This window comes from Arachis hypogaea, chromosome 15 (assembly GCF_003086295.3).
Source record: "Arachis hypogaea cultivar Tifrunner chromosome 15, arahy.Tifrunner.gnm2.J5K5, whole genome shotgun sequence".
Lineage (NCBI taxonomy): Eukaryota > Viridiplantae > Streptophyta > Magnoliopsida > Fabales > Fabaceae > Arachis > Arachis hypogaea.
Window position 1 is genome coordinate 145,732,477 of NC_092050.1, and position 66,236 is coordinate 145,798,712.

General features: G+C 36.6%; 5 protein-coding genes and 1 long non-coding RNA gene across 9 annotated transcripts in view; 5 read left to right on the forward strand and 1 right to left on the reverse strand.

Annotated features, from left to right (window-relative positions):
• The first annotated feature begins 4,953 nt into the window (after positions 1–4,953).
• On the forward strand, positions 4,954–8,996 carry LOC140179389 (uncharacterized). The gene is made up of 8 exons (XM_072218262.1): positions 4,954–5,137; positions 5,459–5,520; positions 6,271–6,427; positions 6,521–6,865; positions 7,364–7,530; positions 7,651–7,800; positions 7,927–8,277; positions 8,766–8,996. Exons 1-8 carry the CDS (start codon positions 4,954–4,956, stop codon positions 8,994–8,996), a joined length of 1,647 nt encoding a protein of 548 aa, XP_072074363.1.
• Positions 8,997–15,317: 6,321 nt separating this feature from the next.
• LOC112751127 (LOB domain-containing protein 41) lies at positions 15,318–16,694 on the forward strand. Its single transcript, XM_025800178.3, has 2 exons — positions 15,318–15,782; positions 15,886–16,694. The coding sequence occupies exons 1-2, from the start codon at positions 15,593–15,595 to the stop codon at positions 16,407–16,409; spliced, it is 714 nt and encodes a 237-aa protein (XP_025655963.1). The 5' UTR covers positions 15,318–15,592; the 3' UTR covers positions 16,410–16,694.
• Positions 16,695–17,848: 1,154 nt separating this feature from the next.
• LOC112749183 (LOB domain-containing protein 41-like) lies at positions 17,849–20,938 on the forward strand. Its single transcript, XM_025797442.1, has 2 exons — positions 17,849–17,897; positions 20,415–20,938. Exons 1-2 carry the CDS (start codon positions 17,849–17,851, stop codon positions 20,936–20,938), a joined length of 573 nt encoding a protein of 190 aa, XP_025653227.1.
• Positions 20,939–31,679: 10,741 nt separating this feature from the next.
• Positions 31,680–33,935, forward strand: LOC140179011 (uncharacterized). Its single transcript, XR_011872465.1, has 4 exons — positions 31,680–31,855; positions 31,946–32,000; positions 32,089–32,217; positions 33,660–33,935. It is a non-coding gene; the product is annotated as an uncharacterized lncRNA (long non-coding RNA).
• A 2,032-nt stretch (positions 33,936–35,967) lies between these two features.
• LOC112751128 (2-oxoisovalerate dehydrogenase subunit beta 1, mitochondrial) lies at positions 35,968–42,249 on the forward strand. 2 transcript variants are annotated; one of them, XM_025800179.3, is made up of 13 exons: positions 35,968–36,509; positions 37,963–38,074; positions 38,330–38,365; positions 38,487–38,546; positions 38,620–38,677; positions 38,768–38,865; positions 39,498–39,587; positions 39,674–39,742; positions 39,856–39,942; positions 41,103–41,198; positions 41,379–41,456; positions 41,571–41,657; positions 41,914–42,249. In XM_025800179.3, the coding sequence occupies exons 1-13, from the start codon at positions 36,328–36,330 to the stop codon at positions 41,947–41,949; spliced, it is 1,089 nt and encodes a 362-aa protein (XP_025655964.1). In that variant the 5' UTR covers positions 35,968–36,327; the 3' UTR covers positions 41,950–42,249. The 2 variants fall into 2 exon arrangements, with proteins under 2 accessions (XP_025655964.1, XP_072073247.1); XM_072217146.1 differs by lacking the exon at positions 38,330–38,365 and having other exon boundaries at positions 36,021–36,509.
• A 20,950-nt stretch (positions 42,250–63,199) lies between these two features.
• LOC112751129 (uncharacterized) overlaps positions 63,200–66,236 on the reverse strand; it is a 3,547-nt gene continuing 510 nt past the window's right edge. For 2 of the 3 annotated variants that reach the window (XM_025800182.2, XM_025800181.2), the window contains 4 exons: positions 66,126–66,236; positions 64,294–64,885; positions 63,670–64,199; positions 63,200–63,582 (listed from right to left, as the gene is read on the reverse strand). The exon at positions 66,126–66,236 is cut by the window's right edge. In XM_025800182.2, coding sequence (XP_025655967.1) covers positions 63,382–63,582; positions 63,670–64,199; positions 64,294–64,858 — 1,296 coding nt within the window. In that variant the 5' untranslated portion in view covers positions 64,859–64,885; positions 66,126–66,236 and the 3' untranslated portion in view covers positions 63,200–63,381. The remainder of the gene's footprint in view (positions 63,583–63,669; positions 64,200–64,293; positions 64,886–66,125) is intronic. The other variant, XM_072217142.1, reaches the window with a different exon arrangement.

Sequence of the window (66,236 nt, forward strand, 5' to 3'; positions counted from 1 at the left end):
GTAAGCTAGAATGATGGCGGCATTCAAGAGAATCCGGAAAGTCTAAACCTTGTCTGTGGTATTCCGAGTAGGATTCAATGATTGAATGACTGTGACGAGCTCCTAACTCGCGATTGCAGGGCGTTAGTGACAGACGCAAAAGGATAGTAAATCCTATTCCAGCATGATCGAGAACCGACAGATGAATAGCCGTGCCGTGACAGGGTGCGTGAGCATATTATTCACTGAGAGGATAAGATGAAGCCATTGGCAAGGGTGATGCCTTCAGACGATTAGCCGTGCCGTGACAGGGCATTGGATCATTTTCCCGAGAGATGACCGAAAGTAGCCATTGACAGTGGTGATGTATCACATAAAGCCAGCCATGGAAAGGAGTGAGACTGATTGGATGAAGATAGCAGGAAAGCAGAGGTTCAGAGGAACGAAAAGCATCTCCATTCGCTTATCTGAAATTTCTACCAATGATTTACATAAGTATCTCTATCCCTATTCTATTATTTATTATTCGAAAACTCCATGATTATTTTATATCCGCCTGACTGAGATTTGCAAGGTGACCATAGCTTGCTTCATACCAACAATCTCTGTGGGATTCGACCCTTACTCACGTAAGGTATTACTTGGACGACCCAGTGCACTTGCTGGTTAGTTGTATCGAAGTTGTGACAAATTATGAATGTGTAATCACGATTACGCGTACCAAGTTGCTCACGTGCCAGGAATAGTTTGAGCCTGGACATCACAATTTCGTGCACCATTGGTCATTTCACAGATACTCTGAGTTAGAGCAGTAGTCTCTCTGCTAGAGGATACTTCTGCAACGGCTTTTGAACGGCCTTGCTTTTGCCTATGGTTCCTAGTGGATTCAGCTAAGTCACTGATCAATTGCCATGCCTCATCAGTAGTCTTGTACTTCTTCATAAACCCATTGCTAGCACTTTCCAATGTGGTCTTATCTTGGGGCCTCATGCCCTGTGTGACATAACTGAGTAACACTATCTTGTCAATCATGTGGTGGGGGCATGCTTCCAGAAGATTATTGAAGCGCTCCCAATATTCAAAGAGAGTCTCGTTGTCATCTTGAACAATCGTGGAAATGTCTTTCCTCAGTTTATCAGTAACTTCAGATGGAAAGAATTTCTCCAAAAACTCTTTTCTGAGCGTATCACAGTTGGATACGTTTGTTAGGGGTTGAGTGTAGTACCACTCTCTTGCTTTTTCCTCAAGAGAAAACGGGAAAGCTTTTAGCAGAATTGAAGTTTCATCTGTACCATCTCGCCCGACAGTAGAACAGGCTGCCTGGAAATCTCGTAGGTGCTTGATAGGCTCTTGAATAGGTAAGCCATGAAACTTGGGCATCAAATTGAGCAGTGCTGTCTTTATTTTGAAATCTGTAGCCACCGCTGGGTGATGCACTTGAAACGGTTGCATTGTAAAATCAGGGGCTCCTTCATCCTGGATGGTAACTCTCCTAGCTGCCATGTCGTCTGCACATGAATCAATCGAATCAGTAGAACGGGAGCTGATTTCTTCCACAAGTTCACTTTCAGATCCGCCCTCAGAGCGGACTAACCGACGCCGAGCTCACGCTTATTCGTGAAATAGTCCTTTCAATTTTAGGATCGAATATTAGCAAGCGCGGATCAGGAAGTGAACGCGTCATTTGACGGAAGAAACAAGCAGCTCATAGTAGCAAAATAAAATAAAATGCAAATAAATAAATTCTAATTAATAACTTTAGCACTCTATTGCAACTCCCCGGCAACGGCGCCAAAAATTGATGCGGGCAGAAATTGGCAAATTAAAAATTGTTAAAATATATACGTTGCAAGTATATTTCTTAACTCACCAGAAATCTGCCTATCAATTTAAAAAGATGTCACAGAAAATTGAAATTTAAAATACTGGGAGTATGAATCACAGGTCGTCTCCCAACGAGTTGCAGAAAAGTGTGCTATTATATTAATCAGAGGTTTTCAAAAAGGTTTGAGTTGAGTAAGCAGGAAATTAAATTGATGAATTTGAATAATGCAAGTAAAAGCCTTGACTGGGAATTGATTAGTTGGAATCCCTATTATTGTTGGAATACTCTCAGGATTAATTGACAATTGAAGGTTGTCCTGTTTAGTTATCCTTCACTAGGTGAAGGAAAGTCAAACAAGTTGGAATGCTATGTTTGTTCACAAGTTGCAATCCACTTAATTAAAAGGGATTGGTGTTAGTGATTAGGAGGCAATCCAACCAATAACCCAATTACAATTTTTCTTTCAAGCCTTCCAACTCAAGGGTTCCTTTCAATCAATTCCCCATCAAGTTAGGAAACTACTCGCTCATTGTGAATGTAAAATTCATAGCGTATAAAAAGGAATTAAAGGAAGACATTACAAATAAAAATCGAAATAGTCAATTAAAAATAAAGGTGATCCTTGTATTAAATAATCCTAAAAATATTCCAATGGTAAAATTAAACAAAGCAAAGAACATGGAAGAGTAAGACCAAGTAAAGAAAACGAACTAGAATGACGAAGTCTTGATGAGGTAATAACTCTTCTCAATATCCCAATGCGAAAAGCTAGAGAAACTAAAATCCTAAGAACTATCAATGTGAGTGGAGAGAAAAACCTAGAGGAGGAGTAAAACTAGATCTAAAACTAAAACTGTGTAGAATGAATGTTGTCTTTGGTTTCTGCATGTTCTCTGGCTCTAGTCTGCTGTTCCGGGCTGAAAACTGGGTCAAAATAGGGCCCGAAATCGCCCCCAGCGAATCTGCAAATTATGCAGATCGCGCACGTCACGCGACCGCGTCGCTTATGCGGACGCGTCATTCGCGTTTCTGCTTTGCCACGCGGACGCGTCATCCATGCGGCCGCGTCACTCGTGCTGTTCCATGCCGCGCGGTCGCGTCATCCATGCTGCCGCGTCGCTTCAAATTGCTTTCTTCCACGCGGTCACGTCATCCATGCGGCCGCGTCGCTTCTCGCTGGTTATCTCCTCAATTTCTTGTGTTCCTTCCATTTTTGCAGGCTTCCCTTCCAATCTCCAACTCATTCATGCCCTATAAAGCCTGAAACACTTAACACACAGATCACGGCATCGAATGGAATAAGGGAGAAATAAAATACATAATTAAAAGTCTCTAGGAAGCAAGTTTTCAACCATAAAACATCTTTAGGAAGGAAATATAAATGCATGCTTATTTAATGAATAAGTGGGCAAAGATCATGATAAAACCACACAATTAAACACAATATAAACCATGAAATAGTGATTTATCAAACAGCACATTGCTTTCAGCTGTATCATTCCTGATGATGGTACAAAGAGAAGGGTGAAAAACAAAGAAATATCAGTAATTTATTTATACGGTGTCATCATATATATCTCCAACTTCTTTGCATTTTAAAATAAAAATAATTATGATGCAATATTGTTCAATTATTATTTTTAAAAGTTCTTGTTAGTCGGGAGTAGTGTGACTTTTAGATACTTCTCATTTACTTATATTACGACTCTTGTGGCTCATGATTGAGATGCTTATAATGTTAAATTATACAGAATATTCTTGACATTCTCCTAACTTCTCCTTACTTGAACTGAAAAGATCTCTTATTGATATAAACTCTAAGGTAATGCATGAAATTGATCTTAACTTTTCTTAAACATTATTTTGCTTTGGGGTGGTATTGACTATTGAGGTCAAACGGATATAAATTTGATAGGAGTCCCCTTCCCTTTCTAAAAGTTCTTATCCAAAAGCTTGTCCATCATCTTCCCTTACCAAAAAATCATTCCTCAGTTCTTTATTGCATATAAGATGATTATTATAATGCATAATGTGTATATAGTAAAAAGACATTATACCATGACCTGCAATGATAACATTCATATTCACAAACATTTAATATATGATGCATAAAATAGTATATAACTGAAAAATTTGCAAAAATCATATATATATTTCAATATAAATAGACACGATTTATTAGAGAAGAAAGATTTGTTCCATGGTTAAATTTTGTGTGTGTTTTAATGTAGGTATAAATTTTTGGCTAAGGGATAGAATTCATTCTTTAAAGTACATGCATAAGATTAAGATTAAGAGTGTTTAAGATTTGGTTAGAAGCCAATAGATCATAAACCATTAATAGAAAAATACAAAAAACAAATAAATCATGAGTCATGATGACTAGAATAATGTCCTATTCGATAAAACTCAATATAAATATAGAGGTTATGCAAGATATGGATCCAATGCAAATTTTTGAGTTTATGTTGGCTTTGTTAGAAAGAAAATCTTCATATTTTTAATCTGTGTAGTAGCATAGTTCATGGAGGATTTATCCTCTAACAATATATGAATGAAATTTGTGAATAGTTTGGTGAAGGATTTCAAATAAGAGTGAGAAACTGAAAAAAAATAAGTTTTTCTTATAATAAAGTAGAGGACGTATATAGATGATGATCTATAGAGACACTATAAGATAGAGGAGATTGATCACCTATCATTTTTGTATAGAAAAGAGGAATAGAATGAAAAAAAAGACTTAAATGGCTCTTAGGTACGTGCAGATTGTGTTAGATGAATCTAACTCGCGTTTAGGGATAATTATTAGCTGATATCTTGTTTTGCTTGTTATGAGTATTATTTATTTACTGCAGTTAGTTGGTTAACCTTATTTAGAGAGGAATCTTTTCTGTTGGATTTTGTTAGTAGTTTGTTGATATGAGTCGGCATGTGTATGTGTATGTGTATATATATTTCACATCCAAGCTAATAAAGCAGCAGCAGAAAATCATTTTTTTAGTAACAATTCTGATTTTAACATGGTATTAGAAGAATTTCTCATGCTTCTCTGCGTTCTTCTCTGATTCTCTTCTCTCTTTCTCGAATCTTCCTTTCTTCTTCTTCTATTTCTCTTCTCCCTTCTCTCCAACGTTCAATTTTTTTCTGCAATGACCGTGATCGATGAAGCTAATCCTTTTCTGCTCCATTCCTCCGATCAACTGAACCTTGCCTTTGTCACGCAAGTGCTCATCAGTGACAATTATCCTTCATGGAAGAGATTGATGGAAATGGTGCTTAATGGCAAAAACAAGCTTAGATTCATTGATGGCACAATTCTGCCACCTGAGGAAGGTACGTCTCATCCTTCTAAGCTCCGCTGGCATCATCTGAACGACATCGTCAGCATCTAGATTCTCAACTCTGTTTCCAAGGAGATTGCATCGAGCTTGATCTTTGCTGGTTCTGCTCATGAGATTTGGACAGATCTAGGTCGCCGATTTCAGCAAAAGAACGGTCCTCGAATCTATGAACTTCGAAAAGAGTTAATCAATTTGAAACAAGATTCTCTCTCTGTCTCTCAGTTTTTTACTAAGCTAAAGTGTGTGTGGGAGAAATTATGCCATTTTCTACCTTCAGTATGCTATAATTATGGTGGTGCTCATGATTTTTTAGCTCATGCTGATGAGGAATATATTCTCGTATTCTTGATGGGATTGAATAATGTGTATCGTCAAGTTCGGAGCTAAATTCTGTTGATGAAGCCTTTGCCTAGCATCTCTGAAGTTTTCTCGCTAATCGTTCAAGAAGAGTGGCAAAGAGGATTGACTATTGCTCCTCCAACAAGCAATGAGACGTAATTGGCTTTTGCCATGAAGAACACACAATACAACTCCAAGATCCAGCAAGGGAAGAAAGATAAGCCGCTCTGTGCTCACTGCGGTTTACTCGGCCATACCAAGGACAAATGCTACAAGTTACATGGTTATCCACCTAATTACAAGAAGCAAAGTCCAGCCACAATTCGGGTCAACCATGTGGACACAAGTTAGGACATTCCTCTTCAATTGACTTCTCAATAGTATCAACAATTAATATCACTCCTCTCTGCACAAGTTCCATCTACAATGCCCCCTATTATCACTGCTAAAGCTTCAAGTGCAGGGGAAGGTAAACTCTTCTCTACCGCTTTAATTTCTGCACTTGGAGTTAAAACTTGGATCTTAGATTTTGGTGCTACTTGCCATGTGACTTGTACTTTGGACAATTTCAAACCTTCAATTTGGTTTGCAAATAAGTTTCTGGTTCTCCCTAATCATATTCGCATACCTGTACTTGCTTTTGGATCTGTTTTCTTATCTCAAACTCTCATGCTCACTAAAGTGTTGTATGTGCTTTTGTTTAAAACTAATCTAATTTTAGTGAGTTTCTTGTTGCTAAAGCAACATTTTTATATTCTTCTTTCTGATGTTGGTTTTGTGATTCAGGACCACCTGAACTCCAAGATGATTGGAAAAGGTGAATTGAAACACGGATTGTATGTTTACACATACACACCAGTTTCTGTGATTAAGGGTGTCAATGTTAATGAACCAGCATGTAATAATGTCGATTGTGACAATACATTAGCCATTTCTGATTCTTGTAATGTAATAAGTGCAAAATTGTGGCATCATCGATTAGGCCACCTTTATTTTCCTGTTTTATAGCATTTGCCTTTGAATTGTAATTCTTCAGCTTCTAATGAAAATTCATTGTGTGACACATGCCCTTTGTCCAAGCAAAAACGGTTGCCATTTGTTTCCAACAATAACCAGGAGTCCGAATGCTTTTCATTGATACACAACGACACTTGGGGTCCTTACCACGTTGCTACGCATTTGGGGGAGCGGTATTTTCTCACTTTGGTAGATGATCATAGCCGATATACCTGGATTTATTTGTTGAAAGCCAAATCTAATGTTGCAACCATCATCAAAGAGTTTTTTTCAATAGTTCTCACTCAGTTTGGCTGTGTGATTAAGAAGATTCGGTCTGACAATGCACCTGAGTTGTCTCTTACTGATTTTCTAAAATCAAGAGGTTCTCTACAATAATTCAGTCTTAAGCGACCACAACAAAACTTGATGGTGGAACGAAAGCATCAACACCTTTTGAATGTGGTAAGGAGCTTGTATTATCAATCAAGTGTCCTAATTTATTTTTGGGGTGAATGTGTTGCTACATCAGCTTTTTTTTTTATCAATAGATCCCCTCCTCTATTCTTGGCTGAAAGTTCCCTTACCAATTACTTTACAATAAGGCACCCGCATATGAAGACTTAAAGGTGTTCGGATGCCTTGCTTATGCTTCGACTTTGCCTTCTTCTAGAAACAGGTTTTCACAAAGAGCCATTCCAGCAGTTTTCCTTGGCTACCCGAGAGGTTACAAAGGGTACAAACTCTATGATCTCAAGAATAGAAAGTTCTTTATTTCCAGGGATGTGATTTTTCACGAATTGAATTTTTCCTTCAAGCTTGATAGCACTTATTATTTCTTACTTGATTTTTCATGATCATGTCCTTCCTAAGCCACTTGAAGTTTCTCTTAATACACCTCAACCCATTGCTCCTGCTACACCCGTTCTTATTGTGACACAGCCACTAACTGGGACCCCACAGCCGTTGAGAAGAAGTCAGAGACTCCATAGGGTGTCTACTTATCTTGCAGACTACCGTTGCAACAATGTGGTGAATCCTTTGACAATGGTGCATTTTTGTTCTTATGAGAGATTAAGTTTAGCATAAAAGGATTATTGTATGTAAGTTTCTAATTTTTATGAACCCCAATTTTATCACCAAGCTTCCAAGTATCTTCAATGGCAACAGGCTATGGTTGAGGAATTACAAGCTATGGAGAATAATCGTACATGGGAGGTGGTTCCGCTTCCGATCGAAAAATATTGCATTAGTTGCCGATGGGTGTATAAGGTGAAGCGCAAGCAAGATGGGATAATTGACAGATGCAAAGCTCGTTTGGTTGCTAGAGAAAACACTTAACAAGATGGTGTAGACTATAAGGATACTTTTTCACCCGCTGCCAAACTCACCACTGTTTGATTACTCCTTGCTGTTACTGTTGTGAAGAATTGAAAATTGTTGCAGCTGGACATTAATACTGCCTTCTTGAATGGTGATCTTGATGAAGAGGTGTATATACAATTACCTCAGGGATATCCCAACAAAGGGGAGCAGAGGGAGAAGCTTGTATGCAAACTAAAAAGGTCAATATATGGCTTGATACAAGCTTTGAAGCAATGGTTTACTAAGTTCTCCACTGCTTTGCTTGGTGCTGGTTTCACTCAGTCAAAATCAGATTATTCTCTATTTCATAGAGGAACAGGCGATTCACTTGTCATGGTGCTTGTATATGTCGACGACGTCATTGTTGCTAGTAAACTTGATGTTGTAGTTGCTCAAACTCAGCAAACTTTGCAAGGTCTTTTCAAACTCAAGGTGCTTGGCCCCTTGAGTATTTCCTTGGATTGGAGATAGCAAAATCTAAGGAAGGTATTTGTTTGTCTCAACAAAATTATGCCCTTTCTTTGCTTGAAGACACTAGTTTTTCGAATTGTAAACATGCTTCTGTACCCTTAGATCCAAAAATAAAACTTACTACCACTAATGGGGATTTGCTCGAGGATGCAGCACAATATAGGAGGTTGATTGGCAGGTTGCTTTACCTCACTATTTTAAGACCCGATATTTGCTTTGCTGTGAATAAGTTAAGCCAATACATGTCTTCTTCTTGCACTATTCATTTGGATGCTATCTATCATATTTTGAGATATTTGAAGGCTTCACCTGGGCAGGGCTTGTTTTTTTCAGTTTCTTCCCCTTTATCGGTCAAGACATATGGGAATGCTGATTGGGGGAGCTGTGCAAAAACCAGACGATCCACTACCGGCTATTGCGTCTTCCTTGGTGATTGTTTAATCTCATAGAAGGCGAAGAAACAAGACACTGTTTTGAGGTCCACAGCTGAAGCAGAGTATCGAGCACTCGCCAATGTCATTGCTGAAGTTGTGTGGATTATGAGGCTGCTTCAAGATTTTGAGATACAATTTGATCCGTCTTTCATCTTCTGTGACAGCAAAGCTGCAATCCACATTGCTGAGAATCCCACCTTCCATGAGCGTACCAAACATATTGAAATGGATTGCCACTTTGCTTGAGAACGTGTACAAGACGATACCGTGAAGTTGGTACATGTGAAGTCAGGTCATCAGCTTACTGACATTTTAACAAAAGCTGTGCAGCCTACTTTGTTTAAGAACTTGATCAGCAAGTTGGGAATTATTAACATCTTTTCTCCAACTTGAGGGGGGAGTATTAACTAATATCTTACTTTGCTTGTTATGAGTGTTATTTATTTACTGCAGTTAGTTGATTAGCCTTATTTAGAGAGGAATATTTTTTGTTAGGTTTTGTTAGTGGTTTGTTGATATGAGTTGGCATGTGTATGTGTATGTGTATATATATTTCACATCCAAACTAATAAAGTAGTAGCAGAAATTTTTTTTTAGTACGATTTCTGGTTTTAACAATAATATTCAATCTGAATTGTTATTTTGCAAGTCCTATAATATTTTTCACATTTGAAATTTTAAAATAACTATTAGATATAAATTTATAGAGAATTAAGCTAGCTTTAAAACTAATTTTGAACTAAGTCAACCGAATAAATGTAGATTAAAATACTTATAAAATACTGTTAGTATGTCAGGTTGGTTTGTTACAACACAATTTTTTATTATGAACTTGTAACAAGTTTATCTACCTAATTAAATTTAAATTTAATTTTGTAGTTAACTCAAAAATAAAATTAGTTTTCTCATCTTCTTATATAACTAAAGATTATTCAAATCCAATAAATATGGAATAAGTTATGACTATATCTTGAAGAGTTATTTATTATCTATTAAAAATTCACTAAAATTAATATTGTCATATTTTTAAAATTTAAATTAAATATATTAGTTTTTTAAATATTTTATTTTTATTTTTTTATAAATTTAAATTTTAATATTAATATAAATTTAATTAATTAATTATTAAATAACAAACATAATTAAAAAAGTTTGAGATGTTACATTAGCAAAATAATACCAAAAGACTAAATTGAATTACGAGTTAAAATAAGTTACAAAATGCGATATTATTATTCTACTTAACATTTTCTTAATAACTAAATAAAATAGAAAATAACAATTGATTAGTTAAGTCTAATCATTTTTTATATATTTCGATTGATTCAAAATTCATATTTCGTTGTTTTTTTTATGACTAAACAAAACAATAAAAAGGAAAACAAGCTATATTAAATGGTTGATGTTATATTATATCTAAGTTAATCTAATATATTGGAGATCTTTTTATGGTTGAAGCTACTCTAAATAAAATTCTGAAATAACTCCTTTAATTATATAATCCGCTGTACAATTTACATCTCTTTAAATTAAGACAATAATAATTCTTCCATTTCAATTTATAATATCTTGAATATGTTTTATCAAATTCTATTTTAGAATATTATTATTGGGTATCTGTCTGTTTATTAAAAAAATAGCATTTAAACAATTAGTTTTACATAACACCTTCTGAAATTTACTATCTTAAATTAGAAGTAAGTCTCTCCAAATTATATACAGTTTAGTATAAAGAATATTACAAACTTCAACTTTTTCAATATAACCCTTTAACCAATAACCATCGAAATCACATTGAAGAAGACACCAAAAATTGGCTAAATCCTCAAAAATAAACAAGCTAGCATCACAATTCAATTTAATGGACTTGGTAGGAGGAGGAGTCCAATACAAGCAGAGAAAGGGAGGGAGGGGAGACAAAGCTCGATGCATTAAGAAAATGGTATGCAACTTCCTTGTGAAGCTACGAATCAAACTCACCACTTTACTAGTACTCTAGAGAGCATCTGGATTAAATAAATCATTATTCTTACTTCTTCAAATCTACCAGATAATCGAGTAGAAAATAAAAGCATCCCTAGGACTAAGACTTCTACAAAGCCAATGTCGTAATTCTAAGTAATCAGAATATAATCTAAGCACAGTCCAAATCTCTTTGGTCCCTGGGTAATTTCATAGACAATACAGAATAGTTTTAGGACTAAGTTGACACTAATAACAAATATTCGACTAAACTAAACCACGCTCAAATTAAAACTCCGTCGTAGGAAGAGTATTATGAAGATTAAACCAAGTCAAGAACATATTTTGTTGGTTTAAAGTTATATATTTTGTATCCACGATTTATAAATAAATTTAGGATAAATAAAATAACGCACTTAAATTATTTTATTATTAACAAAAATATTTTAAAATTTTGTTATTCACAAAAGTGTTTTCAAATTATTAAACAACATAATAAAAATATACATTTATAAATTAAGACATTTTACATTAATAAAAAAAAAGTGACGAAACAAAAAAAAATTTATGTGATAAATGAGATTCTAACCTTGATAAGTTAGATATATCATATTTTTTTATGTTTATGGAGCACCAAACAAATCTCTAATCACAACTAAATATTCTTTATACGTATTTAAATTATTCAACAAATTTATATCTTAGTAACCAAACAACTATGATGTGTATCAACATAAACAGAAACATTAATTGAAAATTTGAAATAAACACACCCTAAAAAATGAAAAAAAGAATTAATTTTTTTTTATCAAAGATAGGAGACTCGAACCCGCAATCTTTTAATTTAATATTGGAGATCTTTTTATGGTTGAAGCTACTCTAAATAAAATTCTGAAATAGCTGCTTTAATCATATGATTCGCTGTACTATTTAAATCTCTTTAAATTAAGACAATAGTAATTCTTCTGTTGCAATTTATGATATTTTGAATATGTTTTACCAAATTCTATTCTAGAATATTATTATTGGGGATCTGTCTGTTTATCAAAAAAATAGCATCTAAACAATCAGTTTTGCATAACACTTTTTAGAATTTATTATCTCAAACTAAAAGTAAGTCTTTCCAAATTGTATACAATTTAGTATAAAGAACATTACAAATCTCAACTTTTCCAATACAACTCTTTAACCAATAACCATCGGAATCACAGAGAAAAAGACACCAAAAACCGACTAAATCTTCAAAAACAAACAGGCTAACATTACAATTCAATTTAATGGACTTGGCTGAAGGAGGAGTTCAATGCAAGCAGAGGGAGGGAGGGAGGGCAGACAAAGCTCAATGCATTAAGAAGACGGTATGCAACTCCTTGTAAAGTTACTAATCAAACTCACCACTTTATTAGTACTCTAGAGAGCATCTGGATTAAATAAATCATTATTCTTACTTTTCCAAATTTACCAGATAGTCGAGTAAAAAATAAAAACATCCCTAGGACTAAGATCTCTACACAACATATCGTAATTCCAAGTAATCATAATATAATCCAAGCACAGCCCAAATCTCTTTGGCACTTGGGTAATTTCATAGACAATGCAGAATAGTTTTTGGACTAAGTTGACACCAATAACAAATATTCGACTAAGCTAAATTACGCTCAAATTAAAATTCTATCGTAAAAAGAGCATTATAAAGACTAAACCAAACTAAGAATATATTTCGTTGGTTTAAAGCTATATATATTTTGTATCCACGCACGGTTTATAAGTAAATTTAGGATAAATAAAAAAATGTATTTAAATTATTTTATTATTAACAAAAATATTTTAAAATTTTGTTATTCACAAAAGTGTTTTCAAATGATTAAACAAGGTAATAAAAATATACATTTGTAAAATCACATTAATAAAAAAAATTAACGAGACAAACAAAAATTTTTATGTGATAAATGAGATTCTAACCTTGATAAGTTAGATACGTCACATTTTCAACAAACAAATCTCTAATCACAAGTAAATATTCTTTATACGTATTTAAATTATTCAACAAATTTATATCTTAGTAACCAAACAATTATGATGTGTATCAACATAAACAGAAACATTAATTGAAAATTTGAAATAAACACACCCTAAAAAATGAAAAAAGAATTAATTTGATCCTTACAAAACTTTGCACTTGAATTAGATTTTTACAAGATATAAATGACACAGGGTTTTTTTTTCCCCTATTTTTTCTTTTGTTGACATTGTGAATCCATGCTTACGTTGTTGAATCATAGTATTGTATGTATTTTCAGTTTTCATGGTGTCAATTAACTATTATATCAGCATAAAATTTTAGTGGCTAAATTGATTTATTCGTAAATTTTAGTAACTATATATACATATATGATAACTGATAAGCGTTAGCCCATAAATTAAATTCACGTTTAATAAGATATATACTAATGCACCCATTTGAGTGTGTGTAGTGGTTGGTTTTTTAGGATATTTTTTAATTTAGTATGTTAAAAATTAATTTGTTTAACTTAATACATTAAAAATTAATTTGTATATAGCAAAATTTAAATTTTTAATATTTATTTAAATAGACTAATAAATTAATCTTTAGGCTAATACAACTTAATTTGAGTGTGTAGTGTGAACCTTCAAAATAAAGTTGAGAAGGTAGACACGGGAAAGATGAGGGAACCAAAACAACTAAACAAGAGGTTGGGGCATTCTATGTTCCAATCATAAAACAAGCCTCCACACGCACACCATGTGTACCACATCACAATAAGGCGTAAGCTAATAAAATATGAGTAATATCTTATCTTATTTCATATATAAGAAGCTTCTATGAACATTTCCAGCAAGAGAGGAGGAAGCAAGTAATTTGTATGACACAAAGAAAACGGATGAAAGTTAGAAAATTAGTAAAATTTATTACTTTTAATCAGTAATTAGTTATTAATGTTTAAAAATATAAGTAAAAAGTATGTTATTGAATTACTATATTAAAAAAATTGGATTAATAACTAAAAGTAATAGTAAAAAACAATAAATTTTGTTGAGTTCTTAAACATTTCTTAAAAAAAAATAATTATTTGCTAAGTTCTTTAAAATTTAAACAGAAAATTACTTATTAAAAAAATTCAACTTAAAAAAAAAGCAATTTTTCAACTAACATTAATTAATTTTTGAAACTACTTTTATTTTAAATTTCAATTCTAAATTTTAACTCTAAATATTAAATTATAAAATTAAAAAATAATTTATAATAAAAAATAATTAATATTAATTAATTAAAAATTGGTTGATAAAAAAAGCTGTATGATTATTAAAAATATTAAAATACTTGTTAAAATTATAAAAAAAATGTTAAGAAAACAATATTTTGAGATTTCAAAGTTTATATATATGTTTTTTTTTTTTTTTTTGTATTATTAAGAAGGGGCTTGACAAAAACGTTTGATTATAAAGCCTCCATAGTTGATCCACGTTGAACATGACAAGCAATACCAACAGTGTGCCTAAAAAGAAGGAGTGGTATATCCAAAACCAGTGGGCAAGTGAAATGGGGTGATCAAAGGCGCCCACAGTACTACACAAAACCACCGTACGGAACTCCCACAAAACCGGGAAACCACTTTCCATCTTTCATCTCAATCATCATCACCTCCTCTTCATCTACTATTCATTTGAATCATTTCTACGTGCCCCCATCTCATTCTCCTTGATATTTTATTCAACACAAATTAAACTTAAATCTTACAATTATTATTATTATTATTCAATAGACAATATAATATGCTATATCATAAAAAAAATTAAAATTTAGAATTTGAAGGTTTATTTTGTTACTAAAAGAACTGAAGTGAAAATTATTAATTTAGTAATAAATCGACCTTAAAAGGAAAATTGATCGGTGGATTATAAAATAAAACAAATATTATTTTATGCATTACTATGATAATTATATATAAAATTATGAAATTAAATTATACAAATTGTCCCTCTTTATATTTTCTTAAAGTTTAATTTTAATACAATAAAATTATAAAACATTTTATTATCTAATCATATCAATTTTTGATAATTATTTACGTAATTAATTTAAAATATAATTATTTTTACTAATATATTATTATATAAATAAACAAAATTGCATATATTTTTTAGATTACTTTGATCATTATTATTTTATTTTCATGATGATTATAAATATTTTTATTGAAAATAAATTTAAAAAAACATATAACGTTAACTGAAAAATGATATAAAAAATTAAGAAATAGCAATATCTGTTTTCATAATTACACAGTAATGTAAAATGTTACACAATACTAATGCATATTAATCTATATCTATATAAAGTAACTGTGTAATAGTAAGTTAATAACACATAAATTAATCAAAACGATAAATATATTATATGTTTATGTTAAGATAACGGAAAGGTTGAAAATAAAATAAAATAAACTATAAAATTATAATTCAAATAACATAAATTTTTATCTTCACTTAAAAATTTTAAATTTCAGTCTCACTCTTAATTTTAATAAAATAAAAATCCAAAGTTCATTGTATTTAAGGAAGCATAGCGTGAGGGCATGACATCAGTTTTGATTAAAAAATTGATAAGAGTAGGACCCAACCCCAAAAACCAGGGATGTAGCAACAGCAAATCCAATCACCGAATCAAAAAACTACCATTTTCTTGGAAGCAAGCAAAGTGAAGAAGCATCATTCCACCACCAAAACCAACTGCGCCCTCTTTTCCCACTCTTCTCTCTTCCAAATCCACACGCCCCCCTCTCACTATAAAACCCCCACGCTCTCAACCCTCTATCTTCTCTCTCCTACAATTTTCTCTCTTCTCAAACACATACACCATGCGATTAAGCTGCAACGGTTGTCGTGTCCTTCGCAAGGGTTGCAACCTTGAATGCCCCATTAAACCCTGCCTCCATTGGATCAAATCGCCGGAATCACAGTCCAACGCCACCCTCTTCCTCGCCAAGTTCTACGGCCGCGCTGGCCTCCTCAACCTCCTCACCGCCGGCGATCCCAAGATCCGCCCAGGTAAAAAATAAAATTTCAAAACTTTTTCCATTTTCCTGAGAAAATGCAAGAAAATGATGGAATTCTTCTTGGCTTTTGTTTCTAATATTCTTTTTTTTCCCAGCTATTTTTAAATCTTTGCTATACGAAGCTTGCGGCCGGATAGTGAACCCGGTTTTCGGTTCGACCGGGTTGCTATCGACTGGGAGCTGGCACTTGTGCGAAGCAGCTGTTGAAGCCGTTCTTAGCGGCGCGCCGATTAGACAACAGGATGCTTCAGATGGCGGTGACCAGCTGCTAAACCCGTCTGATATTCGCCACGTGGTGAAGAGGGGGAAATCTTGCAGCTCCGATAATGTCCTTAAGCCCCGGAAGAGCCAGTTCAAGAGGCGCGCTGAGAAGTCGAAGCCGGAGCCGGAGGTTAAGCTGGATCAGGGTGTAGCCGAGTTGGTGGTGGAGGCTTGCGTAGTGAATGAGTTAGATGACTCGGCGAGCCCTGACTCAGGGTCTGGGCTGAGTGAGCACGTAAGTGTTGTTGTTGGCGGCGGTGCAGAAGCTGATAGCGGCTCAATTGAGAGTGTCAATCCGGCTCGAGCCGATGATGGGGAGCTTGAGCTGGAGCTGACTTTGGGGTGTCAGTGGCTTTGATATTGACACGTATAGGGAGGGGTTGATTTCTTTGGCCAGTTCAATTTCTGTTTGTCGTACAAGAGAAGAGACATACTAGTTTTAGCCGCAGTTATAAAATATTTAATTAGATTTTAGTGGTAAATATATTAATATATGATATATGATATACTATGAGCTTAGGTTGGTGGTGATATATGTTTTTTGTTCACCCCAATTCACTTGCGACAAACTTGGGGTCTTTCAGATGTGTACATTGTGAAGAGAATTTATAGAATTAAATTTTCTCTTTTAGCAATTCAAAAATTGGTTCATATGATCATATTGTTGCAAATATGTATGTGTTTTCAGTAAGCAACGGAACATTTTGGGTTTTGCAATATTGAATCTATAAACAATTATCATGACTAAACATTCAACCAGAAATCATGGAATATAGACTTGAAGTGGCGAATCAAATGCCCTTGACTCCTTGAGCCATCATTTCAGCAAACAAGTTGATGGCTTCCGGAATCAACTCATTTTCAAGACACCTATAAATCATTGAAGTTCATGTAAGGGAATCCTTGTCAAGCATGTTATTAAAGAGGTTACATGCCTTTAATACTTGCCCAGCACTAAGATAGCCAGCAATCATGAATGTGCATGCAATTGTGTTTTTGATGGATGATCTGTGAAACAAATTTTGAGCTTTTTCTAACTGGCCAGCATGAATGTAACCATTTATCATAGAATTAATTATTTATACTCTTCTATTTATTTTTTTAAAGAACATTACTTGTTAGTTGCTACTAATATATTACAATATGCATTATAATCCATACATAGTAGGTTATTGATATGTGAATTTTTTTAGTATCTAATATACTTAACGTATATTTAATCCATAATATATGTTATATATGTTCATATAGCCTGATCCAATTAGCAAAGTCAGACCTAATAAAACAAAAAGTTTCGTCAATAAAGGTGGCATCCACGAACATACTCGGTCTCTTTAAAGAGGTTGGACACCGACAAAAGGAAGTCAGCTCTACCTACCCGAAAGTAAGTAACTGCCTCCTAAATCTCGCCTATAATCTTTATCTTCACTAAAAAAATGGATCCCAACAAACTTTCAAGATGAAGGGAACGGTTATCCATCAGAAAAGACGGAACTATTCCAATAAAGATGGTTATCAACTTTACTATAAATACACTGACATCCCTCAGGTATAATTTACGTTCTAATATACTAAAAACCTGTCTAAAGCCCTTGCTAACTTAAACATCAGAGTCTCTTGTAGGTACCACCCCTAACCTCCTCACGAGAAACTGGGACAGGCGGCACCTCAGTATCGACAAGTCAGATGCTGCTACTCAAAGGGACCTAGACCTCACGTTCAGGTCCAAACCAACGTTTCAGGTAACTCTCGGAACATTGACGCCATTGTCGGAGACCTGAAGTTCATCCCTTAATGATGGCGGACGACCAATATGAAGACGGCCGTATGGCATCTGAATCTGAAGGCGAGCCCCCAACCAGAGGGCAACACCCTTGTGCTACCTCCGCCACACCAAACTCATGATCCCCACGGGGAAGGACCCTCGGGAAATCCCCAGCCAAGACGGATTCATTCAGAAATCCGTCACCCTGAGGAGGAAGAACCCCCTTAGACAGCAAATATACTAGGTCTAGTCTGTGGCCAGCCAGAATAGCTAGAACAACTCGAATACGAGACTTAACGACAACGGGAAGCAATGCGGGAACTATGGAGAGAGGTAAGGTGATGAAGAGAGCTAGAAGAAAAAACTCTTGAAGCTAGAAGCCGACCTTCTCAATCGAAATAACCGAACAGATCAGGAAGAAAGTCCTCTAGACGGAGAAGATCCATTCATAGAAAAGATCATACGGGCCAAAGTTCCCAAGAACTTTAAAACACCTGACATGGATCTCTATGACGGGACGACCGACCCAAGACACCACCTCAGTAATTTTAAAAGTCGGATGTACCTAGCTGACGCCTCTGACGCCACCCGCTGCAAAGCCTTCCCAACCACTCTGACCAAAGCGGCCATGAAATGGTTTGATAACTTACCCCTCAAGTCGGTAACCTGCTTCGACGACCTGGCAAACAAGTTTCTGACCAGATTCTCCATTCAAAAAGACAAGACAAAACACGTCCCGAGCTTGCTAGGAGTCAAACAACAGGTTGGAAAAACCCTCCGAGATTACATAAAAAAAGTTCAATAAGGCGTGCTTGGAAATCCAAAGCTTGACCACTGAAGCCGTAATCATGAGACTAGTCAATGGCCTCAAGGAGAGACCGTTCTCCCAGTCCATATCTAAGAGACACCCAACTTCTCTAAATAAAGTTTAAGAAAGGGCAGAGAAATACATCAACATGGAGAAAAATTCTCGACTTAGGGAACCTTTCCCACAGCCAAGCCTGCCCTACCAATCCTGGGAAAAGGAAAAAGAGCCCAAAAAGAAAGAAGAGCAAAATATAGAGAAGTCTCAAAAGTACCACAATTATACTCCTCTTAAAGTCTCTCTAGTAAATGTCTACAGAGAGATATGCCATACGAAGAAGCTCCCGCCTCCTCGTCAAATTAAACATAAAAAGGCGGAAAGTCGGACAGAATACTGTGAGTACCATAGGCTCTACGGACATTCCACTAACGAATGTTACAACTTGAAGAATGTCATTGAAAAGCTGGTCAGAGAAGGCCAATTAGACAGATACCTGACTGACAGATCGGACTATCTAAGGAAGAGAAGGAGGGAGGAAGAGGAAAGACGATAAGAACATCCGCCTCATGTAAGAACTACGAATTAATTAGCCAATTTATTAACGTAAAATAATAACAATTTAATTGCCCAGAATATGTTCAAAATTTTATAATATTAATTAGAAAATATAAATATGATATTTGGACTCTGTAGATTTTTCTGAGTTGGAAAATGTAATTTTCTTCGAAAAATTGAGTAAAAACGCGTACCGGTAAATTAACCGGCAGTACCGGCTTAAATCTGTCCGGTATTGTGTAAGAATAATAAAAATAGTAGAAAACCTTAGAAAAATATTTAGAATTAAAAATCAGATACTAATTTTGAAGGTTTGACCCAAAGTTGAGCCAAACGGGCCAAAAACGCTAACGGATTGGACTGGGCCTAAGTTCGGCCCAAGCTCAATACATATAACCCAATTAATGAACCCCCCATTCAGCCACTCCATCCTCACAAACACAACAACACAGCTGCAAGTGAGAAGAGAGTGAGGGTTTCATTTTCACTATTCACCTCAAACTTCCCAAGCTCATAACTTGAGCTACGGAGCTCCAATCGCCGCACCTTTTGCGGCCACGCAATCACCACGAAGAGCTCTACAAAACTCACCCAAGAAACTGGTAAGGAAATTATGAATCCCTTCTCAGCCTTTCCTTCAAAAATTAAAAAATCTAGTGTTTGGGATTTTTGAAGTTTTGATATTTTGTTGTGTTTAGGACTAATCTAACTTGAGGAATCTATTGGGTTTTGCTTCCAAAACTGTTGGACAAGGTAAGAGTATCTTGAACCCTTGTGAAATTGTGATTAAGATGAATCCTAGGTTGATTGATTATGAATTATGTGTATATAGCTTGATGTTGTTATTGTTGGCACTTATTTGGACCTTTGGATTGATTGTTGGTGATTGGAGGCTTGAGTTGGACTCAATTTGGTAATTTAGTGCATATTGGGAATCGGCTAAGGTATGGTTTTGGTTTTCTTTATGTAATATATAATATTTCTGGACACTTAGGCTAGTGACCTATAGGATAGGTTTGGATTGTATTGGTTGTTGAACTTGTGGAATGATGATGTATAATGACTTGATGATTTTGTTTATTTTGATGAATTGTGATGTTGATGTTGATAAAATGATGTTGAATATTGAGATTGAGGTTGAATGAAGTTGATCATTGTCTTGCATTTTCCTGAGAAAATGCAAGAAAATGATGGAATTCTTCTCGGCTTTTGTTTCTAATATTCTTTTTTTTTTTCAGCTATTTTTAAATCTTTGCTATACAAAGCTTGCGGCCGGATAGTGAACCCGGTTTTCGGTTCGACCGGGTTGCTATCGACTGAAAGCTGGCACTTGTGCGAAGCAGCTGTTGAAGCCGTTCTTAGCGGCACGCCGATTAGGCAACAGGATGCTTCAGATGGCGGTGACCAGCTGCTAAACCCGTCTGATATTCGCCACGTGGTGAAGAGGGGGAAATCTTGCAGCTCCGATCATGTCCTTAAGCCCCGGAAGAGCCAGTTCAAGAGGCGCGCTGAGAAGTCGAAGCCGGAGCCGGAGGTTAAGCTGGATCAGGGTGTAGCTGAGTTGGTGGTGGAGGCTTGCGTAGTGAATGAGTTAGATGACTCGGCGAGCCCTGACTCAGGGTCTGGTCTGAGTGAGCACGTAAGTGTTGTTGTTGGTGGCGGCGCAGAAGCTGATAGCGGCTCAATTGAGAGTGTCAATCTGGCTCGAGCCGATGACGGGGAGCTTGAGCTGGAGCTGACTTTGGGGTGTCAGTGGCTTTGATATTGACACGTATAGGGAGGGGGTTGATTTCTTTGGCCAGTTCAATTTCTGTTTATCGTACAAGACAAGAGACATACTAGTTTAAGTAGTTTTAGCTGCAGTTATAAAATATTTAATTAGATTTTAGTGGTAAATATATTAATATATGATATATGATATACTATGAGCTTAGGTTGGTGGTGATATATGTTTTTTGTTCACCCCAATTCACTTGCGACAAACTTGGGGTCTTTCAGATGTGTACATTGTGAAGAGAATTTATAGAATTAAATTTTCTCTTTTAGCAATTCAAAAATTGGTTCATATGATCATATTGTTGCAAATATGTGTTTTCAGTAAGCAACGGTAAGGAGACAATGAGATTAAGGAACATTTTGGGTTTTGCAATAATATTGAATCTATAAACAATTATCATGACTAAACATTCAACCAGAAATCATGGAATATAGACTTGAAGTGGCGAATCAAATGCCCTTGACTCCTTGAGCCATCATTTCAGCAAACAAGTTGATGGCTTCCGGAATCAACTCATTTTCAAGACACCTATAAATCATTGAAGTTCATGAATGTGCATGCAATTGTGTTTTTGATGGATGATCTGTGAAACAAATTTTGAGCTTTTTCTAACTGGCCAACATGAATGTAACCATTTATCATAGAATTAATTATTTATACTCTTCTATTTATTTTTTTAAAAAACACTACTTGTTAGTTGCTACTAATATATTGCAATACGCATTATAATCTATACATACTAAGTTATTGATATGTGAATTTTTTTAGTATCTAATATACTTAACGTATATTTAATCCATAATATATAATATATATGCTCATAGCTTGACCCAATTAGCAAAGCTAAGCCTAATAAAATAAAAAGGTCCGTCAATAAATGTGGCATCCACGAATATACCCGATCTCTTTAAAGAGGTTGGATGCCGACAAAAGGGAGTTAACCTACCTACCCGAAAGCAAGTATCTGCCTCCTAAATCTTGCCTATAATCTCTATCTTCACTAAAAAAAATAGACCTTAACAAACTCACAAGATAAAGGGAGCGATTATCCATCAGAAAAGATGGAACTATTCCAACAAAGGTGGTTATCAACTCTACTATAAATACACTGACACTCGTCAGGTATAATTTACGTTTTAATCTACTAAAAATCTGCCTAAAACCCTTGCTAACTTAAGTATCAGAGTCTCTTGTAGGTACCACCCGAAACCTCCTCACGAGAAACTCAGACAGGCGGCACCTCGGCATCAACAAGTCAGACGCTGCCACTCAAAGGGACCTGGACCTCATGTTCAGGCTCAAATCAATGTTTCAGGTAACCCTCGAAATATTGACGCCATTGCCAGGGACCTGGAGTTCATCCCTTAACGATGGCGAACAACCAATATGAAGACGGCCGTACGGCATCTGAATCTGAAGGCGAGCCCCAACCAGAGGGCAACGCCCTTGTACCACCTCCGCCACACCAAACTCATGATCCCCACGGGGAAGGACCCTCGGGGAATCCCCAGCCAAGACGGATTCATTCAGAAATCCGTCACCCCAAGGAGGAAGAGCCCCTTTAGACAGCAGAGATACTAGGTTTAGTCTGTGGCCAGCGAGAACAGCTAGAACAACTCGAGTACGAGACTGAACGACAACGGGAAGTAGAGCGGAAACTGCAGAGAGAGGTAAGGCGACGAAGAGAGCTAGAAAAAAAATCTCTTGGAGCTAGAAGCCAACCTTCGCAATCGAAATATCCGAACAGATCAGGAAGAAAGTCCTCTAGACAGAGAAGACCCATTCATAGAAGAGATCATGTAGGTCAAAGTTCCCAATAACTTTAAAACACCCGACATGGATCTCTATGATGGGACGACCGACCCAAGACACCACCTCAGCAATTTTAAAAGTCGGATGTACCTAGCTGACGCCTCTGACGCCACCCGTTGCAAAGCCTTCCCAACCACTCTGACTAAAGCGGCCATGAAATGGTTTGATAACTTACCCCTCAAGTCGGTAACCTGCTTCGACGATCTGGCAAAGAAGTTTCTGACCAGATTCTCCATTAAAAAATATAAGACAAAACACAGTCCAGAGCTTGCTAGGAGACAAACAAGAGGTCGGAAAAATTGTTCGAGATTACATGAAAATGGTTCAATAAGGTGTGCTTGGAAATCCAAAGCCTGTCCACTGAAGCAGTAATCATGAGACTAGTCAATGGCCTCAGGGAGAGACCGTTCTCCCAGTCCATATCTAAGAGATACCCAACTTCTCTAAATGAAGTTCAAGAAAGGGCAGAGAAATACATCAACATGGAGAAAATTTTCCGACTTAGGGAACCTTTCCCACAGCCAAGCCCACCCTACCAATCCCGGGAAAAGGAAAAACAGTCCAAAAAGAAGGAAAAGTAAGATACAGAGAAGCCTCAAAAGTACCACAATTATACTCCTTTTAGAGTCTCTCTAGTAGATGTCCCTTCATCCTTGGTTGGAATTGTCTCTCCAACCTTGGTTGGAGTTATCTTGCCAACCTTGATTGTAGTTCCCACCTTGGTTATAATTGCCGCCTTGTTGATAGTATCCTTGATTTGGGTGGTCATAGAAATTGTGAGTAGCTGCCAATGTGTTTTCTTCTTGTTGTTGGAGTTGCAGACACTCATCAGTGTAACGAGTGTAGCAGGTGCATATTCCGCATACTCTCTGAGGGACTAACTGTTGACATTGTTGTTGTGGGGAAGGCTGAGGTTGTTGTTGATTCAGCTGTAACTGCTTCAGTATGTTGGTCATCTCTCCCAGAGTCTGTGTGAGAGCAGCAGTCTCACTACTAGAGGAAACCTCCGCAATAGCCTTGGGATGGTTGTTCCTGTGCCTGACATTCCGGGTAGACTCAGCCAGATCGGTGATCAGTTGCCACGCTTCTGTCGCCGTCTTGTACTTCTTCAGAGAACCATTACTTGCAGCATCTAGTGTAGTCTTATCCTGAGGCTTCATGCCTTGTGTACCAACTGGTCAATCTTGTGGTGGGGGCAAGAGTCTAAGAGATTCCTAAAGCGTTCCCAATATTCATAAAGGGTCTCTGACACGCCTTGGATGATGCAGGAAATTTCTTTCCTCAGTCTATCTGTAACTTCAGCTGGAACATATTTTTCCAGGAATTCCCTTCTGAGCAGATCCCAGTTAGTAACAACTGCTTCAGGTTGAGTGTAGAACCACTCCCTTGCCTTTTCCTCAAGAGAAAACGGAAAGGCATATAGCCAAATAGTAGTTTCATCTGCACCATGACGCCTAGTAGTGGAGCAGGCTGTCTGAAAATCTCTGAGGTACTTTAAGGGCTCTTGAGCAGGTAAGCCATGAAACTTGGGCAGTAAGTTGATTAGCGCAGTCTTCAGTTCAAAATTTGCAGCCATATTTGGGTGACGCGCTTGATACGGTTGCAGTGTAAAGTCTAGAGCTCTTGCTTCCTAGAGTGTAATCATTCTGGACTCCGCCATATTACCTACACGTAAATCAATAGAATCAGTAGTAAAGGAGCTTGTTTCTTCCTCAGATGGCACTTCAGATTCGCCTTCAGATGAGACTGGTGAATTGGTAGTAACCACTTCACCACCCTCAGAGGCTAACCGACGCCGAGCTCGCCTAATACGTGAAATAGTTCTTTCAATTTCAGGATCAAACGCGGCTAAGCTCGGATCAAGCAGTGAACACGTCATTCAATGAAAGAAACATACAGCTCATGGTAATAAAATAAAATAAAATATGCAAAAATATAAAATTAAAAATATTTACACCAACTAATAATTTAGCACGCTATTGCAACTCCCCAACAACGGCGCCAAAAATTGATGAAGGCAGAAATTAGTCAATTAAGAATTTATAATAAGAACAGCGTTGCAAGTACAGTTCTTAACCAACAAAAATCCGTTTATCAATTTAGAAGGGTTGTCAGAAAATTAGAATAAAAATACTGGGAGTAAGAATCCCAGGTTGTCTCCCAACGAGTTGACAAAAGAGTGCTACTTTATTAGTCAGGAGTTTTTCGAGAAAGTTTAAGAGTTTGAGAACAGAAAATTAAATGATTGTAAATTAAGGCAATGAAAATTGGCAAGAGAATTTATATAATCAGAATAAAAACCTTGACCGGGGAAAAATTAATTGGAAGTTCTATCCTTGTTGGATTCTCCCAAGTGTAATAGCAAGAGGTTATTGTTTTCACTTAGTTAACCCTTACTAAATAAAGGAAAGTCAAGTAATTGAGCTAACTCTTATTCACAAGTCCTAATCCTCTTCTATTGGAAGGATTAGCGTTAGTGACTAGAGAGTTAGCTAACAACTTTCAATTGAAATTGACACTTGAGTATTTCAACTCAAGGGTCTCCTTTTAATCAACCTCCAAAGTCAAGTTAGGAGTCTACTCCATTGACATGAATACAACGTTCACAAGCATGTAAAGGGAATAAGAAGAAGACATGATAAATTAAGTAAATTAATAACTGAAAATTGATTTAAAGGTAAAAATAGTTCTTTGCATTAATAAATCCCAAAATCATAAACATACTTATCTGAATAGGGTTAATAGGTAATCAAAGAGTAAAGGAATAAGAAAACAAACTAAAATAATGGAAACTTCAACGAAGGTAGTGACTCTTCTCAATATCCAAAGCAAAAGCATCAAAAGCATAAAAACTAGAAATCTATGAATGTGAAGAAAACCTAGAGGAAGAGTGATTTCTCTCTAAGATTCCAATCTAAAAACTAAAAACTATCCTAATGAGAATGTGTGTTGAGTCTCTGCTTGTTCCCTGGCTCTAGTCCGTGTTTCTGGGCCAAAAACTGGGTCCAAACTCAGCCCAAAATCGCCCCAGCGTTTTCTGTGATTCCTGCAGGTAGCACATGTCACGCGTACGCGTCAGGCACGCGCACGCGTCCCCGTGCGAACTCCAATTCACGCACACGCGTGAGCCATGCGTGCGCGTCGCTCCTCGCTGGTTATCTCCTTTATTTCTTGTGCTCCTTCCATTTTTGCAAGCTTCCTTTCCATCCTCTAAGCCATTCCTGCCCTATAAAGCCTGAAAACACTTAACACAAACACACAGATCACGACATAGAATGGTATAAAGGGGAATTAAAATACACAATTTAAAGGCTTAGGAAGCAAGTTTTCAACCATAGAACAAAACTAGGAAAGAATTGTAAAATCATGCAAATAGTATGAATAAGTGTGCAAAGGCTTGATAAAACCACTCAATTGAGCACAAGATAAACCATAAAATAGTGGTTTATCAACTACCTCAAATTCAATGTCCTCCCCAAGGATGAAAAGGAAGCTATAAGGCTCGTAAAAGAGGCACAAAATTATACACTGGTCCACAATGTCTTATACAAAAGAGGCATATCAACACTCCTCTTGAAATGCATTCCGACCTCCAATACAAAGGAAGTCTTAGAGGACGTACACAGTGGCATATGTGGAAATCACCTAGGAGCTCAGTCACTAGCTAAAAAGGTGATCCGAGCCATCTTCTTCTGGCTAACCTTACAAAGGGAAGCGGCTGAGTTCGTTAAAAAGTGCCCACCTTATCAGAAACATGCCAACTTCCACATTGCGCCACCCGAGGAGCTCATCAGTGTTACCTCACCATGGCCATTTGCAAAATGGGGTCTTGACCTACTCGAACCATTTCCATAAGCACCAGGACAAGTCATAGTAGGGATTGCCAACTTCACTAAATGGATCGAGGCAGAACCCTTAGCAATGATCATCGCCCAGAGAAGTCGAAAATTCTTGTACAAAAACATTATCACAAGGTTTGGAATTCCTCACTCCATCACCACGGATAATAGGACTCAATTTACTGACTCAACCTTCAGGAACTTGGTGGCTGACCTTAAAATAAAACACCAGTTTACATCGGTGGAACACCCCCAAGCCAATGGATGGGCTGAAGCTGCCAACAAAGTCATACTGGCCGGGTTAAAACGTCGACTACAAGACACAAAAGGGGATTGGGCTGACGAGCTCCCTCAAGTCTTATGGGAATATCGGACCACCCCACATTCTACAACAGGGGAGTCACCTTTTCGACTTGTTTACGGGATGGAGGCCATGATCCCCATAGAGGTAGCTGAAGAATCACCTAGGGTCATATTCTACAATGAAAGAGCTAACGTCCAGGCGCAGAAAGAAGAACTCCATCTTCTCCCCGAAGTATGAGAAAGAGCTCGGATTATGGAGGAAGCCTTAAAACAAAGGACGACTCTAAGATACAACCAAAAGGTGATCAAGAGGAGCTTCGCCACCAACGACCTCATTCTGATCCGAAATGACATCGGAGTACAGAAATCAGGAGAAGAAAAAATGGTTGCTAATTGGAAGGTACCTTACAAAATAGTTGAGGTCTTAGGAAAATGTTACTACAAAGTGTCCGACCTCCAAGGACAGGAGCTCCCGAGGTCTTTGCACGCATGTAACCTCAGAAAGTCCTACAACTAAGTAAGAAACGTTGTGCCTTGGTGCACTCTTTTTCCCGACATTGAGGGTTTTTTAATGAGGCACCAACAAGAGGGCTAAGGGTACCCAAGCCCTTAGTACGTAGATTTGTAAAGGAATTTATTAATTACTAATAAAAAAAATTTTCTATTTCTCTTTCCAAAATTTTTCTATTTAGAACACATTAATTTAAGCTCAACAAACCATGAAAATCATTGCCCGACCTAAAAATGGTCGGCAAGATGAAGCGATGAGTTACAAGTTAATGTAAGAAGTTATGTAAACAACTCGTACAAAGCGACCTCAATGAAATCGGATAAAAAACAAGTTGTAAAAGTAACTTGATAAAGGCCGACTACTCAAAGTCGAAACTAGGAAAGGAAACTCATAATTTAACGAAGTTGCCAAAATTTAAAAATCAGGCAAACTATATTCAACTACAAAAACCTAGCACTATTCCAAAAGTAGAAGGGTTCTTTGAGATACAAGGAAAATAACTTGAAATACTATAAAAAGTTGTGAAAACAACTAAAACAAAAGTAAAGTGTTCGAGAAGCTATCAACTATTACAAAAAATTAAAAGATGTTGTAAGATCCACAAGCTGGATCCTCTCAAAAAATTCAGAGCATAAACAAACTAGGATTTTTCGCCAAAAAGCGGGCTGAGATCCTTGCCAATTGTGATGTCTTTTCTTTTAACAGAAGGAGGAGAAGGGAGTACAGAAACTGGCACTACTGGGATGCCGGTAGGGGAGGCCTCCACAACGACGACCTTGGGTTGGACCTCGGACGATGTAAAAGTCTGCGCGACATGGGGAACGGAAACCTTTGGATCAAGAGGAGGCCCCTCATCCTCATTAGAGGCCGGTACAATTTTTCCATTGACAACAATGTTGTCCTGACCCAGAGGTGAGAGGTCTAGGTCGGGGCAACGACTTGGACTTGAGCTTTTAGATTCTCATATAGCACGTCCATTTCCTCCACCACATTCTCCTATAAGGCGGCGTACTCCTCTCGAGCTGTTCTCAACTCCTCCCTGAGGTCAATAAGCTCTCCGTAGGTCCGACCTCAGCTTGACGTTTTCCTCTTCCAATTCCGCCTTCAAGCCATCGACTCTCTCCACCTCGGCTCGGGCAAAATAAAAAAAAATATTGGGTGGCACAAATCGGAGTCTTTTTTAGCCCCTTAGCCCGGGCAGTACTCATCCCAGCCATACGGATACAATTACGCGCCATATGACTGAGGTGATTCTGAATAGTCACGTCGTCCATGGCTATCTGGCTGACGGACAGGATATTCCTTTCGCTCCAAGCAAACTCGTCAAAGTCCTTATCATTGATACTAGGTTCCCTAGAGGTTTTCTGTTTCTTTGGAGGAGGCCCTTGAGGCGATGGGGTACCCGAGCTCTCCAAAGCTGGGTAGGAAGGGATCAGGTGAATAGATGGAGTCAGGATACCTTCTTTTGGGCAGTAGCACCAGAACCTGATTTTTGTGGGGAAGATCGAGAAGAGGTCCCCTCAACACCTTTCTCCTGAAAACTACGAGCTACCACAGTCTTACGAGCCTTACGCAAATACTTCTAGAAGAAGTCTTGGAAGTCATACTCTCTGAAAAAAGAATACAAATTCACATTAAGATGGTAAAAAATATATAACACGAAGATAACATGAAAAGCTAGAGGTCGGGAAAACTACCTAACTCGGACTGGAGCAGACCGGGGTCTCCTAAGTATCTCTTTATGTCTAAGTGAAGAGCTCGGCCCCATCACTCTTACAACACATTCACAAAGGCTTTTTCAACCTCATCTAGGCTAGCTACAGTGCATTTGGTTACTACAGGATGTTCTTGCTAGAAAAGAGGAAAGGAAGGTTCGTCTTTCTTGTCTAAGAAGAAAGGTCGGACACCCTCCACTGCTCGGATCTTAAAGAAGTGATTTTTAAAATCATGGAAGGATTCATCAAAAATGGAAAATACTTTTTTTAAGTTGGACGGTGCGAAAGGAAAGCCAAGAAGACTTTCCTTTTAGCGTCCCTGGTTTGGTCAAAACAAACAAGTACAAGAAAAGCTGGGTAGTAGATCGGATGTCGAGTTCCCGACACAGAAGCTCAAAATTTTTCAGAAAGGCCCAAGAGTTTGGGTGAAGCTGGGAAAAGGGCTGCAGTGCAAGACCAGAGAATGTCTGTTTCAAAATTGATAAAAGGAAGAGATATGCCTAACCTAGTGAAAAAACAATCGTAGGCATAAAAGAAAGGACGTTCCGAGTCATCCAAATGAGGGAAACAAACCCTCTCCTCAGGGTCGGATACTATTAACTCAGTTTCTTTCATCCTCTCTACTCTCACAAATCTTATGATGTATATGAAAGACTTCACAATACTCCCTATCTACTACGGAAACACAGGATAGGACATTGGTATCTATCCAGGTTAAGAGACCAGAGGGAACCTTAGTCGACATGCTGAAAAATAGTAGAATGAGACATAAAGTCTATCCCTACAAATGCAAAGTAAAGAAGTTGTTACTAGAAAAAGCTCGAACATCGTCCCAAACAGGTCGGGTAAAAGCACACGAAGCTAGTCAACACAGTTAAGCAAAATACAAAAATATATACCAACAACAGCATAATGGCGACACCATCAGGGGCAATACGAGTACAAACAAACAGCAAAGCAGTTATATCAACAAGGTTCAAAAAATCCAAAAATCCCCAAAATAGGAAAAGAAGGGTGTCAATCAACTGAGTGATGTCAATCAACTATCAAAAGGAGAGTCTTTACACAACACACGCACTCAAGTATTTTTTATGCCAACCTCAATCGGTGAAAAGAAACCAAAAGACTCGCTGTCAAGAAAGTGACGTAATAACAGTCAAAACAAACATCAAGAACCAACAAACAAAGCATATTTTTCAGAAAAACACTCGGTCAATCTCATGAAAGGCGAAAACGCAAGAAACATTAGAAAAAGAAAAACACCAACCTTGAGGAGGGTTTTAATTGGAAAGGGGCACGTCTAGCAGCAAAACATGGATGATCCTAGAATTCTTTCAAGAAGGACAAGATTTCAGAAAGCTTAAGAAAAGAAGCCACAGAGTAAAATGAACAAAGAAAAGAACCTCTTTTTCTTTTCTCACAATGATAGCAAATGAAAAGGCTTTTTCCAAAAATGGAGAAAGGGAGAAGAAGAAAGGCCACGGTGCTTTTATAAGAAACAAAGGGTAATGGGCCTAATAACTTCCCTTTAAAGCGTGCGCATAATGTAAGAAACTGCCACGCCAACTTAACCCCTCATTTAAAGGGAAGCAATGTCCGAATTTTCAAACACGTTGAGTGCCCAACCTCTGGGAAGAATGGGGTACTTGGCGTCTAAGTAGAAGCCATGAAATGTTTGAGCCCGATTTACAAAAAGCCTAGGACTCAAGCAGGGGCATTGTTCTTTCCCTAACCCAATTAGCAAAGGCAGGCCAATAAAACAAAAAGGCTGGTCAAAAAAGATGGCCTCCATGAACATACCCGACCTCCTTAAAGAGGTCGGACGCCGACAAAAAGGGGCCAGCCCTACCTGCCCGAAAGCAAGTAACTGCCTCCAAATCTCGCCCACAATCTCTATCTTCACTACAAAGTTAGATCCCAACAAACTCCCAAGATAAAGGGAACGGTTATCCATAAGAAAAGATGAAACTACTCTAACAAAGAAGTTATCAACTCTACTATAAATATACTGACACCCCTCAGGTATAATTTATGTTCTAATCTACTAAAAATTTGCTTAAAGTCCCTTACTAACTTAAGTATCGGAGTTTCTTGCAGGTACCACCCCCAACCTCGGTATCGACAAATTGGACGCTGCCACGTTTAAGGTAACCTTCGGAACAATATATAATAGAAAGATTTTAAGTGTATTTAGAACATCAATATTTCAGTAATTTTAACAATTAAATATTTCAGTAATTTTAATAATAGTATTATTATTATATAGAAAGATTTTAAGTGTATTTAGAACGATATCCGCATTTTGTAAACCCCGGTTAAATTAGTAGATAATTAGTTAATAAATTAGTTTTTAATAAGGAGGATTAGAAATGTGAATATTATATTAAATTAGGATAGAGCTCATCGAAACAAGAATTTTGACATTAATTTCGAAAAAAACAGTTTAAGATTAGACCGAACGGGCCGAACCGGTTGAACCGGGCCCAAACCGGGCCCATGGGCCCAACCGGACCAGCAATTAAAAAGAGAGCCACGGGCTCTTCCTTCTCCCCACTTTCATAACGACGCAGGAAGCTTTCCAGGGGAGGAAAGGAGAGAAACCATACGTTGACGGTAAAATCAATTTGCCGTAACTTCTCCGTCCGAGCTCCGATCGCTGTACCGTTTGTGGCCACGCGTTCACCGCGTCGAGCTCTACGTTTCTATCGGAACAATTTCATAGGTAACCTTCTATTTCACTTCAGCCTCCTTTTTCCCAAATTTTGGAAAATTAAGTGGAGATATTGAATTTCTTTACTCTTTGATGTTTTAGAATCCAATTAGCTTGAGAAAAACGTTCACTCTTGCTTATGTGAAGCTTGGGTAAGGTGAGGATATGATAATTCTATTTTAATTTTATTGAATTTGAGCTTTGAGTATTAAAGTGGATATATATGTGTTATGAATGTATATTAGGTTGTGAATAAATAATTGGAGCTTGAAATTGTGAATACTGGAACTTGGAGGAAGCGGATTAGTTGAGGTTTTGAGGGCTATGTTCTTTTAGGAAAATTGTCTTGGAATAATACTTGGGAATCGGCTAAGGTATGGTTTAGGTTTCTTGCATTTAATATATAATGTTCTGTGAAAACTTAGGCTAGATGACCATAGGATAAGTTGGAATGCAGGTGTATATTTAATATTTAGTAATTTGTCGATGAATATAATTGGTTGAAGTTTATTGGATAATTAGTTATTAATTTTGGATGTTGAATGTTATTGTTGATGAACATGGTGGGTCTGGTGCTTGTTGATTAATTAATGATTCGATGAATTATTGATTTGAGGTATTTTATGTTAAAAGCCTAGGATTTGTGAACTATGACTCTTAGTTGAATTTTGGTTGTTGGATTTGAATATTGTATGAGTTTAATTGTTGATCTGAGGTAGATTTTTTGTGGAGATTGTTATGATAATGAGGAAGGAAATGTTGAATTGAAAAGAATGCAGGTTTGGACCCGAACAGGGTGGCAAAGTCCGAGTTTTAGAGGAGATGCTGCCGAAATTTTATAAAAATTAGAGATTAGAGATTTTGTTTATATGATTATTTAAAAAGATTTAGATTCAAAGGTTATATGGTTTGATTTAGAGTTATTAAGAAAATGAGCATGCTTTAAGTTTGATTCATTTAGAAAAGAATGAATTATGTTTTGAATTGGAACTATTGATGGACGGAATGGGAGGTGTGATAATGAAGGATAAGGATTGAATATGATTGATGTATGATAATGAATGAAATGCGATTGAGAATGATGTTGATGTTGAAGAATTATAATTGAATTACTTATATGGCTTATGAATTTGAATAATCTGAGATACGAGATTCCCTGGATTAAGTGCCGTGGCTTGCCACCACGTGTACCAGGTTGAAAACTCGATACTCTGTTGACCCTACGACGTAAGTGTGTGACCGGGCACTATATAAATTCCCGGGAATGTTACCCCCATTGAGTATTATTGATTATTTGAGAAAAAACTATGCATAGACTCTTGGGGATGCACGTCAGGGGACAGTCTAAGTACAATTCAGACTTGTCGGGTTGGCTGGATAACCGACAGATGAGCCTCATCAGCCATAGGACAGGCATGCATCATATGCATATTACTTGAATTACTTGCTTGTGCTCTAATTGGGTGTGCTTATCTGTATTTGCCATGCTAAATGTGTATTTGTTACCTGCAGTAGTTGTAACCTTCTTGTGTTTGCCTTTATCTGTCTATCTGTCTGTGAAATGCATGATGGAGTTGGAGGTATGGAGGAATGGCAAAAATGGGATTTAGATTTAAGGTTAAGTTAAGTTAGGTCTAAATATCCTTAGTAAACCACCTTTTATGGCTTCTGTGTAATACTTTAAGCTCTATAATCTGAGTGTCGGCGTTCTAGGATTGCCTCTGGCATTCCCAGGACCTTATATATTATGTGTGTGGCACCTTTACCATACTGAGAACCTCCGGTTCTCATTCCATACTATGTTGTTGTTTTTCAGATGTAGGTCGAGAGGCATCTCGTTAGGCGTCTGGACTCTTGAAGCGGAGTGGTTACTGGGATATTTTGTTATGCTTTGATGTATATATATGTACTTAGCTTTCTCTCCGCATGACTTATTCTTTTTGATCCTCTTAGAGGTTTATGGAGAGGCAGGATTGTGTATATGTACTTTTGGGTTTTGGATATGTATGTATATATGTGTAAATATTCTCCGGCCAGTCTTGACTTCGCAGGCTGAGTCAGGAGCTTGTTATTTTGTATCTTTGGCACTCTATTCCTACTTTTGTTATCGTATGTTTGATAGTTATGGTTTTCTTAGCACGCAAGTTAACTCGTTCCTTGAGCGTTGCGCTTTTATTTCGCGATTTTTATTTCCCCTATTCTTCAAGGCTCCTAACATATTATAATTCTTCTGCTATTATATGTACTCATTCCATTTTAGAGGTCGTAATACCACACCACCTCTGTTTTACGGCTTAAGCGTAAAGCTTAGTGTGATAGGGTGTTACACATTTTTTTAGGCCGGATCGGATATCGGATATATCCGCATAATTCAAAAAAATTATTTTAAGATTTTGTTTGGCTGTTTTTACAAAAAAATATCCAGAAATTTCATTTTTTATCTGTTTAAGCCTATTTACTCCTAAAATATTATCAATAATAGTTCTCTTTAATAACAAAAACAAAATAATAACACAAGATTTAAGTTTAATTCTTCTAAGTTAAAGTACAACATAAAAGATTAAAAACATAATATCATAAAATTCATAAAATAACACACTAAAATTCATATCACATTAAGGTTTACTTTCTTAAACTATGCTATTTATATGTGATGTGCAGATATGCAGATTTGCGGATCGGATCCGCGGATATCACTGCCGAATCCGCAATCCGATCCTACCATAGTGCGGATCGGATCGGATCCGATCCGATGGCTCTGCAGATCGGATAATATCCGCAAAATTCGAATCGGATGCGGATAATTACCGCGGATATGCAGATATTATCCGATTCATGTGAAGCCGTAGTCCCTCGTCTCTCTTCAGTCTTTCTCCTCACCGTCACCCTCTTCTCTCCACCTCTTTCTCCTCACCGTCGCACTCACTGACGTCTCCGAGACTACGCCGGTCCGACTCTTCGGTCTCGCTCGCTCACTCACTGTGTCGCACTCAAGGTCGCCGTCACGCGCTGTGTCGTCGCTGTGATCTCACTGTGCCGCCGTCGCCTTCCCTGCCATCGTCTTTGCCGACGTCAGAAGAAAAGGGAACCAGTGAACCAGCGTCTGCGGTCGTCGTCGTCTTCAGTTGGTCAACTTCTTCCCTGTTCTTTCTTTTTTCAATTTCATTGAATCATTGCTGTAACAATCAGGGCTGATGGTTTGATATTATCAGGGCTGAATTCACTGATTTATTGTTACTGGTGGTTGAATTTGTTGCTCTGTTACTGTTGGTGTTGCTGAAATAATAACTTCCTCAAATTTTTTGTTGCCGTATACCTGTATTGACTGATTTGATTCTTACATAGGTGTTATTGATTTGATATAATTAGTTGAATTTAGTTTTTAATTAGGGTTTTTTTTGCTAGGATTTTAAAAATGTCTTCATCACAAACACCATCCGAAACACCACTTATAATTTTATAATATATTATTAATATGATTGTGAAGACATGTATTTTAACTTTTGATTTTAATTTATTTTTTATAATTTTATATTTTTATTTAATTAAGACTGGGTCAACTGGATAAATTACCTGATCGGTTCTGATAACTATGATAAAAACTACGGGTGTTCAAATCCAAAATAATCTAAATTAATCTGTTCATCCAATCCAATTCAAATAAAAAACGATTAAAACCACTAATTTAGATTTGATTGGATTCTATTTTTTACAAACTGTATGGATTGGATTGGATTTTTAATCTACTTAAAACCGATTCAATCCAATTCAAACTGCACAATGTACTATAATATTATTATTTTATTATTATATTTATATTTTTACTTATAATATATTCAATTTGTAATATATTTTTATATTATTCATATATTATTTAATATATATTTTATGTTAAAAATGAAATTTATTTTATATTAATTAACTTATAATTTTATTCTATTTTTATATTATTATTGATTTTTTAAAATATTATTAAAATTTATTATATCATTATTAGTTATTAAAAATTTGATGTTAAAAACTTGTTATATATATTTAATTTTTTTAATTTATAAAATCATAAATTCAATCAATCCAAATCGATTGAAATTGGATTAAATTGGATTGGATTTTCTTTAAAAAATTATCTAATCCAAACTACACTATATCCAATCCAAACCGCAACTCAAACACCCTTACCAAAAACTGTGCTTTGTCCTTTCTTCATTTGCCATTCTATATCCATCGTTGTCACTGTGTTTTCTCTAATCTCTACCTTCCCCACAAATGCACGCAACACCACCATAGATATCATTCTTTGAAACTCTGATATTGCATCACCTAAGCTTATAATCCACAATTTCTGAGTTACCATCAACATACATAATTTAGGACAAACTTACCGTCTTTTTTCTTTTCTCCTTTTTTTTTTTTTTTATTTTTTTTGCTAGTGTTAGGTAGATTGTCAGAGCAAGTTTCTCTCACAAAAGAAAAAGAAATTAGAGATGTCAAGAAGCTGTGTGCAAAGAATTGGAAGATGGATCCCTTGGGTTTCAAAGAGAGGTTTTTCTAGTTCACCTTCTTCTTCATGCATCCAAAAGAGCGGTTCTGAGCAAGGTCTCAAATCATTGAACCTTTATTCTGCAATTAACCAAGCTCTCCACATTGCTTTGGACACTGATCCACGGTATGTGTCATCATTGTTATTGTTACTATTGTTGTTTTTATTGTTATGATTGACTTTTTAGAGAAAGTACATGGAACTAACTTTTAGGTAGTCAGCATTATTCAATTCGAGTGTTTAGGTTTATAAATTAAGATTTAGGGTCAAAAGGATTATAATTTAGGGTGTAGAATTTAAGAGAAACAAATTAATTTAAAAAAAAGCTGGCTGATGTTGGCTTAAAATAATTAGTTATGTAGCATTACTCAAAAATGTCCTTCGATATTTTGCAATTTTTTTTATGTGTATAATGTGCATTGAGTTGGCAGAGAGGGGAGTGGGAAATAATAACATTGTGTTGTAATAACTGAAATCATATTGAGAATTGTTCCATTATATTGGAGAAGTGATTATTAGGTACTAATAGGCTAATCCTATTGAATAGTTGAGATAACAAATAGTATTAGAAATTCTATGTTTCAACTCTCTTGTATAATAATACATTTATACATGATTTTGAGAATGAAATTGTTACTTATCTTAGTGTGTATTCAATGATGCTTAAGTTTTCCATAGAGAACTTTTTTATCAAGAACGTAGAAACTTTGTCCGCAACAACTTTGATTATAAGCTTTCTGCGCTAATGTAAAGTGGTAGAGCGATAGTAAACAATCGAAACCAAGAAAAAGTAAGAGAGAATGAAGATGGTTTTTGAGCTTCAATTATTTAGACATTGGCTCTTACCTTTAGGTTTGACTAACTAAATCTAACCATTGCTAATATGAAGCTTTGTATCCTACTATCCTTGTATACATACATAAAGAACAAGTATTATTATTAACAAGAGAAGGATAATACTAATTATGGAGCATAATATACCCCTCATTATAAAAGATTAGGATATACAAGAATACACAAGCAGCAGCATAGAAATGGAGCGAATTTCTCCAATCTCAATGCATCTTTGGGAAAAGATACTCTTCTAAACATTTTATACTCCTTAAAGATGTGAGTATTATGCTCTATCCAAATACCCTTACTGGTAGCAGAAATTGCAATTGCCATGAATTTTTTATTTTCTTCCTTCTCCCGAAACTGTTTAAACAAGAACTGATTTAAGTCTCTATGTTGTACCCAACACCCATCAAAGATGCTAAACAATGCATTCCATGAAAATGTAGCCTCTGGACAGTTTAAAAGCAAATATGACACTGATTAAGAATTCAATCCACTCATATCGCACACGTCTAGTAAATAACATGTGGCTTCCGACAGGCAATTGTTTTAAAAAAAATCATATGATTTTATTTCTTCTAGGATTAATTTGATCCCATTGTTGAATGAAATTGATATGTATTTCTTGTACACCTTTAAGTTCCTGTTTACATATCTTTAACTCTCACTGTGAAACGAAATTATTTTTTCGTATAGAATCAATATTATGTTCAACCTCATCTTCTCTTGCATTTGATTTCAGTTCTTATGTTTTCGGAGAAGATGTGAGCTTTGGTGGGGTCTTTCGTTGTACAACAGGATTAGCAGACAAATTTGGGAAGAAAAGGGTTTTCAATACTCCTTTATGTGAACAAGTATTTCTTTACTTCTTTGTTGCCTTTCCGTTTTCTCTTTTCTTGTTCTATTCCCATTCTCCCTCTAAATTTTTATGATTGGTTATGATTCTAAAATCTCACTAGACAGTTCTAGGAAGATGTGTTCAATTGAAGATCCAAAAATGATTCAGTGAACTTCTTTAGTTCTTTCTTGCTACGTATGTTTCTAATTGTTTGTAATTAGTATTCCTTTAGCACTCATTTAAAACAATTGTGCTGAAATGCTATTCATAGGGTATCGTTGGCTTTGGCATTGGTCTAGCGGCAATGGTGAGCCTCAGAGCTTAAAATGGTTTTACTTCCTAGTTTTGAACCAACAAATTTAGTTTTCCTTCTCCTTCTCTTTTTGATGTAACAATTGTTTAAACTCCTTTTATATTTTACATGGCAGGGCAATCGAGCCATAGCAGAAATTCAGTTTGCAGATTACATTTTTCCTGCTTTTGATCAGGCATTCTCCCCTCTCACGGCTAGTTTTAGTCAAAGCTACATTCGATAGGTAATTGATCAATTTTTATTTCCAGATTGTCAACGAAGCTGCTAAATTCAGATACCGAAGTGGGAATCAATTTAATTGTGGTGGTAAATTTCTTTTCCTGCTTTAACGTTTGAAGTTCTGGCTTATTTTTATTTTCACCTGTTGCATGAAAATCGTTTTACTCACTCCTATAGGTTTAACGATTAGAGCCCCTTATGGAGCTGTGGGCCATGGTGGGCATTACCATTCTCAATCCCCTGAGGCTTTTTTCTGTCATGTTCCTGGTATCAAAGTACGGTGCTTTCATACATTCATTTTTTGCTGATTAAACTTTTCTTCATTCTTGTTTAAAGGCCCTCTTCATGTGTAAGATGATCATCGGTTTAGACCAAGTGATAGTGAACATGCATGCCTAAATCTAGTCATCAAATTAAGACAGCTAAAAATAATGGAATTTAGAAAGCACCTGCATCTTACCTCCCAGATGAAGCGTGGCAGGATATCTCAAATTTTTTTGAAGTACCATTAATTTATTCAATGATATGCTTGTTGTTGTTTAGGCCTTGAGCATAAAACTGATTTCATTCAGGAGCATCTTAACCCCTGTGGTTGATAATATAAATCAGAGATGGTTTAAAATCCATTGACCAGTCACAAATGGTAATATGATTTATACTTGTTCCTTGTTTATGACATGTATTCTTACATCTTTGACGCAAAGTTACAATGGAATTTCTGCTACCATCAATAGGAAACCCATAAAATCCATTATCACCGATTTTGAACCTAAGTTACATACCTATTACATGCAGTTTACTTCCAAGAGTATACACAGATTTCATATAATTAATGATCTTATTGTAGAATACTGTTGTTTTATGGTTGGTACATTTTTACGAAATGTCTCGAGTGTTTCTTTTAAAGGTGGTCATCCCTCGAAGTCCCCGAGAAGCAAAAGGGCTATTGCTGTCTTGCATTCGAGATCCAAATCCTATTGTATTTTTTGAACCGAAGGTTGTGTTTTATCATGAGAATTATGTCTTCAGCTTCTTTATGGCATTTGACTTGTGAAAATTAAATCATTTGAATCTTGGTTTCAGTGGCTATATCGTTTGGCTGTTGAAGAAGTACCAGAGGATGATTACATGTTGCCACTATCCGAGGCAGAGGTACAACACAAGTCGCATTAAATTCATGAAATGAAGTTAGAAGTTCGTCATAACTACAGAATGATAATTCTGTGAAACATTTAGTCTGATAATTTTTTTTAACATATATTCAGGTGGTTCGGCAGGGAAGTGATATTACACTTGTTGGATGGGGAGCTCAATTATCTGTAATGGAACAAGCCTGTCTAAATGCTGAAAAAGTAAGTTGCATCGGCGCAAAAATAGGTTACAACATACATTCTGCATCACACAATAATTCTCCATGGTTTACAGTATGTTGGGCAAGTTGTTGTTGAAGAATTATACTTGGTTTTTGGAATCAATCATTTTTTTCCAGAAAGGGAAAACAAATTGAATTTGGGGTTGGGATATTTGATCATACGGTTGGTTGAGTTACATGTGGAAGAAAACATTTTTTTTTAGAATTCTAATGTCAGAGGGAAGCTGATTCTGTTTCCATGATTGACAAAAGAAATTAACAGAGACTAGAATTGGAAACCGTGGTCAAATAGTACAGACATGAAACTAATATATCACATCTATTTTATGTCAAAAATGCTATGTTCACACCAAAAATCAGTTACCAAATTATCCATTATGTATGTATTTATGTATAAATACATGCGTAGTTTAACTCGTGTATTTTGTATTTTAATATATATTCTATACAAATAATTCATTTAGTGGCTGATTTTTTGTCAAGACCTAGTATGGTTGATTTTATATGTGCTAGTATATCAATAGGCAGTACTTTTTTTATTTATTATGTGTAATAGTAATAAAAATGGAATTACCCAATATGACAAGTTGTTTATAACTTAATTAAGAAGCTTACAGATGCAGAACAATATGCCATGCAAGTGCTTCATAACTTATTTAGTATTAAATAAACTCAGATATGATTACTGTCAAAAGAATTTATTAATTACAACTCAAACATGAGAATATTGTTGGTATTTAATTCATATATAATAGGAAAAAATAGGCAACAAAATGATAAGCACATATTTTCATGTCGTGTCAATGTACATATGTCTAAGTGAAACTGTAGTTGAGCAGTATGTCAATTTGGGTTGTTGGTATTTAATTTTCATATATAAAACTATTTAGAGCATCCCATCTGTAGATTCTTCTTGTTATTTTCCAGTGGAAAATTCGGTAGTTGAAACTCTCTTAAATTTACTTACCGTTGGGGAAAAAATAATTCATAATATGAGAAAAATACTGAAAATCACAATTTGCTTGTCTATCATAAAATATAATCATAATATGAGAAAAATACTGAAAATCACAATTTGCTTGTCTATCATAAAATATTACTTGTTTCTTAAAATTTTCAAGTAATTGTGACATTTTACAGGAAGGAATTTCTTGTGAACTGATAGATCTAAAGACATTAATACCTTGGGATAAGGAAACAGTGGAGGCCTCAGTTAACAAGACAGGAAGGCTACTTGTGAGTAAATTAATTTCAACGGTCAAAGAACGGGTGTATCCGGATTTATAGATGTCTCCAAATACATTGATTAATTATATTTAGATGCATTGATTTATAACTTTATCAAAAAAAGTCAAAATGACCATCAATGTGGAATGGAGGGAGTGTCTTACATGATGCTTTCAATGGGATGTATAGATTAGTCATGAAGCTCCGGTAACTGGAGGTTTTGGTGCTGAAATCTCCGCTTCTATTGTTGAACGCTGCTTCTCGAGGGTATGCTTCAGCCAAATTATTGTTGTAGAGTATATGAAATTGCATTCATACTTAACCATATTCAACAATATCGGTACGAATTCCTAACCGTCTCTTTCGTTATTTGTGGTATAGTTAGAAGCCCCTGTAGCGAGAATCTGCGGTCTAGACACCCCTTTTCCTTTGGTGTTTGAGCCCTTCTACATGCCAACCAAGAATAAGGTAACTTGTCTGTTCGCCTTAATTTTCTTTACAATCATGATAGGTGTACACAAAAAATCAGTTACCAATATATAATGCATATTGAAATATAAAATACAAATTAAAAATGAGTTAAACAAACACGTATTTATATACATGATGACTGATTTAATAGTTGATTTTTGGTGTACACATAACATTTTTGTTTTCCTTATAGGGTAAATTACACTAGCATCCTTGAGATTCCATAACAAGTTCTGCCACTTATTTTATGCAGATATTGGATGCTATTAAATCAACCGTTGGCTACTGATGAGCTTAATCACAATCTTTCAACCATCTATGTGATCTTGAATTCATATGATCATGTTTGGGACGAGATGGATTCGTATAACGCATTGCAGACCATGGAATCTGCGGATTAAATTAACCATGCCCTTCTCCAAATGTAAAACATTTTTTAAAAAATAATAATAATAAAGGAAAGAATGAATGAAACTTGAAAATAACCATACATTCGCATATTAGGCCCATCCTTGTAATTCTATATATAATAGGAATATATCACATGAAATATTTAAATGAGAATGTGAGAATGAGTTAATAGTCAAAATCGTTCTTGAAAGATACTTCGATCTTCATATTAGTCCTCGAAAGATGACGGATATGACCACGTTCGTTCTTCCGTCATTTCCTTCGCTGAGCTGGCTAACGTTGGGTGACGTGTTCCGTTAACTGCCCGGGTGGACGGCGCCTACGTGTACGTTGGGGTTGCTGACAAGGTAAGTACGTTAAAACAATTCAAATCAGTCCCTTGGATGATGAACCTTAATCCTAAATTTATTGATAAATAAGTCGCGGTCAAGAATCATATGGCCACATAGTTGGGTAGAACTTGGAATTGTTGGGTTGCTGGGAGGATGGAGACGAAAAATGGAGGTCAGTGGTGGTGTGTCTTTTCGGTTGCACGACAATAACAGTTCCAATGCTTCAATGCGAATGAGGAGGAAGACTCATGAGGAATCATGTTTCTGCGGGTTGAAGGCTGTGATAAAAAATCTGGGACAGCAGAGAACCCAGATAGATTATTCTATGCATGTCCAAGGTACTGGGTGAGTGGTGTTGAAAAAGTTGAAGGTTTTCCATCTTGTTCTGTGTTATTGGGTGTTTTTCATTGTTTTCTTTTCTGATTAATCAATTTGCAGAAGGGTAGTAACTGTAATTATTTTAAGTGAGTTGATGATAATGACTATCGAGCAGTGGTTGAAGGTGGTGCAAAGGAAAATTCTAGAACTGAATTGCAGGTTGAAAGTGACTATGATGAATGGAGGGTGAAGGTGGCATGGAGATTGGGTAGCTTAGAAGCTGAAGTTAGATATTTGAAATTGCTAATAATTTTCATGTTTGTGATAGTTGTAATTAATGTGATCCTTTGTTGTTTGATATGTACTTCCAAGTAAACACAATTCTGTTGAAATGTAACAGTGTATCGAGTTGGATGGATTGAATGAGAATAGATGTTTGATTAGTGCTGTTTAAGATTAACTCCAAACTCTCAATTACTGGCATTCTGGAATATTGCAAATTAATCAATATCACTGTTGCTATAAGATTAAGCCATAAACAGGATAAGTAATCAAAGTAAGTAGTCATAACATTGTGCTGCCATTCAAGGCTAATTGTCACATTGTCTGAAAGATAAGTACCACAACAAATTCATAAGGTATCCAATCCTAAAAATGAAGGCTACACCAAATGAAAAGGGCAGATACAACTTTCAGATTACATATAACCACAATGTTTAATATGGTACTTCATTTGCCCTATACAAAAAAACTAAAGCAGCCCCATACATTGCTTTCTAATCAATGTTGTTTATCATTCTTCCTTGGGTGCTTGAAGCCTGGAGTAGGCACAAAAGTCATAAAGTTGGCCAGCTTCTTAGCAGTTGCAGAACTTGTCCCTTTGATGGTCTCAGCCAAGATAGCCACTAGTGCAACTGCAATAGGTTTAGGGGAGGATCTAGCTCTTGCTTTCGCTTTAATCACTTGTAATTTAGGTGGCCTAGCTACAACTTCATCCTACATAAGCCAATACCTAAAGCACTTGTTAGTTTATAAATTAAAGGTGATATTTTTCTTATGCTTGAGTAGTGATTATATAACCTGTTGTGTAACTTGGGTTGGTAGAATGCTTTCAGATTAGCTGATGTCAATCGTTGTAGGGGGTTGGATGGGTGCTAGAAGTGAAGGCAATGGTGCTATTGCTTCTGGAGCATTATCATGTTCTATAGGGATAGTATTCACTTTAGGGTCAGCTCCATCTGCAGCAGGAGCAACAACTGCCAGTTGCAGCTGCATCTGCCTGGCATTTTCCTCAGCATCCAAGGCTTTCTTCTTTGCACAGCCTCTTTTGTTGTGGCCAACCTCACCACAGTACATGCATCTGATTGGGTTGTACTTTTTTTTCATCTTTGTCTTTGACCCAGTTGGCTGTTCATCCTTCTCTCTTCTTTTTTTTTGTCGGTCTTCCAGGTTTGGGTTTAAATGTGGGTGGGACTGGATCAGGATGTGGTGTTTTTTTCCATAAATCCTGTCTTTTTACCGGATTGACATTGAAACAGTAAGTCCTCCTATACGCTTCCATCTTCAACCAGTCATGACAGTACTCTTCAGCCTTTTTGTCATTCTTATCCTATATGGATGATATTGCATGCATACACGGCATATCTTTTCAAAAAAAATTAAATTATTAATTAAAATGTGTAACACAACTGAAGATAACTTATCTAAGTGTTGAAATTGTTACCTGTGAGTTGCCAAAACCTACAAGTGCATGTGCGCTTTCCCAGGTCAACAACCATATTAGTTGGCCAGCCATGCACTTCGTACAACTCTTCTTTTTCATCACCACACCACTGAAGATCCCAATGGCTAGACAAGGTTGTCATTGCTTCAAGTCTAATTTGCTGAACAGGGGCATAATTCCTTGATAGTTCTGTAACTTCTTCTTATTGTCAATCATGCTCTTCATGATGATCCTTCTCACTTCCTCAGCTAAGGTCAGGATGGACTTGCTCCTTTTGTGCTTGATTTTGGCATTGAATAACTCACATGCGTTGTTGCATATATTATCCACCTTCGGAACCTCACTGAAATGCGCCTTAGTCCATGCATCTTTCGGCCATTTGTCAAGATACTCCCAAGCTTTCTCATTTATCAACTTAACTCTGTTCATGTTTCTATTAAACTCATTTGTTGTCCTCGACCTTGCACATTCCCACACCAAATCTTTTAACACACAGCTTGACCACTACTTTGAGAAATTACGCCATAAATGCCATACGCAGAATCAATGATGGACCCTTGGACCACACCAAATCTTTTAACACACAGCTTGACCACTACTTTGAGAAATTACGCCATAAATGCCATACGCAGAATCAATGATGGACCCTTGGAAACACCTCCTGAACAGCAGGGATTAAACCCTGCAGAGAAGACAACACACGAAAAGATACTTAATCAAGTTAGTCCCTTAAAGAATTTCATTAAATCAAAATAGTCCCTCAAATACTTTTCATTAAATCAAATCGATACTTAGAACGTATTATCGTATATCAATATCATCCTTACCTTCTGCATATCTGAGATGAAGCACCATTTGTTCTCCCTGTAGTCTCCCAAATTCTTGTGCAGTAGCTCCAGGAACCACTGCCAATTATCCTTATTTTCCACACTGACAATAGCATAAGCAATCACAAAGATGTGATTGTTAGCATTTTGTCCACATGCTGTGAGGATTTGACCCCATGCAATGTCTTCAGAAACGTTCCACCCAGTCCTATCAAAGGTCTACAATCTTCCTTAAACCCCCTTTTACAAGCATCAAGACAGACATAGAATCGTTCAAATAGGGGTGGACTCTCGGGCATGGGGATGACACCAACTTGTATTGTAGATCCGGGGTTGTTAGTCAGTAATTCATTAGCATAGTCCCATACTAACCCGTACTGTGCTATTTCATCAGCCTCTACAATCTTTCTAGCAGCTTTTAAGGCTCTAGTAATACATGTGCTATTCAAATACACATTACACTTTCTTACAAACCAGTCATAAACCTCTCGGTGCTTCATAGTGGGATGTTTCCTAAGCTTAGGTACTAATTTACTAAGTGTCCAGGTTTGGGTGTCTACTCTATTCTTCCTCCTTCTTGGACAGGTGTGACTATCAACTAGAGTTTTAATTTGCCAAGACCCGTCTTGTTTGTTACATGCACAATATACAACTCATGAACAATCTTCAGTCTTACAAACAACTCTAACTCTAACTTTATCATTCTTTACGAATGAAATATTTCTACCCCACTGAATTGTGTAATCCCTTGTAGCTTGCATAAATTCAGCCTTTGACTTAAATATCATACTAACCTCAAATTTCAATAGCCCAAACTTAGTTTTCTCATTAAATTGAGGGTATACCGTTGGTGATTCCTCATCAGAGTCCAACTGTTTACCAGAATCTTCTGAATGCCATGAGTCAGCATCTGAGTCACCTTCAAGGTCATCATCATCCTCATTTAAATCTGTCAAGAAAAAGTTCAACACATAAGATAACCTAATTAGTTGCCAAATAAATTAATTAACCAATAACCCTAAGGAAGTAAACATACCAGAGTCAGAGCTTTGTTTATCTTCAGAACCCTCATAGCTAGAGTCATCAGTTTCTATTTCTTTGTCCCCTAATATGGTCTTAGGAGGCCTAGGCTTCTCTCTGACCTCAGATTTGATGTCCTTTCTTGCACCACCTTTCCTATTGTCAGTCTCACTATCACTGTCACTGCTATACAGATTGTCTCCTACAATTTTAGGAGGCCTATACAATTCATCTTCAGTACTCTCATATGAGTCATGAAAGTCACTGTCTTCTTCTTAGATGGGAGCTTGTTTGACATGTCTTCCAAATTTGATCAGTCTGCAACCACTGCCACCATCTTTGTTCTTATTACTATTATCTTGTGAGTTCTTGACTATTTGAGATGGTATATTGGATTGAGGTGGAATTGTATTGCCCTAACGGGTGACCCTCTTGGGCTGAGGGTGGGGTTTGATGGGCTGCGAAGGAGTCTTCATGGGTTGAGTTGTAGCTTGGCTGGGCTTATGGGCTGGTTTAGTGGGCTGAGATTTGGGCTTCATGGCTGGTTTCTTGGGCTGAGAGTTGGGCTTCATAGATGGTTTGTTGGGCTGAGAACTGGGCTGTGAAATTGGCTTAGTGGGCTAAGGGGTTTGTTTGTTGGACTCAGGGTGATTAGTAGTGGGCATCTTGACAGGTTCAGAATGGCACTTCTTAGCTTGGGAAGAGTTCTTCTGCTTGCTACTTTCTGCTTCCACATTGACAACATCCTCAACCATGTTTTCTATAATACATGGCTATGAAATACAGTGCTCAAGGTAAACATTGATCACATGTTGGTTTCTCCTACAATCATTACACATTGCAACCAAATCTCCATCTGTGACTAAGCTTCTCAACCTAGATGAGAGGGGTACTCTAGGAGCTTTCTACCAACAGTTTCCAGCTTCAATGTATCCCAACTCCTTATAGTAGCCCCTTACAAAGAACACATCAAGTGTGTCTCCATCAACACCTATCAAGACTTCCGTATTATCGGGTTCATATATCATGTCTCCATCAATAGAGTTTTTAAACATTCCACCATGGTGAAACACAAAAGTCATGGGAGGACCCTCCATCTATAATAACAGAGACGAAAATCCCATTAACAAACATAGGAAAACATACCAAAACATACCCTAAATCCAAAATGGACATGCAACAAACGAATAGAACCATCTCTAAAATGAAACACCCCTACCTAACAAATCATCACAATGCCAGTAACAGCAAAGCATTCTAACCCACTCATATCATATAAGAACAGTCATACAAACCCTTAGTCACCCCAAATCCTACCCAGAATCAGATGAATCCATGAGTCACACCACTATGAAGACATCACGCCACAGAATAACTCAAAAAACAAGAAAAAAGTTTCATCCTTACCTATAACCGTCGCGATGGCTTCCTCCACTATCAATGTTGCTCTAGGAGATGATCACCTCTGTATTCAGTACCGATACCTCTTCTGTTTTAATTGTCTTCCAACACAGACGAAGGTTGATGGCGTGGTTCAAATATTGGGTCAAAGACTTAGGGCATAGCTTGAGGGAGACGATACGTTTTGGAGTGAAACAGAGTGAGATGCTTGTTAACAGAGGGGGTGATGTTTTGCAATGTTTTGAATCTCTCCTGGACACTAAACGACATTGCATCAAGACCTGGAGGCCATTGAATCAAAATGGCGTCGTTTTGTTACTGTGCCACGCGGGCAGTTAACGGAACACGTCACTCAACGTTAGCCAGCTCAGCGAAGGAGATGACGGAAGGACGAACGTGGTCATGTCCGTCATCTTTCGGGGACAATTTTGATTAACTTTATCTTTCAGGGACTAATATGAAGATCGATGTATCTTTCAAGGACGATTTTGACTATTAACTCATGTGAAATACATGCTAAGCCAATTGAATTAAATTAAATGGCCACTTTAAACACTTTAAACAACTCTTGTGACATTTTTCGTCTCTTTCCTCCACCCTCTTCTTGGCCACCGTGTGCCAGAAATAGTAACTCTTTTTTTCAACTTCTGCCTTTCCTACTTCATTGATGTTGGCGCTGCTCATATGTCTCAATTGTTAAAGTTGTCGTGCCCGTTCTTAATATAGGTTTTTACAGGACTATCCAATTAATTTTGTGTTTAAATGTTGATTCAAGTACTGAGTTTGAAAATTATTTATTCTTCTTGACGTGACAAAGATAATTGCGTTCAAACTTTTTTTCTATTTGTGTATGTCTATAGCTTATTTCCTATTTCTTGATTTCATGTGACTTTGGGATGGTTTAGAATTAATATTTTACCACTTTATCCTTGAATCAATGTAGGTGTTTTTCATTGTTGGTATAGAACTATTGTTTTAGCCTTTTTTTCTTTTAAGAGAAACACTTGGCAGTAGTAATTTTTAGTATTTTTGGTCATCATTTAACCAACACAAATACTAAATTATTTTTAACAAATAAATTTTATTAATTCATGTATGCAAATTTTGAAAAACTTGAGTGTAAACTATATTGATTCATATGTGCAAAACATTTGTAAATATAGGTGCAAATTATTGCTGGTCAAATATTGGCAAAAAAAGATAATATTTGTTCGTCATGTTACATTACTTTTTTTTAATTGAATGGTGAGTGATCGTGGGATTACCCGCTATATGAAGAGGCTAACAAGGACCTTTCATATATTTAACAAATATAAATGTTATAATTACGTATAATATATATTATTATTATAAAATATAAACTAAAATTCGAGTATGGTCACGAGTTTATCCAAGTTCAAACTTACTATTCTTAATTTTAGGTTTTAACCTCACCTTATAAGATCATGAATGTAGCCTATCAAACAGTTAAGACTCAAGTCTGAATTAGTTCACAAGCTGACTTTACTCGTTTCTGGTATATCCTCTTTGTAGTTCAATCCTCTTCGCACCAAATCTATATATTTTGAGTCAGGTTGACATTCCGCTCCAATCAAGTTGAAGTAGGTTGGATATCCACAGATAATGCAAAAAATCTTACGGTTAAACCCTTAAATAAAAGAAAAAAAATTAAAATTAAAATATTGATGTATTATGTAAAGTTGAGCTTGTAACTGAGGTTGCCAACTTGTTTGGTAAAATGATTGAAAGGAGTACTTCTCCTGATGTTAATTATAGTTCTTTAATTCATGGTTTCTTCTGTTTGAGTCAACTAGAAAAAGCTAGCTACTCGATTGTTTGATGAAATGATACAAACAAACATTAAGCCAGACTTATATACCTTCAACATATTAATCGACGATTTTTTGTAAAGAAGGAAGAACGATTGAAGCCCAAAATTTGTTTAGTAGGATGTTGGATACATGCCATAATCAATTGAATGTTGTTACGTACAGTGCTTTGATAGATGGATACTTGAGGAGAAATGATGTGAAATGATGTGAATTAGGCAAGAGTGTTATTTGATGATATGATGAGAACAGGTTTGAGACCAAATATTCAAAGTTATAGCATCATGATTAATGGAAATTATAAGAATAAATTAATAGATGAAGCTTACACACTCTTTGTTGAGATGCGCCAAAAAGGTTTAGTTCCTGATAATATAACTTAGAATTATCTTATTCATGGCTTATGCAAATCAGGGAGAATATCATCGGTTCAAGATCTTCTTGATGAGATGCAAGGCACTGGTCATCACCCTATCTGATCACTTACAATACATTGTTGGATTGTTTATGCAAAACCCAACATCTTGATGAGGCAATTGCATTGTTTGGGAAAGTTATTGAAAGAGGGATCACTCCAGATGTGTACACATGTGCAATATTCTTCTTTGTAGATTGTGCAAATGTGGAAGACTAAACACAGCAAAAGAGTATTTTCAGCAGTTTCTAATAAAAAACTATCGTCTGCAAGTTAGGACTTATAATGTTATGATCATCGGACTTTGTAAAGAAGGTTTATTGGACGAAGCGATAACTTTACTCTCGAAAATGGAAGGCAATGGTTACCTGCCTCCTGATTGTGTAAGCTATGAAACAATTATGACTTAATATTCAATTTGGTCTCTAAACTTCGAGAGTTTTAATTTTATCTTTGAAGTTTTAATTGTCTTTATTTAATCTTCAAACTTTGCAAACGTGACTCACATTAATCCCTGAGACAACTTTCGGCACAAAAACATTACTGAAGCACGCTGACATGGACAACCGAATGCCATGTTAGAACTTGTAAAACGACACTGATGCGTGAGCATCTTTTCTTCATTTTCTGTTTATTTTAAGTTAGAATTTAATAAGTTTTAATTCTATTTTAGTGTTTAAAACCTCTTTGGATACTACTTCAAGTTGTTTTGGTATTTTAATTATTTCAGGTGAAGTCTGGATCAGTTTGGCAAAGTTCGTGTGTAAGAAAAGAGGACAATTGTGAATCTGCCAAGCTAGCGCTAAACGCGGACCTGAGCATTTAGCACTAGCAACTCAGCAATGTGGGGAAGGCTTCTATCCATTGGGACGCTAAACTGGCTTGGCGCCGGCATGCCAGAAATGAATGGAAGCTTTCTGCCTCCTAGGGCGCTAAATGCCAAGCCTGACGTTTAGCACCAACAATACGGATCACTCTTCACCCGAAGGAGCATCTTTAGTTGGTTTAGCTTTTAATTGTTGTATTTTCTTTTGTTTTAGTTATTTTTATTTACAAACAAAATCTTTTAGGTCTAGAATTTATTATTCTATTTTAGTTTCAAATCAAATTAGGTTAGATATAAAAAGGAAAAGATTTAGCCCTTCGGGCTCTCTTCTCTCCTGCGGACCTCATTCTACAGTTTACACTTTTTCAAACTTTTGTTTTCTCTCTGATCCATGAGCAACTAAACCTCCTCAGTTAAGGTTAGGAGCTCTGTTTATTGTATGGATTAATACTATTATTCTTTTATTTTAATTAATATATTGATTTCATTTTCAAGGATTTGTTTTCATTCTTCATCTTAAGGATTTGGGTAGATCAGAAGAATAATCCTTATTCTATTTGAGTTGTTGTAAACCTTGGAAAAGCAATTTACTTGGACAACAGCTTAAAAACAATTTCTCTTAAATCACTAATTATCTGGACTTAACGGGATATGTGACACATAATCCTCTTATATTTGGATAATTAGGATTTCTGTGGCTAATAAACCAGAATTGAACTTAACCCTTTAATTAGAAATCAAGTGACCGAGGAATTGGCAGTTGATTAGGTTAAAGGAGACTAATAAATTACTAAGGAATTAGGGTTTAGTCAATTACAGTTTGCCATGAATTGAATCTTGCATGATTAAAATAGTTGGTAAAAAATAGAGATTCGAAAAATAAACAACTCTGAAACCTTAACTATTCTCTCACACAATTTTCACACCAAGTTTACTGTTTGTCTTCTAATTCTCTGAATTTACTGTTAATGCAATTAAAATTACAAAATACTCTTTTCTGCTTGCCTGACTAAACCAATCACCCAATCATTGTTGTTTGGTTCATCAATTCTCGTGGGATCGACCCTCACTCACCTGATGTATTACTTGGTACGACCCGGTGCACTTGCCGGTTAGTTTGTGGACATTCGAATTCTGCACCAAATTTTTGGCGCCGTTGCTTGAGATTGACTGTGATTGACAACTACCAGTTGTTTGATTACTTAGATCAGGTGTTTTATTTTAATTTTGTTTTATTTATTTCTTTAAATTTTTTTAATTTAGCTTAATTTATTTTTTCTTAATTTCCAAAATTAAGTTTAGTGTTCCCTTAGTAATTTTTATTTAATAATTTTTGAAATTTTTGTTTACTTTTCTCTATTTGATTTTCAAATTGGTTAGTCTGTTTTTCTTATTTATTTTCAAAAATTTTGGTAGTTGCTCACTTCATTTAATTTTACTTCTTTTACTCAGGTTGCCTCACTGGGAATTCTCTTCACTCTGACGTAGAGATTTCTACCTTTCTTGTTTTTTATTTGTTTATGAGTAGGAACAGGAATAAATAACCTCTTCTTGAATTTGATCATGAGATTGAAAGGACTCTGAAAAAGCGTTTACAACAAGTCAGAGCTTATAAAGCCAGGGAGAACCTCAAGGATAACTTTGAGAAGGAAGCTGAAGAATTCACTATGGAGCCTAATAACAATAATGTGGTCAATGCCAATGTTGTTAATCCTTCGAATGCAAATGGGCAAACTAGAAGAACCTTAGGCTCATACACTGCACCTACCCCTGACTTCTATGGGAATAGTATTGTGGCAACCCTTGTGCCTACAAAAAACTTTGAGCTGTCTCAGTTGATCACTCTGGTGCAACAAAATTTCCAGTTTCATGGACTCCCGCAGGAAGACCCAAACTTGTTCATATCTAATTTTCTACAAATCTGTGATACTGTGAAGACTAATAGAGTGAATCATGATGTCTACAAGCTACTTCTCTTCTCATTTGTTGTACGGGACCGTGCTAAGAATGGCTTGCCACTCAACCAAAAGATAGCTTGGATACTTGGAATAAGGTGGTCAACAGGTTTCTGACCAAATTCTTTCCACCTCAGAAGCTAACTAAGCTGAGGACTGATGTTCAGACTTTCAAGCAGAGAGATGGTGAATCCCTCTATGAAGCCTGAGAAAGGTACAAGTTGATGCTCAAGAAGTGTCCTCCTGATATGTTCTCTAACTAGATTTAATTGTAGATTTTCTATGATGGAGTCTCTGAGACTGCCAAAATGTCCATTGATAATTTTGCAGGTAAATCTCTTCACATGAAAAAGACCCCTGAAGAGGCTAATGAGTTGATTGAGATGGTTGCTAATAACCAATACTTGTACTCTTTTGAGAGAAATTATGTGAAAAAATGAGTCATGGAGTTGGAAACCTTGGATGCTATCCTTTCCCAGAACAAGGCCATATCTCAGCAAATCAATATGATTACTCAACACTTGAGTGGGATACAAGTTTCAGCTATTAATACTTAAGATACATCCTATGACATGAGTGGTTGTTCCAACCAAGGAGAGACTTATGATTGTGCTCAACTCCCTCCTGAACAGGTTAATTACATGAAAAATTCCTCCAAAAATCTCAATAATGATCCTTATTCCAAGATTTTTAATCAGAGATGGAGGAATCACCCGAACTTTGGGTGGAGAGAACAATCTCAGAGACCTCAGCCGAATTTCAACAATAGCTCTCAGGGCAGTTTTAATCAAAATAATTTCAACAACCGTCAGTTCCAACCCTCTCAGCCACAACAATCCCAGTCTCTGCCTCAGAATGCGCTTGACCTAGCATCTATTGTTGCAGAACTTTTCAAGAATCAATATAGTTTTATGCAGAAACTAGAGCTTCACTCAGAAACTTGGAGATACAAGTGGGTCAGTTGAGCAAGCAGGTACCTGAGAGGCCTCCTAATACTCTTCCTGGTGATATAGTGGTAAATCCAAGAGAGGAGTGCAAGGCCATTCACTTGAGAAATGGTAAAGTGGCGGGTTCAGAAGCTACAGTTAGTGAGGAGCTAGTGGAAAAAGAAGCTCCGGAGGAGAAAAAAGAAGAGGTAGAATACACCCCCTCCCAGGCGTGCAAACAACCCCTTTCCGGTCACTCTTGATACACATCCGGCATTACCTAAGGCTCCTGAGTACAAGCATAAGATGCCATATTCTCAGAGACTTCAAAAAGCCTCCAAAGACAAGCAGTTTTCTAGATTTTTAGAGGTTTTTAGAAAGTTTCAAATCAACATTCCTTTTGCAGAGGCTCTTGAGCAAATGCATCTTTATGCTAAGTTTATGAAGGAATTATTAAGTAACAAGAGAAACTGGAAAGAAAGTGAGATAGTAGTGTTGACAAAGGAATGCAGTGCCATTATTCAGCAGGAACTTCCTGAGAAAATGCAGGATCCAGGAAGCTTTTTTATTCCTTGCACCATTGGAGACATCACCATCTGAAGAGCTTTATGTGATCTTAGAGCTACCATCAATCTCATGCCACTTTCACTGATGAGAAAACTCCAAATTAATGAGATAAAATCCACATGTATTTCTTTTCAAGTTGTTGACCATTATATAAAATTTTCTTTGGGGGTTGTTGAGAATTTGCTTGTGAAAGTGGGTCCTTTTTATTTTTCCTGCTGATTTTGTGATACTGGATATGGAAAAGGACAAAAATGCCTCTATTATTCTTGGAAGACCCTTTTTAGCTACAGGTAGAGCTCTGATTGATGTACAGAAGGATGAACTAACCCTGAGGGTCAATGAAGAAGAAGTGGTTCTTAATGTGCTTGAGGCTCTCAAACACCCTAGTGATTCTGAGGGATGTATGAGAGTAGATCTTGTTGAACCACTTGTTCAAGAGGTGTTCGAATCTGAAGAGCTTAAGATTGCTTTAGAATAAGGTATCCCATATGCTTAGTATTGAGGAAGGAGCTCCAAAGCTTGAGTTGAAGCCCTTACTTCCCTCTCTAAAATATGTATTCCTAGGCGAGCATGACTCATATCCAGTGATTATTAGCTTTTTCTTGAGGCCTGAGGAAGAAGAGGTTACTTGCTGTGCTCAAGAGTCATAAAATGGCTCTTGGGTGGATCATTAGTGACCTGAAGGAAATTAGTCAAACCAAGTGTATGCACAAGATCCTGCTTGAAGATGATGCTAAATCAGTTGTACAACCACAATCTTAAAGAACAGTAACTTAGAGAAGTATTATAGATTCTATGAAATAAGAAAAAAGATTGATTTTTGAAGCAAAACAAATAGCAAAAAGTAATAAGAAAAAGAAAAATCAAAAGAAAAAGGTCCAAGATTTTGAGTATCAACAGCTAGGAGGATTAAAACTGATCTAAAGATCAAAAGAGTGGTTTTCCCTAACCATATGCTTGTGGTATGAAAGTGTCAAGTAACCCTTGAGACTGAGCACCTAAAGTTGTGACCCATTGCTGTTATAGAGTATGCCAAAGGCTCTAAGCACCACTGTCAGGGAGAAATAAGAAGAAAAAAAATTAGAACTCAAAAGGTTCCCCAGTTAAGTACTTGTGGTGTTCTTGTATCAAGTTAAGCTTGAAGACAAGACACTTAGAGTCACGGCTAGGCTCAAGGTGCAAAGCACCAAAGAAAAGAAAGAAAAAGATGTGTTCAAGAATCAATTAGAACCTAAAGAAGAGAATCTATAATATCTTCCGAGTTCTAATTCTGAAGGATATCAATATTTCTGAACTTCAAAGGATAGTGAGATGTCAAAGCTATTCAGAGTTAAAGTGTCATTAGCCCCACTCAGTAACTAGACCCGAGCTTAAATGACAACTCAAGTTTTAAGCATTTTCTCTTTTTAGTCCTATATTGTTTTGGTTGCTTGAGGACAAGCAACAGTTTAAGTTTGGTGTTGTGATGCGTGAGAATCTTGTACCCTTTTTCGTTCATTTTCTAGTTGTTTTTTTTATTAGATTTTATTTAATTTCACAGTATTTTAGTACAAAAATCCTCTTTGGATGCTCCTTTGAGTTGTTTTAGTATTTTTATAATTTCAGGTGAAATTCGGAGCAATTTGACAAAGTTTGGAGCAAAAAGGAAAAAAGCTGGCAGCACCCCCTGGGCACTAAACGCCCAACTGGTATTTAGCGCTAGCAAGGGACACAAGCCAACAACGTGCTGCCCCCTCTAGGGCGCTAAATGCCCATCTGGCGTTTAGCACTAGCAGTGCTGACCGAATTCACTCTCTCTCTGGGCTTCTCAAGTAGATTTAGCATTTATTAGTTATATCTTATTTTCTTTTTGTAATTTTTATTTGCAAACAATATCTTTTATTTTTAGGATTTAATATTTTATTTTCCGAATCAAATTAGGTTAGATATAAAAGGGAAAAGATTCACCCTTTAGGTTCGAACATTCTCTTCTTCTGCAGACTTTCAGAACCCTAGTTTTGTCTGTAAGTCATGAGCCACTAAACCTCTTCGGTTAAGGTTAGGAGCTCTGTTTATTTCTATGGATTAAGATTAATGCTTTTTTATTTTAAGGGATAAGTATGGTTTTGGTCCCAAAGGTTTTCAGCCAGAATCGAAACCGTCCCTCATCTAATTTTCGATTTAGAATCATCCTTAACATTTTTTTTCGTATTAAAATCGTCCTTCTAAATAAAATTTTTAATTTAATTCCTAAACTACCCCTATTTTAATAAAAAAATAAAATTTTAAAATAAAATAAATATAAAATAAAAAAAAAAGAAAGAAAGGGGGATACAGAGAAGCGGGGTGGTGGGAAGGGAAAGAAAGAAAGGGGGGCGAGGAGGGAGAGAAGGGGGACGCCATGCCCGCCCATGCTGCCGCACTGCCGCCCACTGCCCGCCGCTTCTTCTTCTTCTTCTTCTTCTTCTTCTTCTTCTTCTTCTTCTTCTTCTTCTTCTTCTTCTTCTTCTTCTTCTTCTTCTTCTTCTTCTTCTTCTTCTTCTTCTTCTTCTTCTTCTTCTTCTTCTTCTTCTTCTTCTTCTTCTTCTTCTGTGAATTCTGTGAATTGGATTTTTTGTGAAATTTCTGAATTTTTTGTGAAATTTATTGTGGAATATTATTGTTGCTGATTTGTTGATTTGTTACTTTCTGTTTCTGCTTGTGTTAAATTTGTTCTTGAATTTGTTGATTTTCTATTTCTGCTTCTCTGTGTGGAGGTGGAGGTGGAGGTGGGGGTGGGGGTGGGGGAAGGGAAGACGGGGAGGGGGGGACGTGGGGGTGGGGGGAAGGGAACGGGGAGGGGGAGGGGACGGGTGGGGACGCGAGGTGGAGGGGACGCGGGGTGGGGGAGGGGACGCGGGGTGGGGGTGGGGTGGGGATGGGGGTGGGGGAGGCGGGGAGGCAGGGAGGGGGAGGGGGAAGGGGAAAGGGGGGAGGGGGACAGCAGCGGCGTTGGTGGTGGTGTTGGTGGTGGTGGTGGTGCTGGTGGTGGTGTTGGTGGTGCTGTTGGTGGAGGTTGTGGCGGTGGTGTTGGTGTTGGTGGTGGTGGTGGAGGAGGATGTAATTGTGTTGGTAGTGGTGAGGGTATTTTTGTCCGAAAAAAAATAAAAAGGATGATTTTAATACGAAAAAAAATGTTAAGGATGATTCTAAATCGAAAATTAGACGAGGGACGATTTCGATTCTGGCTGAAAACCTTTGGGACCAAAACCATACTTAACCCTTATTTTAATTAATGTATTGATTCAGTTCCAAAGATTATTTTCGCTCTTAATCTTATAAATCTGGGTGGAACAGGAGTATAACCCTTATTCTACATGAGTTCTTGTGATTCTCGGGAGAGTTATCTCGCTTGAACAACAACTTGAAAATAAATTCCTCCTAAATTGCTAATTATATTAACTAATTGCGATATGTGACATATAATCCTGTTAGCTTTGGGTAATTAGGGTTTTTGTGGCCATAAACTAGTTTTGTACTTAACCCTTTAATTGGAATTAAGTGACGATAGGAGTGGTGGTTAATGAAGATTAGAGAAAACTAAATCACTAAAAGATTAGGGTTTAGTTAATTACAGTTTTCCATGGAATGATTCATGCATTGTTAAAATAGTTGGTAAGAACTTTTAGTTCGGAAAAGTAAACATTTCCGAAGCCTTGACTGTTTTCTCTTACTGTTTTCACACCAAAGCCATTACTTGCTTTCTTTATGCTTTTGATTATTGTTTTCTGCGTTTTCAACCATCAACAACATTTTTTTGTTTGCCTAACTAAACCAACTGAATAACCATTGTTGCTCAGTCTGACAATCCTCGTGAAATCAACCCTCACTCACCTGAGATATTACATAGATGATCCGGTGCACTTGCCGGTTAAGCTGTGGAAATTCTAAATCCCACACCAGGGCCCAAGACCATTTTGGTCACTAGTGTGGTTCTCTCACCCAAAATTCATCCCAATGATTGAAAATAAATGGAATAAATTGGGAAACATCCCAGTTGAAGATAAAACAGGTTCTCAAGAAAAGTATCTTGAAGTGGAATATAGAAGTATTTGGGAGCATAGACGGGAAGATAAGTAAATTTGAGAAGGAAATTGCAAAAGTAGATAGAAATTTGGAAGAAGAGGTGGAAGTGGACATAAATTTGAGTAGAAGAAAAGTTTTAATGGGCCAACTAGAATTATGGTGCAAGAGGAAAGGAGAGTTGTGGAAACAAATATCAAGAGATAAATATATAAAAGAGGTGGATAATAACTCAAGATATTTCCATACAGTAGCAACAATCAGAAATAAGAAAAATCACATTGCAAAATTAAGAGTAGGGGGGAAGAGCGGTTAGAAACCCAAAAAGAATAAAACTAGAGGCTCGTAAATTCTTCAAGAATCTGTACTATCAACAAGAGTTGCCGAATATAAAGATCAGAGAGGGAATTCTGAACAGAATCACAGAGGAGCAAGCAACTGATTTGGAAAAATTACCGAGAATGGAAGAAATTAAGGAAGCAGCGTGGAGTTATTATTCTACGAAGGCGCCGGGTACAGATAGTTTTAATTTACTATTTATTAAAAGAACTTGGAATATCATTGGAAGTGACTTCAGTGAATCCGTCATGAATTTCTTCAGAACGGGACATATACCATCAAACCCCAACATGACTTGGGTAACCTTGGCATCTAAGTGGATGTTTCGACTGAAATGGGGGAGTTCAGACCAATAAGCATGATTGGAAGCATGTAAAAAGTTATTTCCAAGGTTCTGGTGGATAGAATGAAGAGGATATTGGAGAAATTAGTAGGTGAAGTATAAACAACATTTATTCTGGTAGGCAAATACTCAATGGTGCACTCATTGCATGTGAAACAGTGGCATGGTTGAAGAAGAGAAAGATGTCAGGAATCATACTGAAGTTGGACTTCCAAAAAGCTTAAATACAATTAGATGGAGTTTTGTAGATCATCTGCTAGATTGTATGGGATTTGAGAATATTTGGAGAGGATGGATCCAAGGCCTTCTAAAGAGATCTATTATGTCAATTTTAATAAATGGCAGTCCAATCGAGCCGTTCCATATGATGCGTGGCCTTTGACAAGGTGACCCGATTTCACTATTCCTCTTCATCCTAGTAGCAGAAACATTGAACAAAATGTTAGGCTTGGCAATAAAAAAAGGCTTAATTTTGGGTCTGGAGGTGGGTAGAGACAAAATTCACTTTTTTCACCTACAGTTTACATATGATACAGTTATCTTTTTCCCGCTTGAGAAAAAGGTTATGAGAAATTATAGGAGAATATTAACTTGCTTTGGGCTAATGTTAGGTTTGGCTATTAATTACAAGAAATCTGTTTTGATTCCAATAAATGTCTCAAAAATGGTAGAAACAATGTTGGTAGAGAAAATGAGATGCCCAATTGGTAGACTTCTGATGTGATATCTGGGTATACTGTTGGGGGCAAATTCAAAGAGAGTGTCTACATGAAAGCCGATCATAGAAAAATTTAAAAAAAGCTTGCAAAATGGAAGGTGGGGTTATTATCAAAAGTTGGAAGACTAGTCATGATAAATGCAGTGATAAATAATCTTCCTTTATATTATCTAAGCCTATTCAAAATGCCAAAGGAGTGGCAAAAAAAAATTTATTTCACTCCAACTAAGCTTCTTTTGGGGGGGGGGGGGAGGGGGAGGGGGAGAACGAGAAGGAAAAAAAGTGATGCCAACAATTAGTTGGAGTCATATTCATAAATCTAAGGAGCACGAAGGGTTAGGGGTAGGGGACATCACTATAAAAAACGTAGCACTTCTCTTCAAATGGTGGTGGAGATTTTCAGCAGAAGATAAGCCTCTTTAGAAGCATATCGTGGCATCATATAATGGTAGTAATATGACAAAATCAATTATGGAAAATGGAGATCCTAGATCGAATGGGCCTTAGAGTGACATTGTAAAAGGCATTAAAAGGTGCAACTAGCTGAAGGAAATTGCGTGGAAAGGAATTTGAAAGTGTGTGGGGAATGGATGTAAAACGAGATTTTGGGAGGATAGATGGGTGGAAAAATTGTGCCTCAAAGACAAATTTCCTAGATTATATGCAATCACATCAAGTAAAGCTGAAAATAGCAAACTGTGATTTTTGGGATAGTTTATCTTGATGCTGGAATTAAATGTTTTCTTAATTTCAGGTATACAAGACGAAGTGGTTTGGTCATTTTTGGAGGATGGAAGCTTTTCAATCAAGTTATGTACTCACTAATGTGGCGCAGGAGAAAATTTGGGAGTGGCAGAATCAAAACACATCTTTGACAATGTGTGGAGGGGAGTGATACCTCTAAAAGTAGAAATCATAGTTTGGAGTGCAATCCTTGAAAGATTAAACACGAAGAGAATGTTAGCAACATTGAATAATGAAGCTTGCTGTGTCTTGTGTGGGCAAGTTATGGAGGATGAAAACCATCTTTTTATCCGCTGCAATTATGTTGATGTGATGTGATCAAAAGCAATGCAAATAGGTGGCATAAAATAGGTTAGACCGAAAGGCCTGAATGCTTTCTTTGTATGTGGTGCAATCAAAAGGTGATTAAATGTTCAAGAAAGAAATGGATCAATATGTGATTTGCATTTATTTGGTCCATATAAAAGGTGAGAAATAAAAAGATTTTTGAGAAGAAAGAAGTCAAGAGAGAAGAGGTTTGGGATGAAATTATAAGCCATTGTTCTGAATGGGATAAAATAAAAAATGAGGGTTGTTCTAGCAGGACGGAGGGTTCAGTAGGGGCTGTTGAGAAAAGGCTGGTGCATGGGTATATAGATAGAAAAAACAATGGTGGTCGTGTGTGAAGTTTATTCAAGAAAAACAAATGACAGCAGTCAGAGGATACCTTAAAAATACAAATGATCTTCTTCTGGTGTACTTGTGTGAATTTTTTAATGCAGGTAATAGCATGGCTGCAGAGGTCGAAGGAGTAGAAATAGTCATTCAATTTATGCTTGAAGAAGCAATATCAACAATTGAAAAGGTGGTCATTATCACAAAGAGCCAAATTTTGATACAATGGGCAGAAAATAATTATTCAAAGCGTTGGAACCTCAACTTTGAAAGAAACAAACTGGTAAATTTGATAAAAGGTCTTGGAATGCTGAAATTTCAACATGCAGCAGCAAAGGAGTTTGACCACATTAATAGATGGAGGAGCATTGTAAAAGGTAATAAAACTATAAGAATTACATGGTGTAATAATCACTAGTGATAACTGATATGTGATTGTAGTGGATTTAGTGAATAAAGATACTAGATTACAGTAGCTTCTGTTGTATTGGTGTGCAAGTCATATTTAAATTCCATTAAGGAGAGGAATACTTGCTATGTGCTGGTCTTCAATTCTTAGATTCACTGCTGCATAAAGCTCAAGGGATAAGGTGATTTTATAGTGGATATTAGCATGGAGAAAACATGATTTAGATGGACATTGTATTTTGATGCCTTTGATTTGTTTTTAGTGTTTATTGTAATACTCTTTTTTAGTTCATATCGGGAGAACTTTTGAGTGACTATATAGCCTTGATGGCATTGCCAAAGGAGTCTAAATAATCAACTATAAGTTACTCTTAGAACTCTTCTCTCCGTTTGGGTCAAAGTTATAACTTAACGATAAAAAAAAAAAGTCAGACCCAGACTCACAAAATAGTCTATTAGACCTATCAGGTTACCTAAAACTGTTAAAATATAAATAAATATATAAATAATTTTTTATAATAAAAAAGTTATTAAAATTTTAAATTTGTTATACTTTATTATAAATATTTTTTTTCATATTTTAAACACTTTAAAAGTTTAGATGTTATTATAAGGATCAAATTTAGAATATTATATATAAATATTTTTTTTTAAAAAATAAATTTTTAAATATCTTTTACTTTATATTTTGATAAAAAATATATCAAGCCTTTTATCGAGTTAAACCCCAAAGTGGTCCCTGAGATTCACGGTTTGCACCAATTTAGTCCCTGACTTACCAATTGCACCATTTATGTCCCTGACTTTGTTAAAATTGCACCAAGGTCGTCCCTAGCCACATCTCCGGGCAAATTAACTGCCGCCGGCAGTGACCTAGCACTGAGAAGCCACGCTGGCGTAGATAAAGGCAAGCTGAGGTGGCAATTGAAACTGTTTGACCCAATGTGGTCCCTATACCTAGTTTTAATCCCAATTTCTAGCATGGCATCGTCACCCCTCTTCATCTTCTTCTCTCTGCCCAGCAACGTTCTTCATTGTCTTCGTTGTTCCTACTTGTTGAACTGAAACGAAAACCATGATTGGGTGTGCGAGCCAGGGTCAAGAAAGCTCTACACGATCGAAGACGAGAACGCGGAGTCGGACCAGACCATCACGGGTACCAGAGCGGTGTGGGTGCGGCTGCCGGCCGGTGCTTCGTTGGTCCGGAACAACTACCAACCCAGATAAGCCCTTCTTCGGTTGTCCAAATTACAATGTGAGTTTTTGGTAAGAAAAATTGATTTGTTGTTTTCTGTTCTTTCCTTCTTATGATATCTCATATTCAGACTAGGGGCAAAATATGGTGTAGATTTTTTCTCTGGACTGATGATGTAGAAGAAGAAGAGGAACATGAAGGAAGAGTGGATGCAACTGCAGTTGACAATGAGCAAGTGAGAGTGAATTTAGCCTGGAAGATTGGAAAATTGGAAGCTGAAGTGAGGACCCAAAATCTATGATACAATTCTTAGGCATAGTGGTGTTTTTCACTGTAGTTGCTGTATTGATTATGACTTTGAAGTTCTGACAATGTTGCATGTAATGTGTTCATGGATGAATGAAAGTAAGAGGTTGTTTTTTATCTTGAGATATATGCCTTGTTTTTGATTGACTGGTTATCATAAAGAGAAATAATTATAGATCATCTGACATCATAATAGCATAATGCATAATGCATAATTACAAAAGTATCAAAGATAAACATATTTGAGTAGCAAACATTAACCTGTTTGAGTTGCAAACATTAAAGGAACAAAAGAAGTGCCACAACATAGTTATCAAGGCTGGCAATACAAAAGTTATGACAATTGTCCTAAACAAAGCAACTATCTACTAACTGCCTTTAACAAAACAACAGAGTACTGTCCTAAACATCCTGATGTCAAAGTCATGAATTTTTCTTTTTCCTTGGTGCTTTGAAACCGGGAGTTGGAACAAACTTCATAAAGTTGTGCAATCTGGAAGATGTAGCCATACTGGCTCCTTGCATTAGATGCACACCAATGGATTGAGGTGGTGGTGAGCTCCTCCTTTTGGTGGGCAACTTCTGTGACCTTGATGGTGCAGATGCAGCAGGTTCTGCTATGTCCTACAACAGATAAACAGTTCAACACATGAGCCCAGATAACAAAAAAATTATACTTGTGTTATGTTGTAACGTGGAGAAGTGTATTACCTGTGATCCTTCGTAGTTTGGTTGTGATATGTCAATCTCCACAGCAGGAGGTTTATCAGTTGGTGTAGCATCAGTTTGAGGGGGAGGGCCAGCCTCAGAAACAGAAGCAGCAACATTTGATTTGGCTTTATCTGCAGCAGCTTTTGCAGCTGCAACAGCAGCAGCTACTTCATCCAGTCTCTTCTTTGAGCACCCTCTCTTAGTATGCCTTTTTACCCCACAATACCTACATGTGAATGGCTTCAAATGCCTTTTCAAACCTCCACTTGGTTTGGCTTTCTTATTACCATTGTTGCCCTCATCAGCATCTTTTCTCTTTTTCTTTGTCAAAGCTCCAGGCCTCCTCCTAATGATAGGGGCCTGTGGTTGAGTGTACAAGGATTTCTCCCACAATGATTGGCCAGGAAGAGGATTAATGTGATGGGCATAAGTCTTGTTGTATGCCTCCATAGTACACAGTTGGTGACAAAAGTCTTCCGGCCTCTTGTTTACCCTTGCAAGGGCAGCACAGGCATGAACACATGGAATATCTACAGTTAGTAACACAAATGCATAGTAAGACAATCACACTTTTCAAAGTACACAAATGTTAATGATTAAGTTAAAGAGTTTGATAAAGCTTACCGGTCAGCATCCAGAATTGGCAAGTGCATAGTCTTTTTCCAAGATCCACTACCATGTTTGTTGGATGGCCATGAACCTCAAATTTCTCATAGTCTTCATCACCGGTCCAGATAGGCATCCAGTTCTTTGATTCTTTTCTGATTTTATCTAGGCGACTTTGAATTACAGGGGGGAGTATGCCAACATGATTTGCCAGTTTTACCTTATTTTTCGCAATAGTTCTCATCACAAACATTCTCACCTCCTCAAGTAATGTGATGATGGGTTTGCTTCTGGCCTCTTTGATTCTTACGTTGAAAACCTCACAGGTGTTGTTGCAAATGTTGTCCAGTTTTGGCCTATGACTAAACTGGGACTTTGTCCATGACTCTCTAGGCCATTTGTTGAGATATGCACAAGCCTCCTCGTTCATCCTCTTAATCTTGTTCAGATTATCGATGAAATCCTGGAATGTTGTAGATCTGGCACATTCCCAAAGCAGTTCCCTCAACTCAAGGTCCTTCCATTGTTTGTTGAAGTTCCTCCAGAGGTGCCAAATGCAAAAACGGTGGTGAACTCTTGGCATCACCTCCTGGACAGCTTGAATTAAACCCTGCAGGACATTGTTCCACTATGTTTCAGAAACAAAAACTGATGTAAACACTTTTATTATGCCACAGAACAGACCCTGAGTTTACAGTAATGAACCTAATATAGTCCCTGACTTTCGCATTTTAATACAATTTAGTCCCTTCAGTTAGGTGTAAAATGCACGATTGGTCTTTTCTCTTTCTATTTCTACTCCTATTAATTCATATGGGTTCTCTTCTATTGTCTTCACTGTTTATTTTGATTTTATTGGTTTCACTTGCATTCTATTATTTCTATGATTATTTGAATTTGGATTTAGCTTCCAGTAGTATTGATTTGGGATTCATACAATTGATTGATTGATCTAAATATGATGTAATTAGTCAATATGTTTGCTGCTTGAACTGAAATTGATGTAGGCTTTTTCGAGGTGAAGAGTCTATTGGACAAGCTTGTGGTGCTTAAATTCAATGGAGGCTTGGGAACAACTATATGCACTCATCTAAAATATGCCAAATCTGATTTTATTATTTTACCTTTTTTATTGTAATTATTTGTACCTTTTTATTCTTACTTTAGAAGAGGAATTTTCAGATGTGATTTAAAGATTAAGATCATCTGTTGGATGTTGCTAATGAATCTCTATTTCATACTTCTTTGATGCTTATTGCAATGGTCAGTCTAATGAATTTTATTGAGTAGAATGGAGAAAATGAGAAAAGGGGATTGCCGAATGGTTAAGTTTTGTATTTCACTTTATCTTTTTAAAATCAGTTAAGGGCATTTTAGTAATTTAACTTATTTCAGTTCTTATATTAATCTTAAATCAAATAGGATAATGAGACATAACTTAGTTCTATACACTTTATACTAAATACAATACAAAGACTTAATTTAGTTTCTGTCTCTCAGTCTCTATCTCAGTTTCAGTTTCTCTTCCAAACACAATCTTAATGCCTATTTAATTTTTTAGTAAATAGACAAAAGAATATGCGAAAGATTTTTAGGTGGACAAATGCATACCTCAATCATTCGAAATACTCGATGTACACATGAAAGATTGTTAACGATGGACAAAAGTGACACGCCGTAAGTGAGGCTCCATTTCAGTTAAGTTTATTGCCTACGTGGCTATGTAGTGTGACAAAGTGGACTCTTTTGTGAGGCTTAGGTGAAAATTAGCTAATTTACAAAATTAAAAAAGAAAAAAAATTCCAAAGAGTATTGGGTGCCTTAATTTCTAAGGGAACATTATCTCTTACCCCAATTGTAGTGGCTTGCAAAATCAAGGGATGAGAGGTGAAGCTCAGTCTCGGTTTGAGGATAAATCGAGACTACCAAGCCGGGAGAATCGCTTTCGTGATATCAATGAG

What these genes read in the sequence shown, in the direction of transcription:
- LOC140179389 (XM_072218262.1), top strand. Translation starts at nt 4,954, where the DNA reads ATGACCGTGATCGATGAAGCTAATCCTTTTCTGCTCCATTCCTCCGAT. An exon ending in TGAATAATGTGTATCGTCAA is followed by an intron (nt 5,521 to 6,270) that starts GTTCGGAGCTAA and finishes TTTGTGATTCAG; the next exon opens with GACCACCTGAACTCCAAGAT. An exon ending in TGGTGAATCCTTTGACAATG is followed by an intron (nt 7,531 to 7,650) that starts GTGCATTTTTGT and finishes CAATGGCAACAG; the next exon opens with GCTATGGTTGAGGAATTACA.
- LOC112751127 (XM_025800178.3), top strand. Translation starts at nt 15,593, where the DNA reads ATGCGATTAAGCTGCAACGGTTGTCGTGTCCTTCGCAAGGGTTGCAAC. An exon ending in CGATCCCAAGATCCGCCCAG is followed by an intron (nt 15,783 to 15,885) that starts GTAAAAAATAAA and finishes TTTTTTTCCCAG; the next exon opens with CTATTTTTAAATCTTTGCTA.
- LOC112749183 (XM_025797442.1), top strand. Translation starts at nt 17,849, where the DNA reads ATGGCGGACGACCAATATGAAGACGGCCGTATGGCATCTGAATCTGAA. An exon ending in TATGGCATCTGAATCTGAAG is followed by an intron (nt 17,898 to 20,414) that starts GCGAGCCCCCAA and finishes TTTTTTTTTCAG; the next exon opens with CTATTTTTAAATCTTTGCTA.
- LOC112751128 (XM_025800179.3), top strand. Translation starts at nt 36,328, where the DNA reads ATGTCAAGAAGCTGTGTGCAAAGAATTGGAAGATGGATCCCTTGGGTT. An exon ending in TTTTTCCTGCTTTTGATCAG is followed by an intron (nt 38,547 to 38,619) that starts GCATTCTCCCCT and finishes TTTTATTTCCAG; the next exon opens with ATTGTCAACGAAGCTGCTAA. An exon ending in ACATGCCAACCAAGAATAAG is followed by an intron (nt 41,658 to 41,913) that starts GTAACTTGTCTG and finishes TATTTTATGCAG; the next exon opens with ATATTGGATGCTATTAAATC.